The following is a 71,909-nucleotide window of genomic DNA, read 5'->3' as shown; positions in this document are numbered from 1 at the left end:
TCGGAGCTCCACGATTTATTGCACGAATTTTGTATTACTACGCTTTCCTACGCTTTCTTACGCTCCCAGTACGTTTTGTTACTACCTGCAGCATTTTATTACGAAGCTAACACGATTCTGGTCGATCTCCACCACGATTTTCATCACGTTCTCTCAAGTTCTCTTACGATTACCACGATATGCTATCACGTGTTGTCACGTTCTGTTTAGATCCCTCACGTTATCAAGTTTTGTTAAGCTCTCCTACGATTTATGGCCACGATTTGATCAAGAGTGTCACGTTTTGAGCACGATTGGAGTATGAATAGGAGGCGAGGGACACCCTCACATTCTCTCCAGAGATTCCAAAGAGGAACGAGCTATGCATCAAAGAGCTGAACAAGATGCTGAATTTGCAATTTTCGTTTATGCCTATAATAGTTTCTTGTCGGCAGCAGCAACAAGGGACGGAACAGGGCAGGATAGAAGAGAGAGGAAGGAGAAGAAGAAATAGAAGGCCTAAGACCTGTTGGGTGAGATCATGGTTAAGTGGAAACCGAAGGCACAAACTGGGACAATATCCATAACTTTTCAACACAGAACTCAGGCGTGAAGATGTTGGCTCCAACGTCAACTATGTAAGGATGCCTCTAGATCTAGTGGAACTTAAAATCGTGTTTCCAATTTCACCAAGATCCCCATACGATGGAGCATCAAGGTCTGATGCGCTACGTTAAGGTCTGTTAAGCTGCATTACGCTCTACGACGATTTCCACGTTCTGTCACGCTCTCTCAAGATTTAAGATAAATCGGGGTAATCGTGGCAAAATTTTTGACTGTCAAAAATTTTGTCACGATCCCTACGATCATCACGATTCCACCAAGTTCCCCCAAGATCACCACGATTCGATCCTACGAGCCCCCACGCTCACCACGCTTCTCTCAAATCGTGGACATCGTGGACATCGTGGCTAAGTGTAAACGCAGCATAAGCCAAATTTTGAAAGAAAAAAATTATTTAAAATAACATTCCCTGTTATGTCAAGTATCTGAGAATAAATTTCATTTCCTTATGTCAACGACAAAATTTTTTATACCGGTGAAACATTATTTATGTCTCACCCCCTCTGGGGGAGACATATTGTTTTTTCCCTGTCCGTCTGTCCTTCCGTCCGTCCGTCCGTCCGTACGTCACACTTCATTTCCGAGCAATAACTGGAGAACCATTTAACCTAGAACCTTCAAACTTCATAGGGTTGTAGGGCTGCTGGAGTAGACGACCTCTATTGTTTTTGGGGTCACTCCGTCAAAGGTCAAGGTCACAGGAGCCTGAACATTGAAAACCATTTCCGATCAATAACTAGAGAACCACTTGACCCAGAATGTTGAAACTTCATAGGATGATTGGTCATGAACAGTAGATGACCCCTATTGATTTTGGGGTCACTCCGTCAAAGGTCAAGGTCACAGGGGCCTGAACATTGAAAACCATTTCCGATCAATAACTAGAGAACCACTTGACCCAGAATGTTGAAACTTGATAAGATGATTGGTCATGAAGAGTAGATGACCCTTATTGACTTTGGGGTCACTCCGTCAAAGGTCAAGGTCACAGGGGCCTGAACATTGAAAACCATTTCCGATCAATAACTAGAGAATCACTTGACCCAGACTGTTGAAACTTCATAGGATGATTGATCATGAAGAGTAGATGATCCCTATTGATTTTGGGGTCACTCCATCAAAGGTCAAGGTCACAGGGGCCTGAACATTGAAAACCATTTCCGATCAATAACTAGAGAACCACTTGACCCAGACTGTTGAAACTTCATAGGATGATTATACATGCAAAGCAGATGACCCCTATTGATTTTGGGGTCACTCCGTTAAAGGTCAAGGTCACAGGGGCCTGAACATTGAAAACTATTTCCGGTCAGTAACTTGAGAACCACTTGACCCAGAATGTTGAAACTTAATAGGATGATTTGTCATGCAGAGTAGATGACCCTTAACGATTTTGGGGTCACTCTGTTAAAGGTCAAGGTCACAGGGGCCCGAAAATTGAAAACCATTTCCGGTCAGTAACTTGAGAACCACTTGACCCAGAATGATGAAACTTCATAGGATGATTGGTCATGCAGAGTAGATGACCCCTAACAATTTTGGGGTCACTCTGTTAAAGGTCAAGGTCACAGGGGCCTGAACATGAACATGAAAAACCATTTCCAATCAATAACTTGAGAACCTCTCGACCCAGAATGTTGAAACTTCATAGGATGATTGTTCATGACCCCTATTGTTTTTGGGGTCACTCTGTTAAAGGTCAAGGTCACAGGGGCCTGAACATTGATAACCAGTTCCGATCAATAACTTGAGAACCACTTGACCCAGAATGTTGAAACTTCATAGGATGATTGAACATGCAGAGTAGATGACTCCTATTGATTTTGGGGTCAGTCTATTAAAGGTCAAGGTCACAGTGGCCTGTTCATATAAAATCATTTTTTGGAAATAACTTGAGAACCACTTGACCTAGAATGTTGAACTTAATAGGATGATTGGACATGCAGAGTAGATGACCCCTGTTTATTTTGCGGTCACTTGATCAAAGGTCAAGGTCACAGGAGCCTGAACAGTGACTTGAGAAGCACTAGGCCAAGAGTGTTGAAATTTAGCGGGATGACTGGACATGCCAAGTAGATGATTCCTATTGCAGCCAACCATCAGTGTCTCTTTGACTTTCGCTCCTGACCCCTATTGACTTCTTGCCTATAGGACTTCGCATTGGGGGAGACATGCGCTTTTTTACAAAAGCATTTTCTAGTTATCATTTTTTTTACCTGAATCCCTGTCTGAAAAGCGATAAAAACTCGAACGTGTAAAGGGGTTGTGTTATTAAAATGTGCGTTGGTGAATTTTGTTGTCATACATGTACTGACAAAACTTACACAGTTAGTGATACAAGATTTAATACCAGTTTGATTAAGTACAACATCGGTATTTTCTGTATGACAAAAACTCGCGTTTAGTGAAAAAAGCTTATTAGAGACATACTACACAATTTTTAAAATCGTTTTATGCCACATATGATATAACAGTTGTTGTATGCTTTTTTTGTAATTTCATATTCATAAGATAATATCAGTACTTTAGTCTCCATTTATGAAAAAATGTTAACAATATGATACAAAATGTAGTCTTTAAATTCATTCAAATACAAATGTATTGGCAAAACAGCAAAATATCTGTTTTTATGTACTACATCTGTCAATATCGATTCATGTTTTGATTATAGCAAACATATTAGTAGATCATTTTTCCTTGTACCGTTAAAACCGATACCTTGTGATTCATTAAAAGAAGGCCGTTCCTTACGAGTTATCAAAACTGTTTACAATAGTTAAGCTATTGAAATTCACATACTATACATACGTCGCGCCGCGTTGTCTCAAACGTCGGTGATTTGGATCATTATATCAGAAATGGATAACCTCCAAATAAAACTTAAAAGAAACAAGTGACCCTAGCGTAATTACACCTGATTTTCTCTCCTGGGAAGGTATTCATTTTGTTATAATCGACGTAGTTGTCAAGTGCAATCTTTATTTAAAAAAAAAAGCTTTGAATATTGTCTTCAATAATTGTTCTTTAATAGCTGGTTAAGGCCAGAGCTTGCAAAAAGTTTGTTAATTTTACACATGGTATATGTAATATTCCAGATATACTGAGTACATCTAGAAACGCAACACTTGGGTCTACAGTCAATATTTTTTAAACCGATTTGGTAAATGCAATTAAATGTGTGCTTGTTCAAACGTGAATATGGACCCTTGGTATAAATTATATATGCATGTACACGGTAATTAGAAAGGAAAGTATGAAAAAATCAAGGGTAAAAACGTTGCGTTTCTAGATGTACTGAGCATATTTATATATGGGTGTAAGGTATTATTGGTTCTAAAAGGTGAGCATGATCAATGGGTCCTGGAAGCTAATTACTTCAAATTATGCAGTTAAAATAGTACTTATCAGTGCCGTAACTACGTTGAGGCATACCGAGGCAGCTGCCTCGGTGTTTTTTAAGCAACTTGTTTTTTTGTTACATTTGATATATATAAATAAAATTTACAATTTGTTTCCGCTCTAAACAAAACAGATATATTTGAAACAAATATCTAACCTGTTTTTTTTTCTCCCTGTTTTCACGGAAGTGCAGTAGAGACCTACTAGGTCTAGCAGATCTAGTCCATATATTCTTCTAGGAAATTGAGTCGATGAAGCAAATTTATTTTCTAAATTGTTTATTCAAATCCTCTTTGTGGATATTACATTTGTTATAAATATTTCTTTGTTCATTTTAGGATTTCTGTGTACTGAAAATTAATTTTGATGTGTCCCATTAAGAAATGCCCAAATCATATATAGTTTGATGGAAATGATACCTAGGTTTGATTTATTGTTTATACTGACTTACGGAAGAGACAGTGAGTTTTGTTTCTTGTGTGGTCGTAGAATCAACGGTAACTCCTAAACATAGTCACACATTTCCCAACCCCTCCAAGCATTTCTCACATTTATAAGTAAGCACTTAATTTTGTAATTTTGCTTCACATAACGTTTTGCTAACAATTTTATGTCTTAACTGGCTGAATAAACGTACCATTTTCTTGTAGAACTTAACAATTTCTGAGCCCACTGCCTGTTCTTCAATTCACCAGTCTAGTATGGTAAACCTGTCAACCTGAGTTGCTCAGATTCATTTGTACTCGAGTAAGGCAGGCGGGTAATGTGTACATTTCAACCCGATTCTCTCAGATGCTTTTTTTTATCAAAGAAATCTTAAAATGCACCAGTTTATCTTTATAATTTCAAACTGATTTCTTCGGGAGGACCTTGAAAAACCATCTTTACCTGTATTCCAATTATGCAGACGACTAGTGCATACTTTTTTACCTTATTTACTCAGATGTTTTCGAGGATGGTTTAAAATGCAAAGCTTTGTTTTGTATAATTTCAAAATTTAGCGGGGAGGACCTTGAAAACCCATCTTTACCTGTATTTCTATTATGCAGGCGAAAAGTGCATACTTTTGACCTTATTTGCTTAAATGTTTTCGAAGATATGCATAATTTCTCGGGGAGGACCACGAAACCAGCTCTCTATGTGTACTCCAATTATGCAAGCGTGTTGTGCGTGTATTTTACTCTGATGTGCTCAGTATTTTGTCTGAAATCGCTTGAAATACACAGCTATATGTTGTATAGAGGTTCGCCTTCGATCTCAGCTTGTACTCCACTATTGCAGGCGAGTTGTGTGTACATTTCAAAACTGTTTTGTTCTATTTTTTAAATAGAATAATGTCCGGGAATCGATATTGTATGAGAGTTCGAATGTAGAAATTTCGGCAGTGAGTATTTTACATGGAAGGAGTCACTTTTTCTATAGAATAATAACCGGGGTCGTTATTCTATTCATGAGATTCGAAGGGAGTCATCTTTAGGGAGTCAGTATTTTACTTGGAGGGGTCAGTTTTTCTATAGAATAATGACCGGGGGGTCGTTATTCTATAGAGTTTTCAAAGGGAGTCAGTTTTTTATAAGGGGAGTCAATATTTTACAGGAAAGGAGTCACATTTTCTATAGAATAATGACCGGGGGGTCGTTATTCTATGGGGGTCGAAATACTTCATTACACCTGCTTAAAAACTTGGTCACGGGGTCAAATACTAGTACTATATTAAAAAGTACCTTGTCATCAGCTTAGATTTTTGTTTCAATTTTCATTTAATTTAATCAGAAGCTACGTTTAGATGACAACTGGGTGAAGTTAAAAATATTGGTCATGGACGGTATAAAGTAGGTCACAGTCAAATATTAAATAAATAACAGGTGTAGAGGTCAAATATTTGTTTCAATCTTCACTAAGCTGATTCAGAAGTTTGATCACGATGATATCAAGGTCAACTTCAAAAATGGGTCATATTTGGTCATATTAAAAACTAGGTCACGGGGTAAAATAATATATTATGAAATGCCTTGGAGGCAACATTTTTTTGTTTCAATCATCAGCAAACTTGATCAGATGTTGTTGTCCCAATGTACATGTAAATCACGATCAAGCTAAAAGTTAGTTCATGTCAGTTCAAAAATAGCTCAAAGGGTCAAAAGTCTCATTAAATAGCGCACTTTCTCGGACGAGCGATCTTGGATCATCTGTAATGACCATCTTGTTTTATCAACTTAGTTTATTTGTATTATATATGTGACACATTTTATTTGAAAATAAAAATTGTAAGAAATGATATAATTCATGCTTCTTCACAAAACCAAGATTTCACACAAGAAGTAAAATACATCTAGATAAGCATATCCTCGTTTACTTTAGTATCATTTTTTATGTTAAGACCCATCTTCAGAGTAGGTTGAATCTTTGAATCATTTCTTCGTGCACCATCGTCATATCTATCTTCCATGGCATCCTTCTTAAATGAATTTCGTTCACGTTTTATTGAGCTGTATTTCATCTTCTGAGTCCTGCGTGCCCTCTCTGCAAGATCGAATTACTCAATTATGATCCCTGGAATAGCGATAAAACGAGAATGTTTTGGTGCGGAAATCGTAGTACCGGGGGTAGCACATTCAAATAGTTTTCGAATCATGTGCATGATATTTACACAATATTCTGAATAAAAAACTTAAGCCCTGATTTATAATTTTTGTTTACCTTTCCACTTTCACTTTCGAACTTGTAGCGGGAACAAAATGACGTAGCGCGATCACGTGATTGGGCACACTGATTATAACATAGGATTATTGTCGACATCAGTCAGTTTGCCTCTGAAATTATTTTTTGACTTCTCAAGCAGTACATTCTCTATATTAGAAAGTATTGTTTGGCAGATTTAGGGTCTACTAAGCTAAGGGCCTAGTAGTGGTCCCGCAGTTTAGTATATTTGTACGGTGTGGTTATAGGCCCTAGTCACTGATATATTGTTTTGGTAAGAAGAAGATCTTTTTAGGAAGGAGCTAGATTTAGCTTTTAAAAAATGGCTGAAACATACATGTCAAGGGCCAAGTGAGAAAATGTGCAGCCAGACAGGATTTTGGACACGTGGCCTTTGAAACACCCTTTGATGTACACAATCATTCCAATTTTGATATATAAGTCCTATACCTTGGCATATAAAAAGAGTTTGTGATAAGTAGTAAGTTAAACATGTATTTGGCAGGTGTCCGGCTAGTTTTATACAATTACTAGATGTTGTAACATAACTTATATTTGATTATAAAATTGGTCGAATTAAATTTCAGATAGATGGACCGTCCTACTAAGCCACGCTCACCCCGAATAGCCGGTGGATACAAAGGATCTGTAGGAGCCTACTGTCGTGTGCCTGGCTGTACAAATGCTCAAGGTCGTTGTAACAGAATGGGGATGAAATTGTCATTCTACAGCTTCCCCAAAGATGTCAAGCAGAGAAAATTATGGCTCAGTATGATAAGACGTGATGTAATTGATGACAACGGCAAGGCGGTACCCTTTGAACCAAAGTCTCATTCCAGAGTGTGCTCAGCCCATTTTGTTGGAGGTACATTTAACTTTTTCTAAGTCATATATTACATCAGAAATTAAGCGTATGGGCTGTCATTAATGAGTATGGTATGGACCATAATTTAAGTAAATTTGGTAAAAGCGAGACTCGGTCATATATGTCAATATAATAACTTTCACTGTATCATCAAACTGTTCTGTGATACAAAACGTACTGACAGGCTAATGTATCGCGATACAAAGAATAATATTGATTTTTCGTTACACCCAAAGTAATTGTTCAATGTATAAAAACTTAATAAAGTAAATGTGTTGAAAATGTATTATTGACCGACAATACAGTTTAAGTAAAAACATGACATGCCCCCACCCACCACCACACAAAGTATCGACAGAGCTTTAATCTGGTCCCTCATACAGAATTAGCCCTGAAATATCAATTATGGTTATTGTTAAAAATTTAAAAAAAGTGGATTGTCTGAACAGCAATGTTTAGGACATGACAGAATGAACTGAGTATCTATTTTAATGTCATACTAGATATTAAGCTGTTCTCAGCTACTCACTTGACTTTGGTCATTTCTATGTTATTCACTTTTTTCAAGACAAGCAGTAACTTTCTATGCATTTATATTATTTTTGATATTTTTCTATGCATTTATATTATTTTTGATATTTTTATGCATTTCTACTTCAGGTTCTAGATCTAGCAGTCCTCTTAGTGCAGCATATGTTCCAAGTATCTTCCCCAGAAACAGCACATTGAAACGTCAAACTAAAAGAGCACAGGCAGCAGGTATGTAAATTTCTTTTTGTATTGGTTTCTAATTAGTGTCACAAACACAACACTTGTGTTATACAAAACAAATCATATAACAGACGTGGGGCCCTCTTGCGGAAATGAAAACATTGTCATTATAATGGTTGTCTAGTGTATGTGTGTCAATCCGATTTGTTTGGCCTCACACATAGAACCAACAAAATATCTGTACAACTACATGTATAATTGTTTGGTACATACTTCTACCTGATACAGTTAAAGCAACTGGCCTCCAAATGGTTCAACAACATAACTTTTTATATAGATATCTTGAAATAAATGATTTATTTCTTAAGCAGGCTTTAAAATTAATTGAAGTACTAACAAACTTATGTTATAGAAATACATGAGAATTTGCTGTATTTACTACTTTATAATAGGGCTGGGACGATTTCAAAACTTTGAAACCGGTTAATCATTTGTTTGAAATTGAATCGAACTTTTGATACCAGTCAAGCACACATTTCAAGATTATTCACTACATGGATAAATATACTCTGTACAGAGTTAAAGTTATTGTTTGAAATGCAGAGTTATGAAGCAGAAAAAGCTGAGTGTTACAGTAGTTTCAATGACTTGAAAATTGTGATAGACTGTACGGAAGTAATGGTGCAACGAGCATCAAACCTAGACTCGAGAAAGAAAACATTCTCAAATTACAAGCACCATGACACGGTGAAGTTCTTAGTTAACTGCTATATTTGGTGACAGACACACTGTTTCTAAAGCATGGGGTGGCAGGTCATCAGACAAACATATTACCCTTAATAGTGAAGCTCTTACGAATGGACTGTCATCAGGACAGACAGTTATGGCTGATCGCGGCTTCACAATCAATAGTGATTTGAAGAAAAAAGGGGTAAAATTGTTGATTCCCGAGTTTAAAGGCCGCGATCGACCACAGATCAGTAAGAAGGAAGCCAATAGATCGGAATTTATATCCAAGGCGAGAATTCATGTTGAACGCATAATTCAAAGAATCAAAACGTTTTATCACTTTGAGAGAATAATTCAATTAAATATGCAGGATTTGGTTGAGCAGATCTTTACTGTATGCGCATACCTCACTAACTTTCAGCTGTCAATAATTCGTCGTTGACTTACATAAATGCTGATTTCTGGTAAATTGATACAATGTTAGTAATTGACAATTAGAAAACGTGCATGGAACACAAAACTTAAGTGTCTCCTATTATTTCAGTATTTGTGTAGTTGATCAGATTTTTGGATAGTTATTTACTACATTGCATATTTCAGACAGAACATATGAAATTAAATCAGATTTACTATTGATTACATTGTTTCATGTCATTTGCAGTATTGTGTACTGAAAATTCCAGAAGTGTAATGATTTAAATATTTTAGCTCCACTATTCGCAGTGAATGTCAAACAGTGCAGATCATGATCAGACTGCACATTTGTGCAGGCTTATCATGATCTGCACCGGTTGCAAAGGCAGAATCAACCATGTTCAGCATAATAAGTGTTTTGCTTGTTGTGCATGTTCCAATCAGTATTTTTTTCTACAATGTAGAGTTTGATTAAAGCCCAATTTTATCAAAATTTTCAAAAAACTGAGAAAATTCAGCAAAAAGAAACAGACCGGATTTTGAATGTATGATATGAAAAAAATGGACTTATGCAATTTTTCATAAAGTGGAGTCTATGGTAAAATTCACAGCTTTCATAACATGTACCTGAATAGAATTTTTTCCACCATGTAGATTTTAATGAAACTTTGCACATTCATGAATAAATATATGGTCTATAATTGTGTGGAATTAAATATATAGATTAATGTGCCTTTTTCGAGATATTTGACCATAAAATGATTTCATTTCTGTCTGCCGAATCCAGGCTTTATTTTATGATTTTACACCATAACTTTCGATTTATCAAACAAGCAGAACTACCTTAAATACGCATTTGTTTGCCAATAACGATTCCCAGTGTAGAAATTTTACCATGACCTAATTATTAACGCTTGCCCCCATTCCGAAACCAGTTGAAAATACACTGAATTTATCGTACTACTTTTCCTCTTTCATAAGAAAATTGATAGAAACAAATGAAGAAAAACTCTGTTTAGAATCATATTTCCTTTATTAAAATAAATATGGAATTGACATGCATTAATGCTAAAGAAGTGACTAGTGTGACAATAGTCGTAGTTGCATATCATAAACATGCTGGTTATGCATAAGATATCTTTAAATACAAATAGTCAAAGATAAACATCTGAAAGACAAAGAACTGCGGAAATTATCTTTAAACATAGTCAGTTATGTACATATTATGGCCATATAGTATAGTGAAATGACTTGCATTAATGCTTAAGAAGTGACTAGTGTGAAAATAGTTATAGTTGCATATCATTAACATCCAATGCTGGTTATGCAGAAGAAACCTTCAAATACAAATAGTAAAATATAAACATCTGAAAGACAAAGGTATGCGGAAATTATCTTTAAACATAGTCAATTATGTACATATTATGGCCATATAGAATAGTGAAATGACATGCATTAATGCTAAAGAAGTGACTAGTGTGACAATAGTCATAGTTGCATACCATTAACATCCAATGCTGATTAGGCATAAGATACCTTTAAATATAAATAGTCAAAAATAAACATTTGAAAGACAAAGGTATGCTCAAAACATCTTTTAACAAGTCAAGTATGTACATATATAAAATCATGTATATATTTTCTGAATTGTAATGGTAACTTTGAAGTTGCAAGACTTTTTACCAAGTATAGATTACTTCCAATAAAATAAGTTTAAGACAAAAGATTGTAAACGATATGACATGCTATGTATGTACATAATGTAATTGAGATATTTTACAAGGTATCAGAACTTCCAGTCTACCAAATGCATATATAAGAAAAATCTATTGAAGTCACTACATGCACTGAAAATGACAAGAACCAGTAAATAACACTTTCAACATTCATGAAGTTATTAAACTGACAACTCCAGATTAAAGTTTGGACACAGTAGGATGTATATATGTGGTTACTTGCAATTAATATCATAGTACTGCATCAAGTCCTATTAAATTAAAAGATTTTAGGAAAGGCAATGGCTGTTTACTTTGTTAAAAATGTCTTTACAATTTCTATATTACATACTAAGTTGATGCTGTGGAATTACACAGAAAAGGAAAAAACAACCCTTTTTTATGATGCTCAGTGCTAAAATGAAAAGAACTGTTTATCTTGATATAAAGAACATGGTAGTGTTCCTGCTTATTTCATTTTTATATCTTTAATCTGTTTATCCTTGATACGCTGGGTATAATATTTTACCAGGAACATTTTTAATGCTACTTTATTTGGAAATGACTACTGAGCATAAATGCTACTGGAACTTCTGCTTAATTAGACATGATGAACAACAATGTACATAAAATCATTCTCTCTCAACAATGTATCAGAAATGAATTTACAGACTTCTTGTATCTGAAACTACATATTAGTGTGTTATATTAACATTATGATCTATTTTGTTTGTAATTATCATATTTGTATATCTTTGTTATTATATTGACAGGTATTCATTGAATAAATAAATACTGTCTTTTTTGTGTCATCGCTTTTTCAGAGTGATACTGACATTCACTAAAAATTCATAGCTGTCAATACACTAGATCACATTCACGCGAACATTCAGGACAATACCAGTTATCGCCTGAATCAGCCCACTCTTGGTCATACTTTGCGCAAGGCCAACACATCCAAATATCACACCCACCACAGTTCGGACAGTCACAGCCAACACTGGCATCTGAATTATCAGGGGCAACATTGTCATCTGGCAGAACATTTTTACAAGTAGCACATTTATAAACAGATGATTATGCCAATATTAACTGAGCAGATGTTGTTTGCTTGAGGGTAATTGCGGAAGACGGTATAACCAGCTGAGATGGCGGATTTGATTTTGAAACCGCCTTCTTGGCGGTTTTCTTTGGTGATATCACACGAGTCCTGTTTGACGCCTGGTATTCATCTGTGGATACATGTTCAGTAGCTGGGGATGAAGCGATATATAAATCTGAGACATTAGTGTTTGTGTTAGAGGTTGAACGGACGGCAAGGGATGGGGTGGTTAATTCTGTTTCTTTCAGAAGTTTTGGTATTATGTGCACTTTAAAGAATTCCTTACAGGACGGTACCAGTCTGTCTGTAAAAAAAGTTTTCATTGTAATTAACATTTAGGACCATCATGTCACGTGTTGTCCAAACAACAAAATTGCAGCGTTTGATGTTAGCAATCCCCATCAATCCTTGGACTTGCGCAAAGTAGCCATCAGAAGAATTTTCTTTTAACTTAAATCGACCGTTCACTTTCTCAAGGAACTTGATTTTTCCTTATGCAACACATTCTGTAACAGTCATCATTCTTGCACCAAAAGGGCACTTAATTTCAACAAGAATGCTTCCATGACAACTGCAAGTAATAATTCCATCAGGACTTCCTCTAATAAAATGGCAGTCCTTATACACCATTAATCTCTGTTCCTGTAACTTAAAGTCTTTGTGAGACTGAGCAACTTTGTTTATGTACGCCTGCCTTGCATTGTTTTCATGTTTTCTGCCCCATTTGACTGCTGGTACATTCTTAAGTTTATCAGTGCTTTTTTCCCACATGTCTTTCACCATAGAGTCACAGTTTCTTTTCTTTTCAATCTCTTTTATTTCACTTGAAAATTTTGTCCCGGTAATTGTCCCAAACCTTTGTTCATGCTACTCTGGGTTTTCTGCCTGACCCTTGGTTAGGTTATTGACTTGATCGATGTCAATACCCATATTGGTTGCCTTTGAATATACCTCTTCGCTGGCTTTGCTGTAGCCATCGTCTGTTATACTATCAAACTTTTTGGCACTAGTTGTGTCATTACTACAGGGGTAGTTTTTATTTCCACTTCTTTTGCTGGATCGATAGCCGCTCTGTCATATCTTAGTGTATTCGGCAATTGTTCTGTAATATTTGGAGGGGGTATCACAGTATTTTCAGGTTTAAATCTATCACAATTAAGAATGTGGATGGCAGGACAGTACTGACCAATATGGTGTGTTGCTGTAATTAGATTAGCTCTTAATTCAAAGACATCATCATAAGAGGGAGGAGCTGTATTTATCACTTTCTGACCATAGTCATCAACTGTTTTTCTAATAGGAGGGTCGGATTTTCTAATATTTTAATCTTGAAAGACCGTTGGTTCTGCTTTACATCCTTTGGGATCGGCCCATTTACACAAAACATCTGTGCATGAAGGGCCCATAATAACAAACACAACTTTCACCTCATCTGGATTTGTTGATTGTGACGGGTTGCACTGTGCTCTTATTAATAAGAATGTTTCCGAACCGTTATTATCATTAAACAACACTGAATGCACAAACTGCTGTTATGCAAATGGCCTTGATATCTTATATGTTCTAGCATCACTGGCACTCAGAACTTCAGTATTAATTAGATACTTCTTCACAGCAGATTCTTTAATGTCTGGTACAGATGATAAGTCTTTTTTCCATTCATTAAGTCGGCACATGTAAGCTGGGGTAATACCTGCTAATTCCTGTCTCTGACTGTCAGTTAGATATTTATAGTCTGTCCCACCTAATTTTAGACCTCCGATAATTTATTTATACTACATATAAAATTGTCAAAAATGACATCGTTAATACCAGACGGTTAATATCTCTAGGCACCTTTTTCATTTTTTTGAAAAAAAGTAAAATGAAGTTAAAAATCAAGATTTGATGTTTTTCCCCATAGACTTGCATTGTAAAATGAAGCGACGTCTATTTCAAGATGGCGGCGTCCATACAAACGTCATTTGGGGGTTTGCTCACAGTTAGCGACGTCAGATATATTTATTGTTGAATAACAGACATGGAAAATTAAAACAAACTCTGTCCAAAACTTGCAGTATTTTCTTGTACGACCCTGAATTAACATTTTACTTCAAATTAAAGTTATTATCGTTTCAGGTTTTCAGCTTTTTTTTCTGAAAATGTGTTTATACTTACTCGTTAGCATCGACGTAAATTAAAGACATGTCTCAAGCCAAGTACGTATCATTTTTTCAGCCGTAGATATCGTAATAGAGGTGGGGACAGCGGAGATGCGCGCAACCCATTTAACTCATTTTCATTATTGGTTACTGTTGTTTATAATCGTATCAAAGGTTCGGATGATAACCGTCTGTTGAAAGGTTGTTTTTAAATAGCATGAATACATGTTTGTGTACTGACTGGTGTTCACTATTTTTTGTGACCGTTCGATTAAGGTAAAACATTATTCCTCAATGCAATTAATGATTTAAAATATACATATTTCAATATGAGACAACCGCTTATATAAGGGACAACGTTAAACAAATTAATAATTGCCTTTATTCTTTATAATAACATAATTATACCAGTTTTTCAATTCCATCCTCGCGTCTTTATTTCTCATGCTCGGCCGTTCAGTGAAAGTGGCATGTTAAAACATTTTTGTGCTATTGATAGACAAGGTAGACCTATAGACAAAATAAAAATATGAGCCGTGCCATATGAAATCAAACATAGTGCATTTGCGACCAGCATCCGCGCAATCTGGTCAACTGTCTACTGCAATTAGAGAAACCGTTAGCGAACAGCATGGATCCTGACCAGATTGCGCGGATGCTGGTCGCAAATGCACCATGTTGGTTTTCTCATGGCGCGGCTCATATGACCTTTTGAAGGGGTATTTTGTTCTTCAGCTAGATAAAAGAAGCATGTTCAAGCGCGTCAGTTACTTTCATTTGATTTGTAGCAATTCAAACTTTATATAGATATTCAGTCGAAAAATTCGTACTTGCATGAACTTCACCGTACTGTGTATAACTAGCTTATTAAATACATATACCCATCAAGTTCATTACAAAAATATACTCTGGCAAAAATGACGGTATTAATTGCCACAGCTTGTAACTAATGCAATATATAGTCTACATGGAATATCACTGCGGTCATGTACATAAGCCGTGATATAGTCACATGCCAAATGAATTTTATTTTAGTTAAGTTATCAATACATAAATTTGTGAAGTTGTGTACTATACTATTATTCGACAATTTACATGCTGATAATTCTGTTACAATTACTAATTCGCCTATCCAGTAATTCAATGGCCAGATTCATTTTGTTGACTTTTTCATAGGAATCTACATTATCTAGGATGGTTTTTAATCTGAATACATTATGAGCCTGTTCGCACACATACCCCCTTAACATATTTATTTCTGTTTTCTTTGGGGGTATAAAATGGTGTCCTCTGGTGCATTTACCTTTGAAATACAGGCATAAAATGGTTTCTTCCGGTGCAGTTTTTGGTCTAATATAGATCTAATAATGGAGGGGTTACTCCTTACTCCACTCTTAATGTGTGTGTGTGTGTGTGGGGGGGGGGGGGGGGGGGGGGGTCAGGGGGGCTCTCCCCCTTGAAAATTTTGAAATACAGGTATGAAATGGTGGCCTCTGGTGCGTTTCTGGGTGCATATTTCGAGAAAAAATTATTCCTTTACCAAAATAGTAGGGTGCATCTTTGATGAGTATTATGTGTAGGCCTATAGGTCACTTCTCAGCCAACTGGAGGGGGCACGGGCCCCCTCAACCCGGCTCTGGATCCTGGCCTGCGGAATCTCAAATTTCAAATTTATAAATATAACGCACCAGGGCCGGATCCAGAAAATTTTGACTAGGGGGCACAAGGGGTATCAGGGGTCATCCCCTGGATTTTTTTAAATACATGTATAAAATGTTGTCATTTAGTGTATTTATAGATGGATGTACTTTCCCTCATATAAGGGGGGTCAGGCCCCCCACCCCCCTGAAATTTTTTGAAATATAGGTATAAAATGGCGGCCTTTGGTGCATTCTTAGGTCTTAATTTTGAGGCGACAGAGGGGTTATGAGGACAGGGGGTCAAGGGCTCTCCCCCGGAAAAGTTTGATATACAGGAGTAGTAAATGGGTCACTTTAGGGTCAGTATTTATGACGTCATCTCGTTTTCATTAGCATATAAGGACATGAAGCCATAAGGCATATTACTCATACATGTATTTATAGCGTAATGGCTTAAAAATTTCATTAGCATATAAGGACCTTAAGGCATATTACTCATACATGTATTTATAGGATAATAACTTAAAAATTAATTGTAATCGGTCAACTAGGTTATTCCGTCAATAAACGATGAAAACAACGTTCAGCGTGTCTTATCACGAATATGTATTGACAGATAGTGACGTAATGTTTCGCACCATACCAATAAACCCTATATAGTGATGTTTATCCTTCAGTTGGCATATAACGATCTTAATGCATATATTACTCAGACACGTATTCATAGCATGTACTCTCGGACAGTCTTAAAAATACTATATGCGCCGTGACAATGATTGACTCGAGGAAAATATTAACTACCATACTTTTTCGTTATTGAAGCTATATTTAGATAATGTCTCACAGATGTGGTCCCTCCTTTTACTTCATAATGAGCAATTTATTCTTTACTTCGTAAGCTATATTTAGATAATGTCAATAAAACTGGAAGCAGTATTTGTCTTTGGACATAAATTTCTCGCGCAGTTCCTTACTCTTCGGTATCCAAAATGGCAATGAATAAATTTCGACGGTAAATTTGAATAAATAAAGTCAGTATAATACGCTACAGTGATCTGATTGGTTCCCTAAGTACCTTAGGACAATATGCTTCTCTTAGTACGATGACGAAAATTCTATAAATAACGATGACAATATTTCTACGAATTGATCGAAAACGTCATTTTAAAAATAAACCCACCAATCAGGAATCAAGACGAATATATATAAATACAGTTTGTTACAAGACAGTTATCATTAACAAAATGAACGCCGTCGACTGCGCATCTCTCAACCAAAGTATGGAATATTACGAAAACCGACTTAAGATGTTTGTAACTTATCCGAAACAAATGCTTCCCGATAAATACGAGCTGGCGAGTGCGGGGCTGTTTTACAGCGGGAAAGCGGACGTATGCAAATGTTTCCGATGTCACGTAAAGTTAAGCGCTTGGGAAACAACGGACTTTGCCTTGAAAGAACATAATAAATGGTCTCCAAACTGCGAATATATCAAAATAGGCGGGTTTGGAGCATTCAGTTCAACAACTACAAGTCCGAATTTGTTCATAAATAATAAAAGCTTTACTAGTAACACGACGAACTAACGAAAATAAATACGCTCGTATTTGTATTTATGACTGCTACTTTGTTAGAAGTGGTTAAGAATATCCCGCAACTACGGAACAATATACGTAGAAGACATTAGAGTTACGCATAATTTGTATTCTACCTTTGAATTACCTTTTAAACATACGTTTTGGTATATATTGTCAATAAAAATAAGCAACTGTTAGCAGTGTTTGTCTTCTATATATTTGGACGCAAATTTCTCGCGCAGTTCCTTGCTCCACCTCCTCCTCTTCCGCCTCCCTCCACCTCCTCCCTCTACCTCCCCCTCCTCCCTCTACCTCCACCTCATCTTCCTTCCTGCTACACCTCCTCCCTACTCCTCCTCCACCTCCTCCTCCCTCAACCTTCCCCTCTACCTTCACCTCCTCCTTCCCCCTTATCCTCTCTCCTCCTCCACCTCCTACTCCCTCTACCTCCACCTCCTCCCTCCTCCTCCACCTCCCTCCCTCCATCTCCTCCTCCCTCCCTCCTCCTACCCCTCCCTCCACCTCGACCTCCTCCTCCCTCCATTTCCTCTTCCACTTCCCTCCTTTTCAACCTCTCCTCTCCTCAACCTTCTCGCATTTGTAAAAAAAACGTATGAATGACTAACAAAAACTTGTTAGAAGATAAACAGCCTGTTGTTGTTAAAAAAGACATTTACATCTGTCACACAAATGAAGGAGTTTGTCAAAAGTGGTTCTCTAGGACTGACAACATGCTGAGGCACCAACATAATAACATAGGAGCGGCGACGATACTGTGAATTATTCGCCATCATTACAAATATCGGACACTTCAAAAGAGATGGCGTTTCAACATCCGTTTTCGGTGGTCGTTTCAGGACTTAGTGGTAGCGGAAAAACGGAATGGACCAGAAAACTGCTCTTATCAAATCTTGTCAGCCTCAACGTATCGTATGGTGTTTCGGGCAATGGCAACCTTTGTACGATGAACTTACGCGCGAAATTCCCGGGGTCGAATTTGTACACGATATTCCCGACTACTTAAATGATCCTCAATATATAGATGTCAATTGAAGGAACCTGCTAGTCTTTGACGACTTAATGACCGAAGCTAAATGCGATCAAAGTATCGCTGACCTCTTTACCAAGGGCAGTCACCACAGAAATATATCCGTCGTCTATCTGACCCAAAATTTGTTCCCTCAAGGTAAAGCCTGTAGAGATATCGCGTTGAATACGCAGTATCTGGTGTTATTTAATAACCCTATTGGCAGACAGCAAGTAGCCACATTGGCGAGGAGAATTTACCCTTCCTCCAGTAACATCTTTATGAAACGGTTTGAGCAAGCGACATCTAGACCGCACGGCTATCTGGTATTAGACCTTAAATCGAGCACACCGGAACAACACCGTTTACGCGATAATATTTTTGAGGCAAAACTAACAGAAACGGAAAATAAACCAGAGGACTATTACCAGGGCGAAGGAAACTTGTCCAAAAAGAAGGATGATGATGATGATGTTGTTGACGATGATGATAATGATGATGATGTTGATGATGATGATGATTATAATAATGATATTGATGATGATGATGATGATGAAATAGTTAATAGGAGTAATGACACACAGAAACTACCTTTGTTCGAGGGACCTCCAGGTAAACGTAGAAAGGTTGAGATCAAAGAAGAGCGATCACGCCTCGAAATATGGGATAAGCGTTTTCAGAATCCTCTCAGACAATACATTAAAGAACAATATAAAGCTAAAGTGAACGACTATACGGAACAAGGGCTCTCTTTCCAAGAAGCTTACCGTCTCACCGCTAATGACGTGCTGCCTCAACTAAGAAAGAAATTGAGACAAAATTATGCCAGATTTCTCATTGACTTTTATGAGCTACAACACGATCCTACTCAGCAACAGATCCTACAGTCGGCTAAGAAACTAAGAAGTCAAAACGGCATGACTGTCAAAGAATTTATTCGACAAGCTATTAAACTTAGGAAAGACCTATTTGTTGAGTTGTGGCCCTATCACGACAGCAAAAAAAGAATACCCCACGGAGGATAACGATAGAGAATCGGATGATTGTGAATAAAGCTTGTAAGAAGGATCGCCTCACTTTAATTTTCACAACGCTAAAATGTGCTCCATAGAGGTGTACGATCATAAACAAGAAAAGTGGATACCGTACGTACCGGACGACCCGGAAAAATGGATACAACATTTCAAAGACCTGAGAGACGGATACGTACGTCCTGATTATATGGGCCGTTATTTCGTGGGTAGCGGCGCTCATCTCAGAAAAATGGCAGAGTTAAAACGGAAACTAGAAAAAGAAGGAAAAGAACTTCCCGTAGTAAAACTAGTGACACCTGTAGCTCAAGCGACCGAAACTGCCAAATCTGACATAAGACGGTCACAAAAGCATAGCGATCTAAAGCGACATAGGGACGAAATGGACGCGACTATGAGCTACGATTTGACCAGTCCTAGACGTAAGAAATATTACAAAAGCGTCACACAAGATACTATGGATTGGAACACATACAGATTTTAAAATAAAGAAAAATGAAGGACATTTTAAATCCGTTTGATGTACGGTTCAAGAAGCGCAATGATGACTTTATTTTGTCTTATTTTAGTTCATTCGTGTAGTCTGTATGAGTTATACAAGATTAGACAATTGTTATCTATAAGAGCCATTCTCACAAAATCGACTCATATTGGGAAAAAAAAAACATGTCGCCGAGCTTTCAGTAATATTTTTCAAAATGTTCGAGCACAAAACTGTGCACTTTGTCTTAAGCTTATATCAGCAATACATGGACAATTACTTAAAACATGTTTTGGTATCTTGTTGCACACTTAGCATCCACGAGTAGACGTTAAAATTGCCAAATATTGCCAAAACCCCATGTCGCCAAGCTAGTTTGCGAACTAAAAAGGACTAGTTCGTCATTTTACGGCATCATTTTGTATCGATGTTTAAACTTTTTAACAGTACCAGTATTTATCATGCTACAATGAAGCGTGTTTCCCATCAGAAATTTGTATTTTGGTAGTATTTTCTCTTTGAATCGATGTCGCCAATACACACCTATGGTACCGTAACGAATTTAAAACATAGTCTAGCGTAAGTTGATTACAATTAGATAATTGTTTTGAAAGTGCTTTGAATGTGTAAAAGGTTAAATTCATCATTCTAATACTAGTATGGCTTACAGTGCTTTAATCATCACAACAATGATAGGTTGACGTCACGTCAACGTGATATTTAGCGCCATGTACGCATCAAGAAATAGCGCTTTCAAATTTCATGAAATATTTTACTTAATAACATGTTTTAAACGAAATGTCATATTGCACAAATGTTTTGATTAATTTTTACACATACTGAATTAGTTATTCGCTTTGCTGAATAATTCGCAATAATTTTCGCCCGACTGAATTCTGCCGCAAGACGTATTACCGTTTCCAGTCCTGGCGTGTTTTAACAAATACCTATACTATTGGCGCCATGCTTGCGCGAAGAAACAGTTCCATCATATTTGATATAAATTTTACAATAAAGAACATATTAGAATCGAAATAATTTATAGCAAAACAGAGCTTTATCACTATTTATACACTCGGGCGGTTATACTTCGTCCGAAAAAATTTCACTCGGGCTGCGCCCTCGTGAAATTATTACGCCCGACGTATAACCGCCCATCGTGTATAGTGATAAAGCACTGTTTTGCTATAAATTATTTCTTAAGTAAAATTCCAAGAATAGGCTTGCCAAAAGAAATAAACTCTTAGAAACCGTTCAAAGTCAGAATTGAAAATGTCGCATTTCAAGTACTATGCTTCCGTAACGCTACTATTATAAAAACTGAGCGCCCAAATGTGAGATTGGAGTGGGAATGATAAACACTGTACAGAGACTGCTTCGAAACATAATCTGCCACAACGGTAAATTCATCTTTCTTTATAATATAACGAAATAAAGAGTTTTTTTATATGCTTCCGTAACACCTATTTTCCGTAACGTTGTGTTCCCTAACAAACTAAACAGCCGTATTTGTGCGAAATACAGTCAAAGAAATGTTATATATAAATGGCATTTTATTCGAGATGTTATATAAAATTGCTGTTTTACTTTTTTTATTTAAAAACTGACATTTTGGAAGAGTATTATGGTAGAAAAGTATATTTGCAGATAATGGTGATACAAACTGAAAATAGGAATCCTAAGGTGGAAAATCATGTGAACTAAGTGCTTTCTGTTATTACACAAAGTCTGCCTATTGCAAAGTTCTGTTATAGTTCTAAAAATATTTAGTATTTCTGACTTTTTTGTATGGCTTTAAAAAGGTTACTTTTTATATGTTCCGTAACAAATTTTCGGAAAAGTTTCTATGACAGTTATTTAGTTGTATGAGATAGTTGATGTTCTTAAAATCTACTGTTTAACTTCAGATTGTTGTCTTATGCGTTAAATTTAAACAAGTTGCATTTCTTTTCTTTCGAAGAATCTGTCAAGGTTGCTGACATTTTGAGACAATTTCATGATTTTGCTGATTTTCGCATATCTTAACAGTTAAATAAAAGATTACAAGGATGTACAATTTTCACCGTCGGTTTTTATCCTTTAATATATTTATTTGTAATCAGTAATGTTTCATTTTCTTGTGAGTGTAGCCTTTACGTAAACACTAATTATAATTAATGATATATCACATCCTCGTATGAAACTGTTGGCCAAAATGCTGCTTAGTTTCTTGTGCATGTCACAAGTAAAATAATCTTTCTGAAGTATAATGTTTTTATCTCATCGCGATCTGCACATCTTCCTTTGAACAAATTTACTGCAAAAGTATGTTTGACCGCTAATATAAATCATGTAACCGCAATAAAATAAAGCTATGTCCTAACCTAAGCTCCGTAACGCAGATTTATAGGGCACTTTTTAAATTGTCGTATCTCGCAGACAAGAGACTTTTTGTGAGTTATTCTTTTCCGATAAACCGAAGAGGGTTCGAAGTTTAAAAAAAACATATAAACCATTACGTTACCATGAACTTCAAATTTCTACTATTCGCATGCTACAAATGAGTCGATTTTTGGAGAATGGCTGATAACCCATACATTTGAATTTAATCGAATGTAATACCCTTCACTAATGAATACTTTATATTGTATTTCACTTATTTCACCATTGCCCTCGAAACATTCCGTGTTGATGGCTATAATCCTGAAGTCAGAATGATATTTTGTCCGTTGAAAGCGTTATTATATACTTTTCATCTGGACTTTTTTAGTAACGTATGTCATTCTTTTTTTTTTTTTTGATTCTGATTGGATACTTGATATAGAAATACCGGTTTATTCCGGTTCAAACCTGTTTTTATAGACAGAAACATCACTTTCTGCGATCCCATGCCATATTAGAATTGACCATGAAAGACAGTACGGGATTAGTTTTTATTTGTCAAAAACTAACAACATTCATATATTAGATTTTATCTGCTACTAAAAAAAACAGCATTGACTCTGCGGGTAATATATAACCATACTTAGTCTACTTTATTATACTTTAGTCCCGTTAAAATTAACTATATCGAGTAATGTTACATGAGCAAAGTTTTATTTCTATTAGATAAAACCACTAGGATATAAAATGACAAGCTTGAATTAGTGTGGTCAAATTATTTAATGGATATCGGAAGAATCGTTTTAACTATTTGTGACAGACCTGGCCATTTTGGCAATATTTCTCTGTAATAAGATGCGAAAAAAGGCAATAAATGTCCATTTGATTTTCATTACGTTCTGAATATTATCCCTTAATTCTGTCTGCATTTGAAATGACCGATTTGACAGGGGCATAAATTTGTAAAACGCGTGGTCATACAGATTGATATTAAATGAAAGATTAAGTTGTCAGTACCTGGATGTGCTCCTACAAAATGAAATATCGCGTAAATGTAAATCAATATAATCCTTGCGCATGATTTCTTTCTGATTTAACAAGTATTCTCCTCTAAAATGGTGTAAAACAAGATGAAATACTAATGAAGCGTGAATGGGACAATCTTGTACACGATTGACAACTCTGCAAGTGTCATTTTTATCGATACGCTCCTTTTATTAGACATTTACGGATTAAGTCTACGTGGACTGTGGACACCTAATGCGATAGATTTTTCAAGGGGACCATCTCAACATAGTTTAATTATATTATGCACGATATGAAAAAGAGTTTATAACGGCAATAGGTTTTGAGTTATTATATCATCACTATGCGGTAGGTAATATAAAATTTGGATGTGCCTGTTTTTAGCTCGACTTTTCGAAGAAAAAGCAGAGCTATTGCATTCGCTCCGGCGTCGGCGTCTCCGTTGGTTAAAATTTTTGATAAAGTCAAATATCTCTGTATCTGTCAAAGCTATTGACTTGAAATTTAAAATACCTATTTACTATCAAAATCTACACAAGGAAGAACAATCCCCATAACTCTGATTGAATTTTTACAGAATTATGTCCCTTCTAATTTAGCATTTTTCGTTATAGGTTTTGATAAAGTCAGATATCTCTGTTACTATCAAAGCTATTGACTTGAAACTTATAATAGTTATTTATTTTCGAAGTCTACACCAGGAAAAATAATCCCCATAACTCTGATTGAATTTTGATAGAATTATGCCCCTTTTAACTTAGAATTTATGGTTAAAGTTTTTGATCAAGTCAAATATCTCTGTTACTATCAAAGCTATTGACTTGAAACTTAAAATTATTATTTACTATCGAAGTCCACACCAGTAAAAACAATCTGTGTTACTCTGATTTGAATTTTGATAGAATTATGCCCCTTTTTAACTTAGAATTTTTGGTTAAAACTTTTGATAAAGTCAAATATCTCTGTTACTATCAAAGCTATTGACTTGAAACTTAAAATACCTTTTTACTATAAACGTCTACACCAGGAGAAATTATACCTATAACTCTGATTTGAATTTTGACAGAATTATGCCGGTTTTTAACTTAGAATTTTTGGTTAAAGTTCTTGATTAAGTCAAATATATCTGTTACTACCAAAGCTATTGACCGGAAACTTAAAATACTTTACTATCAAAGTCTACACCGGGAGAAACAATCCCTATAACTCTGATTTGAATTTTGACAGAATAATGCCCCTTTTAAATTAGAATTTTTTGTTAAAGTTTTTGATAAAGTCAAATGTCTCTGTTACTATCAAACCTATTGACTTTAAACTTAAAAAAGTTATTAACTATCGAAGTCTACACCAGGAAAAACAATCCTCATAACTGTGATTTGAATTTTGACAGAGTTATGTCCCTTTTTAACTTAGAATTTTTGGTAAAAGTTTTTGATATTTTTTTTTATTTAACGTCGCACCGACACATGATAGGTCATATGGCGACTTTCCAGCTTTAATGGTTGAGGAAGACCCCAGGTGCCCCTCCGTGCATTATTTCATCACGAGCGGGCACCTGGGTAGAACCACCGACCTTCCGTAAGCCAGCTGGATGGCTTCCTCACATGAAGAATTCAACGCCCCGAGTGAGGCTCGAACCCACATCGATGAGGGGCAAGTGATTTGAAGTCAGCAACCTTAACCACTCGGCCACGGAGGCCCCCAAAGGTTTTGATAAGTCAAATATCAGAGGATGGGAGCAAAATTTAAAGAACTTTACTGTTGAAGTCCTAAGGAAAATGACAACAAAGGGAAGAAATTCCCCGAAAAACTCTTAGTCCACTAAAATTATTAACAGGTACAGATGTGTCAAAATACACCTTAACTTTGCAGGTACCATCCATGTTGTACCAAAGAAAAGTGGTCTCGGTTTTTACCTACGGCTAATAATAAAAAAAGTTACAAAATAACCTATTTCTAGTAACATAAAAGGGAAGTAATTCAATAAAAAATATTGTAAGTGAACAAAAAAAAAGAATCTGCCAAATAAAAACAAGAGCACCGCAATGCAAAGCAACATAACCACAAACCAAAGTCATGTGACCTTTAACTTCTAAGTGTGACCTTTACCTTGAAGCGAGCTATGTGCTCTGCACGTCGTCTCAATGTGGTGAACATTTGTGCCAAGTTTTTTTTAAATCCTTCAAGCAGTTTAAGAGTTACACATCGCACTCGAAACAAAGTTATATGACCTTTGACCCCTAAGACGGACACACAGACAGACAGACGGTCAGACGAACACCAAAATACGTTCCTTCGGGCCTATAATAACAACAAAGGAATGGAGACGCAAGATATTACGTTTTCTACAGTTTTCACAATGTGTTACCTGCTGACCTACATTTTGATCCCAGCTAACCCAGTTAAGATTTATTTTCATGTCGGACGACGACGACGATGGAATACAGATACACTGCGATCAGATAAGCTCATCTTTTCAACTTTGTCGCAGATGCGCAACTTATAATATTGAAGAACCTTTCGGGAAAGTGTTATGACGCTAGATCAAATACTTTTTGCGATATGCATAACAAAACACCTCTCTGGCGAACAGACAGACAGACAGACAAGTCTTATCCTGTGCGGTAACATAATAAGCCAGACCTTACCATCATTATTGGAATGTTTTCCTACCACACATAAATTAAAATTATCATGTTGAGACGGTCCCCTTGAAAAATCGATCGTCTTAGGTGTTCACAGTCCACGTAGACTTAATTCGTAAATGTCTATTACAATTACACTCGTGAAGATCTAGAGTACGTGTAACCTATTAGAGTAACATATAATATGCGTATTGAATCCATATAATTAAATTCACAAAATATCCTACTTCAAGATGTAATTAGAAGCCATGGGTATTTAAACAGAAACCGTAATATTATTGTCAATGAGAACAAAATGTTTCTCCAAGGATTGTTCGAGACCGCAAAAACTACTAGATTTAAAATAATAATTTTATTGAGAGTTTTGGTATCCAAAATTTGTTCTATGGGAACAGGACCATTTAAATTTGGAAATGCACACCTCTTTGTTACCACGGACGACCAACAATTGAAAATTAATCGCATACATGTCTCTTTAAATAGAGACCAACATCCCAAGTTGACATTTTCAAAATGAGAAGTCAGCCTCTAAGGTTTAAAGAACGCAAAAACATTGATATAAAAAAAGGCTATTTGTCTCATTAAAGAAGTAAGTAATCATTTTTATTGCTCCTTATTTTAAACTGATATAGATATCACTTCGATATGTTGTCCTGTATAACTTTTGACTGGTACTGTACAGATCCGTAATAAAATTCATGATGTTAGAACGTATGGTTACTGAATTCTATAAATGTTAGACCATTCCGTGGAACGTTTATAGTATTTCATTTTTAATATAAGTATGATCTTTTTGATTTATGACTGTTTAACTTTTTTCTTCAGGTTGTTGGTGCGCTACAGTCGTTATGTGCTGACAGACAAGTTACGTTTCAAACACTCAACATACAAATCATCAATAGAGAGAATAATAAGTGTTACGGTTTTACACATCTTTATAAGAAAATTCCAAAAACGATTGTACTGTTCCTAACAAGTCACCATTGTACTAAACATCTAATAGCAACTTTGTTACACGAAATAAGCTATGCATGGTTGCCAAAAGAAAAACACAATTTTAAATGGTAAGAAACTTGTGGATCATTAATGGGAATTTTAACATGTTTTCAACAGAAAGAGAAAGCTTTAAATTTTGTCCATTTACAAGACAGTGGTATTAATTTAATTTACGTTGATAAAGATTCTGATATCCTACACTATAAGTAAAATGTTTTTCATGTCTAATATATGTATACAGAATATTTGTTGTTAATAAATTTGTAAAAAAAAAAGAAAATCCCATTTGTTGTGATTCTGTGAACACTGAAGGGGTCACTTTTATCATACCCTCGCGGCGATGGATCCGATAAACATTATTTCACTTTTTTTTAATTATTCCTTCTCTTGAGAAGGAATATCTTAATTCAATAAGTCACACTTGACTGAGCTACTGATGTCGAAAGCTGTTGTAATTACAAGCTGGCCAATTCAACTCCGTGACCTTAGAAATAACCTCTGACGTTAAACTATTCTTTCTCAATTGAGGCGACTCCATGGATTACACAATACTAAACCCGAGGATGATTAATTGATTCTTTTATTTCCTCCTGAACATAACGTACATTCACCAGATAGACATATATCAGCAAATTTAAATGTTAAACAACCAAATATTATCGTTACCTTCAAATGCATGGTTAATATGTGAAAACAAACCCCATTGTGACCCTCTAATTATGTGCAAGGAATTCACACATCAAATCATAATAGATTGACCAGGTCAATGTCTTATTTCCGTATTTACTCTACTGAAAGAGGTAACAGATTTAATTTGTTGTTGGATTTAACAATTTATGTTAAATAACTAGCGTAAATACTTACCTGATATTTTTTGGCAGTATAAAACAGACATTGCAACCAAAATTTTACAAGATGGTCATTTTATATTTATATAGATGTGCCCTAGAAGGAACTTTTGGTATGCTTTAACTTGTATTAGGCAGTAATTCAGTATTTTGTCCGACTGTTAATTGCGTTGTGAATAAAGGGCATGTATTTATATATATTCGTCTTGATTCCTGATTGGTGGTTTATTTTTAGAATGACGTTTTCGATCTATTTGTAGAAATATTGTCATCGTTATTTATAGAATTTTCGTCATCGTACTAAGAGAAGCATATTGTCATAAGGTACTTATGGAACCAATCAGATCACTGTAGCGTATTATACTGACTTTATTTATTCAACTTTACCGTCGAAATTTATTCATTGCCATTTTGGATACCGAAGAGTAAGGAACTGCTCGAGAAATTTATGTCCAAAGACAAATACTGCTTCCAGTTTTATCGACATTATCTAAATATAGCTTACGAAGTAAAGAATAAATTGCTCATTATGAAGTAAGAGGAGGGACCACATCTGTGAGACATTATCTAAATATAGCTTCAATAACGAAAAAGTATGGTAGTTAATATTTTCCTCGAGTCAATCATTGTCACGGCGCATATAGTATTTTTAAGACTGTCCGAGAGTACATGCTATGAATACGTGTCTGAGTAATATATGCATTAAGATCGTTATATGCCAAGGATAAACATTACTATATAGGGTTTATTCGAACATGGTGCGAAACATTACGTCACTATCGGTACGGTACATATTCGTGATAAGACACGCTGAACGTTGTTTTCATCGTTTATTGACGGAATAACCTAGTTGACCGATTACAATTAATTTTTATTACCCTATAAATACATGTATGAGTAATATGCCTTAAGGTCCTTATATGCTAATGAAATTTTTAAGCCATTACGCTATAAATACATGTATGAGTAATATGCCTTATGGCTTCATGTCCTTATATGCTAATGAAAACGAGATGACGTCATAAATACTGACCCCAAAGTGGGGCCCATACTACTTACAGGTATGAAATGGTGACCTTGATGCGTCTCTGGGTCTAAATTTTGAGAAATGATTATTCCTTTGCCAAAATACTAGTAGTAGGGTCACTAGAGTGTATCTCTGATGAGTATAGGTCACCTCTTAGCCAACTGGAGGGGGGGGGGGGGGGGGGGGCGGGGCACGGGCCCCCTCGGTCCGGCCCTGGATCCGGGCCTACGCACCTTCCGTAACCGGTAACGTCAAGGTTGTTTGTTTTTGTCGGTGATAGAAAAATCCCTTTTTACACGTTTTCTTTTAAAGTAGCTGTATCGATATGTTATAAAGGAAACAAATTAACTATTTTTCTAAGATTTAGGTCTGGGCTCAAACTTAAAGCAAACTGAATCATTCCCGCCTTTGATTTAAATTTTCTCCACGTAGTCAGACTGGCACAGTCGACAGCTAATTTGCTTTATCCTCTTTAAATTTGGGACTCAGTTAGCTTCAATATTTACTTAATTAATTATTGTTTGGGTAGCTATGCGTAAGAGAGCCGACAATGCCGCCTATGCACTTGATCGCTCGAGATATTTAGTGAGGTCATATATTGTATGACATAATTGGAATTTTGCGTTTGAAAAGTTATTGTGTCATGGCGAGCTTTTTAAATGTGTAGAAGGCTATATTCTAATGAGGCTAAAGCAGTTGAAGTCTTTGTATCGTACAGGTTCTTCCTGGATTATGCATTTGGAAAATACTGTGATTAAAGATATTGTTTCAAATGCATAGTTAAGTTCTTTGCCTGAAATTCTTCGAAAGACTGCCGCAGATTGACTGGATTAATTTTCGGATGATGGATTTTCAGTGTAAAACTTCTGACTTTGAAAATTGTGCATTGAACTGGACATCGTTTGGAAGGATTTAAGGATAAATGGAATAATGATTGAAGGAATTTATAACTGAATACATTACTTAATGGCCGGATTCTTTCGTGCAAAGTAAGTTCTTTTTCTATTTTTCATTTTTACATTTTTCAAAATTTCGTTTGTATACTAAATTGTAAATTCTATTTCAAACCCATTCTGTTTCTAACGGTATGAAAAATAGCTAAGTGTGAAAAATAAGTGTGAAACGTCCCCACGGAATAACACGAAAATCTCCAAAATAGAAAATATTTGGCAATTGCGACCAGAAATAAACAACAGCGAATTCCCAAAGAGAAACTGAAATTTAGTCGCACGGGAAAACCAGACGATTGTTTCAAAAATCCTTGAAATTCTCGAGGGTGACTTTTTTTATTCACAAAAACATGTTTTATGTTCTTTGATCCCGTTTCATTTCTTCATATCAGCCCAAAGTTGAGGTCCAAAATTAGGTGGGACAGACTAGAATCACTCCTATTTGCAACCTGTTGTACATGACTTGTCGTTCCTGAAATTCGTAGACTATGACACAACAATACAATACGTGCCTTTTTTGGTAATTTCACATCTATGTTGTAGTACTGACATAGCTTTTTCAGTCTATCAGCTTTCAAGCCAGCAACACTGTTGTAATCTCTGATGTCTGTTAAGTCTCTGTTCTGAAAGAAAGAATTAAAAACATTTTGTGTAACAGATCATACTGTATGTGATATTATTTTAACCCTTTACTCCATATAGATACAATAGCATTGATTATTGATAACCATAAACTCAATAGCATTATCTGTACACTATCTCCATTACAGGTTATTGAAGAAAAATGCAATTGAAAGATGTTACTTAGATCAACATCAGTATATCATTACTTATGTTAACCATTAAGGCCTAAAACTAAATGAGCCTCGCCATGAGAAAACCAACATAGCGGGTTTGCGACCAGCATGGATCCAGACTAGCCTGTGCAGCCGCGCAGTCTGTCAGGATCCATGCTGTTCGCTTTTTGAAAGCCTACTGCAATTAGAGAAACCATTAGCGAGCAGCATCTATCCTGACCAGACTGCGCGAATGCGCAGGCTGGTCTGGATCCATGCTGGTCGCAAACCCACTATGTTGAGTTTTCTCATGGCACGGCCCAAATGTTTGTTTGCGGTATCTGGACCTACCCTAGAATTTTGACCCAACGCTAAATGCATTTATAAAGGCCCTGGAGAATATTTTTTGCACTTCTTATGCTTTAAACATTGCAAGTGACGTTATAAATCGATTTATTGATGCTCTGGTGCTCTAAAGGCATAACCCTCTTAATTTGTATTTACTAAAAATATAATTTCTGAACAGTCTCTCTTAAAAAAAGTCCCAAAAAAATTATCAAACCCATATATCCTAATTTTGTTTTGAGTTTGTTACCTAAAACAAGGATTTTTTTTAGGTCTAAGTATCCAACATCATTTCAGATTTAAATTTTCGTTTTGAAGGTTTATTTTTCATAATTTAATGATAAATAATTTTCATAATGGAAAGTCTATAAAGAACTTAGAATATTTTATAATTCAGCATGTGATACTACAGAAAAAAAATGTTTTTACTCCTACATATGCACAATTTTATTAATTGAAGGTAAATGAAAGACTAGAAAGGATTATATTTAGGGTTTTTCAAAATGAACAATTTCATCTAATCAACCAAAAAATCTACACTTGCAACAAACTTACATAATAAAGTTAATTAATTACATAATGTTTTGATAAGAAGCACTAATCAAAGACACTTTCTATGAAATTTTGTTGATCCAAATCATCAAAAAAGATGCAAACAACACTCTAATTGCTTTGTTTTGACAGATGTACACAATAAACACACTTCCTAGGGGTCCAGATCAATTAGCATAAATTCCATAATGTTGACAAGTGATCTATGGATTTTAATGCTTGCTATGGTAACAACACCTTTCATTACACTGACCTAAACTCCAGCCTTATGTCTCACTTTTACACTTTGCACAGTTTAAATGTTAGAATTTGTCACCTGTGCACTTTTCCTTCCATCAATACCTCTCTTATCATATATAAACTCAATGTGATTTTCAGAAAATATCACCTAGTAAGCTAAAATTGAAAATTACCTATAAATTTCAATTGTACCCAAACAATAAAGTCAAGCAACAAATGGAATCAAAATCGTGAATAAATGGTGAACAAATCGGGATTTGCCGATTTATTAACACCATTTGTTTACGATTCATTTAATGAATCGGAAGCAAATCGGGTTTTGCAGAGAAAGTCCCTCCCCAGTTCATTGCAAATAACTGATTTGTTTACCATTCATTAGAAACAGATATTTTGTGCAGTACCATTTATTACCGATTCATTAAAAAGTAAAGTTGTGACTTTTTGGGCGGGAAACATGAGTTTATTGTCAGCCATCTTTAATGCATTTTGGCGGGATAACTGAAATACACAGAGACACCACATCCTCTAAAATACTGGAATTTTAACTGTTATGGAGTAAGTGCAAATGTTTGATTGTCTAATATAGTTGTAAGAGGACATGTTTAAGTGCATACATTAACTCTTTACACTATATTTGAAGCTGTTAAGTTTTAAGGAAATATATAATTACAAGATTGTCATATGTTTTCATGACAACTTTAAAGAAATTTTATAAATTAGATCTGATGCATATGTTCTAATATGTATCATATTTTTGAATTTTGCAATTGCTATACTGTAAATAGAATCTATATATTTCATGTCGTTCTTTCCTTACTAGAACATTTAGTTTGGCATTTTTATAGTTAATGCTATACCCTTTCTAGAGAATTACAATTTGTCCTCAAACTTTTTGTACCCATGCTTTCGTCCCTTAAAAATAATGCTGAGTTATTAGTACGATTCATTAACGATTCATTAGCACGATTTATTACCGATTTATTAGTGCCACTGATTTCCAAATTCCTTTCATTTTAACTTCAACATACCAGATTGTTACCGATTCATTATTTAGCAAAACAATTTAAAAGTCCTGATTTGTTACCGATTTATTAAACGATTTGTTTACGATTTATTATCGATTCATTAGCTCATTTGCATACCATTTGAATCGTGATCAAATCGTGAACAAATCACCCGATTTGTTTACCATTTATTACACCGATTCATTCCAATCTTTTTTTTTTGTTTGGGTATTGACAAGTTTTTCTGAAATTGATCTTTTATTAACAGTTTAAACTTCACAAATATGTTTTTGTGAGCTTCAGTGGTGATTATTTATTGGTATTTTGCATTTAAACTATCAGTGTTGTAAAATGGTATGAAGCAAGTATCTATTGAATAATGTCAAGAGGAGTTAAAATGAGAATCTATTAGGTAAAGGGTTAAGAATACATTTATATGTGATTCTCTCAATCAGTTATTAACCAGTTCGTTTTCACATCTACATTTTACAGAACATTCAATATCGATGCACAACATTTGGTCGAAAGACATCTAGTCGAATAGTACAGTTTGTTGAATAAGACATCAGTTCAGATATGATACTTCATCAATGATCGAAAATATTTTTTTAAGTCTATGACACTTGATCAACACAAAATACAATCCTCATATTTCAGTTACAATGTAACTAATTGATACATAACTAAAGTTGACCTTCGCTTATAAGAAATAAGAGTAATTTTATCAATTAACGAGAGAATGAACTCTTGCTGTGGTTCCGTCTAAAGTATTATGTTCTGTCGAAGTACAAATTTATGCAAGTTTAACTTTAGTTGAACCTCTGACAGGGTAGTGTCTAACTGTCTTGTATTCAAATGCCTATCCTGTCTTCTTGTTGGTATAAACCGGACACATACCTTGCCCTCTTAGGGTTTTCTAGGGGTCTGTTAATCAATTGTTCATAACATATGTCACAGGTATTTTACGGGTGACAGATTGACATGCATACACTTACAATGTTCAGTGCTGATTTTGACATGTCTGGTAGTTTTACTTCAGCAAGAATTGAAATACATCATATCTACACATCGAAATGGAATTTATCTTTGTTCAAATAAAGATTAACAAGCAAATTCAATGAATTGGTATCCGCCGCCAAAAGGGTTTGCGGTGAGGAATGGCAAAAAATAGACCTGGCAAAAAGTTAAGGATGTTACTAAGAAGCAAATAATTTCAATAGTCAAAATCATTTTAACAGAAAATGAATGCTTTTTTTGGGGTGGGGGAGAGGGGGGGGGGGGGGGCGGATGGGGTGACCGGATGATGGGTACAAAACTTCACATATTGATTATAAATATTGATGAAAAATTAAAAATGAGAGAAAAAAAATTGGGGTGGGGGATGCATGATCGGGGTGGTGGGCACGACTGAGTGGAGAGTGAGGTGGGGGAATGGTATAACTTTGCATGTTGTTAAAATATTCATGGAAGATTTGAAAAAAAATTATAAAAAGGAATGATTTTTTGTGGGGGGCGGGGGTGACCAAGGCAAGATGGTGACCAGGTGTGGGTACACAACTTCACATGTTTATAATAAATGTTCATGGAAAAGAATGAAAGAAGTTTAATAAAATTCTACCAATCGGTTGGTTTGATATGTACAATTCTGTGGATTTTTTAACAATTAAAGGGCCATTACTGAATCCAAAAAAAAATAATTGACGGGCATCATCGCAGTATGTTGGTTCATGTTTATTTCAAGTTTTATGAAATTCTATGGCTGCAGACAGACATTTTTGGGTATTTTTCATTAAATCAAGGGCAATAACTATAAGGGAAATTGACCAATCCAAAAGAAACTTGACGGGCATCATCGCAGTATGTTGGTTCATCTTTATTTCAAATTTCATGAAATTCTACCTGCTAGTTACTGAGAAATGGCTGCGGACGGACATTTATGGGCATTTTTCAGTAAATAAAGGGCAATAACTCTAAGGAAAATTGACTAATAAAAAAAAACTTGACGGGCATCATCGAAATATGTTGGTTCGTGTTTATTTCAAGTTTCATGAAATTCTACCTGCTAGTTACTGAGAAATGGCTGCGGGACGGACGGAATGACGGACAACGCCAAAACTATATCCCTCCGACTTTCGTCGGGGATAATAACTGAAAATGTGGAAAAAAAAACTTAATACTTTCATTGATTGCAAAAAAAACTAATTGTTGACTATAGTTGTCTTTCGTTTTTGACTGACTCAGATAGTGTTAAACGTTAGGAAATCGATTTTGCAAAGTATGAAAATACGTTACAATTAATCTAATCTAGTATGTATCGATTGCGTTTGTGTTTACGTACGTAGATCTACCTTATAAAACGTAGAAAACTGTTCCACTTTATCATTAAGATATAACTAAAATAAATGAAAGACACTTATTCAAGGTCAAAACAATTACTTTCATGTCTTAATTTGAAGTCGAATTCTAGAGAGGAGAAATCAAACTTTCGGCAACACCATGTACATATTACTATGGTTATTTGGAGCGCTTGCCTGTTGATTCTCATTTTTATTGCATTCTTTTTTTGCATGAACTAGAATTACCCAGCGATAATGATAAATGTGGTATTTCTTGTTAAAACTAGTTTGTGATGTATCACCTCTACATTTAGTTTGTGATGGATCACCTTTGCATAACTTACTGTGATATTTCTCGATAAAACTGGTTTGTCATGGATCACCCCTGCATAACTTGGTCGGGAACATCCTTGCAGGGACTTCCGGTAGTAAACAAAGATGGCCGCAAATGTAAAATCGCTGCGGTAAACAATCAAATATTGACTTATTTGGCTGAAACTAGTGAGCTGAAGATAATCTGAATAGTTTGTGATTAAACCTACTTGAATTTTGGATATTTTGTAACTATGGCTGAGGGTTGTGACATTCCCAAAACCCCAATATCAACGTCCAACTTTTTAAGTTCGCTGTACCACATGGGCACAGGCACAGCACGTGATTCGCGGGATGAAGTTCAAGATAGCCAGGAAGATTACTGGCGTATGCAACGTTCGAAACAAGTAAAAAGGCCTAGAGTGAGTGACAACGATTTATCCATCTCTGAATTTAATTATCTCTCCACTGACGATAAACTAACTGTACTTTATACTGATGTACATAAGGTGTCTGAAATTGAGGTCAAATTGGACATGTGTTTGAAAGTGTCAAATCGTGTTGAGAAAGTTGAAACCATAATAAGTGAGTATGAAAAACGTTTGAAATTTTTAGAATATAAAGCGTTAGATCTTGATAGCAAAGGCAGAAGATTGAACTTATTATTCGAAGGTATACCCGAGCGTAAGGGAGAGGACTGTGAAGAGAGAATCACTACTATTCTGAAGGATTATCTTGATTTCACCTGGCCGATTCACACTGAGCGCGCGTTTCGTTTGGGTCCTTATAAACGTGGTAGAAAACGAGCAATATTTGTGACTTTTTTGAACCCAACTGATGTAAGTGAAATTCTTAGAAGTGCTTATTTGCTAAAAGGATTTGAATATAGCATTAATCGGGATTGGCCCAGGGATATTGCAGTTGCCAGGAAGAATCTCTGGCCGACTTATAAATCTATGTGCAGACAGTTTCCTGACAGCAAAGTTATCATGGCATATCCAGCGGAAATCATCAAAGACGGTGAAACCGTTATTGACAGATTTCCGGATTGGGATCAAATTCTCAATCTGTCAGGTGAACAATCAGCTGTTCGCTTAAACAAACAAAGGTATAATTCTATGAATGGACCGCGCAAGGATTTATGATACAGTGAACGCGCTAGTGACTCAACCAATCACAATCAACTAACAATGAGCGACAACACGGCTGTAGCCAATAGTAGTGCGGAACGTATTGATTATCATGATTCGGGCACACCACGTGACTCTATTGAGCAGACACAACAACCGCCTGCTAAATCAACTGACTCGTCCGGCGGGGGGGGGGGGGGGGGGGGGGGCGTCTCAAACGTACTGAATCTTTGTCTCCACATCGTTCGGCTTCTGGACGTGCATCAAATTCACCTCCTCGGAACGGGATATTTCATTTCATCGGGAACGCTCCAAATCACCAGGAAGCAACCACCGAAGCAGGCCACCGGAACGCATAGTTGCACAGGCTCAACGGAGGGCGAGTGCGAGCTTATCTCGTCCATGGACCAGCAACATGGAAAATCAAAATGTTAACAAGCAACAAAGTGACTCAAACAATCACTAGGGCATTTGGGGGAATTCTTTGAATTCGTTAAATGAGGATGAACTTAAATTTGTGAGTCTCAATGTTAACGGACTGAAAAAAACGATTACAGTACCCAGATTTTGTAGAATTTATTGATTTACATGATTTTGCTTGTATAGTAGAAACGCATACCGATGACTCTGATATTGTTGATATTGAGAATTTTGTATATTTTTCTAAGAATCGAAGTCAACCTTATTTAAGGAAATCAGGAGGTATTGGTTTCTATGCTAAAGAAAAATACAGTCAATATGTAAGCCCTATTGGTAATAATACAGATTATATTTTCTGGATTTCCTTAGATAAACGTATGTTTAATCTTGATGAGAATGTCATTTTAGGCATTATCTACTTGCCTCCAGAAGGTTTACGTTTTTACAATGATACTGATTATTTTTGAAAATGAAATTATTTCCAAATTCAATTTAAATAAGTACGTTCTCTTAGCAGGCGACCTTAACTCTTACTCAAGAGTATCGGAACTATCAGACTTTATTTCGTCTGACCTTTTTTTGAATGAGCATTTTAATATTGATGATGAATCGTTGTCTTTTTTTGACAAATATACTATTCTTGAAGAGTTGTCAATTCCTTTAAAACGGAATTCAAACGATAAGCGTACAAATTCTCACGGAATTCAGCTTATTGATCTTTGTAGAAGTAATAATATTTTTATTGTCAATGGAAGGTATGGAAGAGATATTCCAGCTAGAATGACTTATAGGGATAAATCTATTATTGATCTACTCATGTCAAGTGCAGAATCCTTTAGAATTTTTAATGATTTTCAAGTAATTGAAACCGACACATTGTTCTCAGATGGCCACAGTGCTCTTTATCGGACACTGAACTGTGTTAAAAATGGTTTAAACCAAGATCCAAAGAAAAACCAACTCTAAGCCGAAATGGTGTGATGAGTTAAGTAGTGATTTTCAAGCAAATATCGACTCAAATCATGTACAATATATCAATCAACTTTGTGATATTACCAATGTACAAAATGTTAATACTCGTATTGAATATATTACCGAAGAAATTCAAAAGTTATTTGAAAATGCGTCTACTTAAACTTTTCCCGGACAGAACCGCACAAAATTCAAAAATGTAAATGATAAACCATGGTTTGGGCCGAAATGTTACCAAGCACGTAACAATTATCATGAAGCCAAATCACTATATAATACTTGTAAATCACAAGATAATAAATTACGAATGAAAAATGCTAGTAAAGAGTATAAACGTGTAATGAATTATTACATTAATAAATATAAGCATGACAATACTAAGAAATTACGTAAAATGTAATCAAAAAATCCTAAACAATACTGGAATTACTTGAAAAGGCTTAAGCCAAAATCAAATACGAAGCCATCTTCGTCAATTAATGAGTTTTATGAACACTTTAAGACAATTAATAGTAATCCAAATGATGACCAAGATATAACTTTTGATCAAACGTTTATTAATAATTCAAACCTATTCATTAATAAAGAATAAAGATAACCCATGATGAAATTTTAAAATGTATAAATAACTCAACAACGGTAAAGCTTCAAGTCCAACAGATAAGATACTAAACGAATATATCAAGTATACAAAACACATGCTTTTACCTATCTATAAACAGTTATTTAATATTATACTAGATTCTGGCCATATTCCTAAAGTTTGGTTAGAAGGGTGGATAATTCCAATCTGTAAAAACAAAGGTTGCCCTAAAAGTACTAATTCATATAGACCAATCACAATACTATCATGTCTTGGGAAATTATTTACAGCTGTTTTAAACACTAGGTTAACCAACTATATGGATGAATTCCAATTACTGAATGAAAGTCAAACAGGCTTTAGAAGTGGCTACTCATGTTCTGATCATTTATTATGCCCCCCTTTGAAAAAGGAGGGGTATATTGTTTTGCAGATGTCGGTCGGTCGGTCTGTCAGTCGGTCGGTCGGTCGGAATGTAGACCTTTCCGTTTCCGGATGATAACTCAAGAACGCTTGGGCCTAGGATCATGAAAGTTGATAGGGAGGTTGGTCATCACCAGTAGATGACCCCTATTGATTTTGAGGTCTGTATGTCAAAGGTCAAGGTCACAGTGACCCTGAATAGTAAAACGGTTTCCGGATGATAACTCAAGAACACTTGGGCCTAGGATCATGAAAGTTGATAGGGAGGTTGATCATGACCAGCAAATGACCCCTATTGATTTTGAGGTCAGTATGTTAAAGGTCAAGGTCACAGTGACCCTGAACAGTAAAACAGTTTCCGGATGATAACTCAAGAACGCTTAGGCCTAGGATCACGAAAGTTGATAGGGAGGTTGGTCATGACCAGCAGGTGACCCCTATTGATTTTGAGGTCAGTATGTCAAAGGTCAAGGTCACAGTGACCAGGAACAGTAAAATGGTTTCCAGGTAATAACTCAAGAACGCTTGGGCCTAGTGTCAGGAAAATTGATAGTTAGGTTGGCCATGACCAGCAGATGACCCCTATTGATTTTGAGGTCAGTATGTTAAAGGTCAAGGTCACAGTGACCCTGAACAGTAAAACAGTTTCCGGATGATAACTCAAGAACGCTTAGGCCTAGGATCACGAAAGTTGATAGGGAGGTTGGTCATGACCAGCAGGTGACCCCTATTGATTTTGAGGTCATTAGGTCAAAGGTCAAGGTCACATTGGCCAGGAACAGTTAAATGGTTTCTGATCTTCTTGTCCAAAACCATAGGGCCTAGGGCTTTGATATTTGGTATGAAGCAAAATCTAGTGGTCCTCTACCAAGATTGTTCAGATTATTTCCCTGGGGTCAAATATGGCCCCACTCCTAGGGTCACATGGTTTATATAGCCTTATATAGGAAAAAACTTTGAAAAACCTCTTGTCCAAAACCACAGGGCCTAGGGCTTTGATATTTTGTATATGACATCATCTAGTGATCCTCTACTAAGATTATTCAAATTATTCCCCAAGGGTCAAATATGGCTCCGCCCTGTGGGTCACATGGTTTACATATACTTATTTACAGTGTGCATATAATTTCTGTTCCTTGTGCAATTACTAAATGCATCAAGGGGGGCATTTCGTGTTCGACGAGCTCTTGTTTACCTTGCATTCATTAATAGAAATATTAAAAAAGCGTAAACAAAAACTTTTCTGTGGATTCATAGATTTTTCACAATGCTTTGATAAAATCTGGAGATTCGGATTATGGCATAAACTACTCCAACATTTTGTTAATGGATAACTTTTCCAAGTCATACTTAACATGTACAATAATATTAAGTCTTGTGTTTTGCACCTAGGTGATAGCTCACCATTTTTCATTTCAGAAATCGGGGTACGTCAAGGGGAGAACTTGAGTCCGATTTTGTTCTCCATATATCTAAATGATCTCCAAACATACCTAGAATCAAACGGTATCAATGGTGTAGAATTGAAAGACGTTACGAGTAATGAAACGTGGCTAAAATTACTAGTACTTCTCTACGCTGATGACACTATAATATTGTCTAACTCTGCAGAAGATTTTCAAAATTGTTTAACATCATTCAACTCATATTGCTCTGAATGGAAACTCAAAGTAAATGTTGATAAAACCAAAATAGTTATCTTTGGTAGTAGGAACGCGAGAGATAGATTTAATTTTACTTTGGGTGACGAACCGATCGCTATCGTTGAATCTTATCATTATCTTGGTATGACATTTACCAGCAGTGGGTCTTTTCTATCTTGTCGTAAACATGTTACACAACAAGCCAATAAGGCACTCCACTTGTTATATTCTAGATGTAGTAATGCAGACTTGCCTATTGATCTCACATTGATACTGTTTGATCACACAGTACTGCCTATTCTAACCTATGGGTCAGAAATTTTTGGATTTGAAACTTTAGACCTTTTAGAAAAGGTCCATAATACGTTTTTAAGGAGAATAACTTATGCCAGAAAGAGCACTCCAAATTATATGTTGCTGGGTGAACTTGGAAGATATCCAGTTTCTGTCACAATCAAAACCAGAATGATTTCTTTCTGGGTCAGTTTATTATTAGGAAAACAGAGTAATGTTTCCTATATCCTATATCAATATATGCTTAATAATTATGACCAAAATTTTAAATTGATAAACAGAATTAAAGATATACTAAATTCGGTAGGCAGACCTGACTTATGGGTGAATCAAAATAGCTCTTTGAATAAAACTACTCACTTACGTATTAAGATTAATTTAATTGATCAATATAAACAACAATGGCATGATCAGATGCAACTTTCGAATAAAGGAAAAGTTTAAAATAGTTTTAAAAAATCTCTTTGCTATGAAAAATATTTTAATATTCTACAACGAAACGACTATCTGGCACTTTTTAAGTTTAGAACTTGTAATACACGAATTCCGTCAGAAACAGGTCGTTATGATGGCACCGCTTTTCTTGACAGAATCTGCCCACTTTGTCAAACGGACTCTCCCGGAACAGAGAGCCATTACATTTTCAAATGTAGTTACTTTGTTGAATTAACTCCTTTATAATCATAACTTGACAATCGAAAACGATATTGCATTTGCAAAGATTATGAACTCGATAAACGAGAGAGATCTAGTAAACTTATGCAAATTCATTCGTGCAGTTTTGGCAAACTTCTAGTGTATTTTACAACAATTAAAATAAACATTAAATCTGCTCTTACACTTACCGAAACAGCACGTGTAATAATCCAATAAAAATATAAATCCACAAGACAATGATTCATCATGCGCGTCTTTTATATCATTATAGCATTTTATTTGAATCGCATAATCAATGACCATTAATCAATTATCGTCAATTCATTTTATGCAATAATAGCGTAACAACTCTTGATAACCTTATTGACTTAGCACTACTTTATATTATGAGAAAAAAATAGTCCTAAATGTAAACATACATATATATGTATATTTTTATTCAAGTCAACTCATGCATGTTATTTGATTAAAATCATCTTGTTTGACAAATGACCGTCTCAAACGTATTTTAGAATGTTGAAACTTCAATATGCTTGCTGCAATAAACACCAATCTTTTTTTTTCTTTCTTTATAATTGATAACGACGCCTTAATATGTAACTTTAATACATTGAATATTTGATCAGAAAAATATATGAATTCCCCCATCATCTGTATCAAATTTTGATTATGTATGACATCATTAACGCTTGAATTTGTGCATCTATCTTTATGTTTACTACTGGATATATACTGTTATGAATAACTTTATTAGAAAATCCCCATATTGTATATGTAAATGTATACTTGGGTAGTAATAAAGAAATCTGTCTGTCTGTCTGTCTTACTGTGATATTTCTCGCTAAAACTAATTTGTTATGAATCACAACTGTGTCACTTACTGTGACATTTCTTGCTAAAACAGGTTTGTCATAGATCACCTCTGCATAACTTACTGTGATATTTCTCGCTAAAACTGGTTTGTTATTTACACCACTGCGTAACTTACTGTGACATTTCTTGCTAAAACTAATTTGTTATGGATCACCTCTGCATAATTTACTGTGATATTTCTCGCTAAAACTAATTTGTTGCGAATCATAACTGCGTCACTTACTGTGACATTTCTTGCTAAAACAGGTTTGTCATAGATCACCTCTGCATAACATACTGTGATATTTCTCGCTAAAACTAATTTGTTATGAATCACAACTGCGTAACTTACTGTGACATTTCTTGCTAAAACTGGTTTGTTATTTACACCTCTGCGTAACTTACAGTGACATTTCTCGCTAAAACTAATTTGTTATGAATCACAACTGCGTAACTTACTGTGACATTTCTTGCTAAAACTGGTTTGTTATTTACACCTCTGCGTAACTTACTGTGACATTTCTTGCTAAAACTAGTTTGTCATGGATCACCTCTGCATAATTTACTGTGATATTTCTCGCTAAAACTAATTTGTTATGAATCACAACTGCGTCACTTACTGTGACATTTCTTGCTAAAACAGGTTTGTCATAGATCACTTCTGCATAACTTACTGTGATATTTCTCGCTAAAACTAATTTGTTATGAATCACAACTGCATAACTTACTGTGACATTTCTTGCTAAACCTACTTTGGTATGGATTACCTCTGCATAACTTACTGTGACATTTCTTGCTATTTTGAAAAAGATGTTTTGTTAGGAAAGTGCTTCCAACTTTCTGTCAAATTGCTGAAATCATTTCCTCAGTTTTTCGGACTTTGAAAATCTGCGGCCATTTTGGTGAATTGAAACCGTAGTGATTATAGCTTGAAGAATACATTTTAATATGTTTATTTGAAATATTAGATATATTTATGTTTGCTTGTATGAGAACTTGTCCTAAAAAAGTTTTAAATATGACATATAAAATAATTAATTTTTTTTATTCTCACACAATAACGGCACAATTGTTGTTAATGGCAGGGCGACAATTAGGCCATTCAAAAAGTTGAACCCGGACCCAATTTTTAACAAGGCAAGTTATATACCAAATGTTCGTAAAGATTTGAAGTTTATTAGGCTGCCGGCATAAATTGGCATAAATGGTGGCGATCTGAGAAATCCAAGATGGCGTCAAAGATGGCCGCTACAAAAGTAATGATGACTTTAATGTTTAAACACACCATCATGTCTACATTTTCATATAAATTTTTATTATTTTTTCTGTTTAATATTTTACTACGATATGTCAGATTTTATGAGTTTCTTTTTGACATAAATTGCCTGAAATTATTATGCAGAGTAAAGGTATCAAAGTCAAATAATCAGGAAACTCAAATATCGGCAGTACTCACGGTGCCGTAAAAACTACTCAGTGAAACACTACTCAGTGAGTAGTACTCACACTATTCAGTGATTGGTATTCATGGTGCCGTGAACACTACTCAGTGATTAGTACTCAAGGTGCCGTGAACACTACTCAGTGAGCAGCACTCACGGTACCGTGACAACTACTCAGTGAGCAGTACTCACGGTGCCCTGAACACTATTCAGTGAGCAGTACACAAGGTGCCTTGAACACTACTCAGTGGGAAGTACTCACGGTGCCGTGAACACACTTAGTGAGCAGTACTCACGATGTCGTGAACACTACTCAGTGAGCAGTACTCACGTTTCGTGAACACTACTCAGTGAGCAGTACTCACGGTATCGTGAACACTACTCAGTGAGCAGTACTCACGGTGCCGCGAACAATACTCATAGTTGCGGCTTTAGAGTTTTGGACCAGGCCTACTATGAAACCATACCAAAATAAAAAGTTGTCCAACTTTTTATCGCAAACGTAGTCAGCTGAAATTCTGAACGAAGACGTATGGGTATCTTGATAAAGTAATCACTTCTACATCAGTTAACACCATTTATCAAATTCTGCAAGCAAATCTTACAATAAAATCGCCGATTTTTACAAGTCACTGTTAGATCAGCATCATTTCGGCGGCCATTGTTGAATAGATACAACGAGATTCTCGCATGACGTAACCGCGCGAACCGCTAAAAATATACATGTAGAGCACCTTGTAAATAAAAGGAATAATTTATATATACAAGTTTTCTTAAGGATTTATCTATGAAAGTAATAATTCAAATCAATTTCAATAAATTCAATTTTGCCACCGGCTGCTGAAAGCAACTTTCAAACACGAAGCGGCACATGTAATGCTGTCTTAGAAAGGTCAGTTCCTCGATTTCAAAGGAGCAAGATGGTGGCTATGAGTAAACGTGTTCAGACCAGTTCAAAATTGTCATGTAGTCTGCCTTCAGTTATGGGTTTTAATGCGTAAAAACAGCACCAATGTAGATTTTACTGTATATAACTGATTAGAAATTGCTTTGCCCGGATTTCTTATTTAAATGTACAAACGCGAGCGTGTCTGATTTCTGGCACGATTATTGGTATTGATTGCCCCACGGAGTATACCTTCACGCTCCCGCCAAATCCAGTATATAAACCGAAGTGCTGAAGTAATCTTAAGCTATGTAGTAAACATGCATCTGCTTTTAAACAAGTTTAAACTCTTAAACCAAATAGATATTCCTTGTATGCACAAACAAGGCGATAATGCATCACTTGAAAATTACAATATGAAGCTGTTACTAATGTCCATGCATGCAGTGCTGGTTAACCAGAATCCGCTCTAACGGAAAAGCTGGGACACCTTTGGTAAGTCTAAATCTCTGCTAATCTATAGGAAAAAAATCTGATGAGGAAGATTGAAGGAGCGCTTGAGCGTAGGTCCAAAATTCATACTACTCTAACCGTTTTAAAAAGTATACTTAACAAAAGCTAACCCACCATTTGCTATTTTGCAAATGTGTTAAACTTTACTGAAAAACATTTCTTTAATTAAGGGACAGGTTACATCGATTATCCAAAATGAAATATTAACATATCTGAACTTTAAAAGTATTAAATACGCAAAAAAAAATAAATATTATTCAATTTTGTCAGTATATTTTACAGGCAAACGGTTTTTGATTTGTTTTAAAAAAACCACAAAAATATACGTGAAAATTTTTATAGAAAATCGAATATTACAATTTATAGAAATACATTCTCATGCCACAGAGATTGCAAATCCCGAAACTAAGGAACCAGTATCTGAAGAAACAAAAAAAAAAAATGTTTAACCGTAACCTAGCTGTTTCTTTGAACAACATTTCACAAGAAGAAAGAAAAAAAAAACAGGCAGAAATTAGATTTAATCACTTCCAATCAAACCCAAACAGTTTGTCGTCAATGAAATGGTATACGTTGTAGGTGTTCTTCTTTCATCAAAATACACACGAGGTAACTCTAATTATGAATCTTCTAATTACTATTGTTTTAGTTAGGAAAAGGGAAGTTGCTATTATAAGACAACGCACTACAATGACTGCTTAGAAAAGAGATACACCACAGCTGGAAAATATTGTGGAATATGTGGCACCAAACGAGGGCGAAATGAGGCAATAGAAGCAATGAAACAAGTCGTCTGTTCAATTTATCTTAAATGGAATGTGAATTGACGAAAACAAGGAAACCTGAGAAAAAGAATAGATCATCATGAAGCACTGTGGATACCTGTGGTGCCTGTGGAAAATTGTTTTTTCTTTCTTAAATTCGTCTTGATATTTTCTCAAGCCAATTCTAATCTAATATTTACAATGTCTTGTTATGTCAAATGATGTCCATCATGGAGCTATGGAAATTAGGACAATGTAATAGAATGCCACAGATCAAAGAAAGTAATTTACCTTTCTGTGTCATTCCTCCGAAAAGACACTTCTGTAGTAAACTGCAGTGCTATAACGAAAGAAGATCGAGTTTAATTTACGTACACTAGACAGAAATCAACTGCATACTGTGAATTTGCGCCATCTACAAATTAAAGTTGCCTGCTTTTGAATTGATATAACTTCACTATAACCTGGTTCCCGGCGTATACTAATAGACACTGTGTAGCAACAAAGGTGTCAAACCTCACTGTAGGTTAAAAGGTCACTTATTTAAATCCTTGTTGTTTCAAATAAAAACGACAACTAAAAAAACCCTGTTAAATATCTAAAGCAATGTGGATGGATGAAAACTTGTTTTAAAATGAGTTACCTCTTTTTAAAAAAGTGAAAATTGAGAAAATTTGTATTATAAGTGAAGCACTGGGAAATGTTACAACGGGGCTTTCTACTCCACAGTTTGTGTTTAAAAACCTTTCCATATATGCATCCCTTTATTATTTTCTAGAAGAAACTGTTTTTATTTCAATGCTTCTAACCACCACTCTAACCATAGCTTGTCGAAACAATTCTACAATCGTTAATTTATTGAAAATTCTACCATTTCCAATCAGCAGTCCCTCATCAGATGTACTTTCTAAATTGGTTACATAAATGGCTAAGACTTGCACTGAACAAGAGTTGTGCTGGAGTACAAATGTGGCTCTGTCTCACTTTTGTGTTTCTAGCCAAATGTGAACACGTAAGATAAACTCATCAAAAACCTCCGATACACTGAAAATCACTTCTCCTGCCATAATATATCCACAGTTTCTGGACGAGAATCATCTGTCCGTCGGGGGGCTGGAACCATCACTCTCCAGGCTATGACCCGTGTGTATACAGGCAACTAAAAAAGCGAAACTTCAATTAAACAGTCAGTGGAAATGAAATCAATTAAGTAAGAGGTTTTAGAAATTCATCTCGTACGGGATCATTGAAACATGTCCTCTTAAAAAGGCATGAGAAATCACTACCAGAATTTTTTCCAGGCCATTTAATCGCCATGTGCAACATGCATTGTTAATCACTAACAATACTGTTGATCATCTTATCTTAAACGAATGAGTATGTCTGCAACTGACGTAGCGGGGGTGGACTATGCAGAGCTCCTTCATGGTATACAATTATTATTGAATTTGTTATACAATACATAACTTATACTAAGTTTAATTAGTTTTTTTTTGATTTCATGTTGAACAATAAAATACAGGACGTATTAATAGAACGTTGAGTCCATCTATCTTTCCTTCAACAATTCTATTTCCATCAACTTCATCTAATATGAAAATCTTTCATAGCACCCTTGCATGGCCTGACTACAAAAGGTCTGGACGCTTGGACAAAGGCACCTCCTATGTCTAAAATAATGCTCGAACCGCCTCCAGCATTAATCCTGATCTGTAGCACCCCGTCTTAATGATCCTTTCTCAGAGTTTTTCACTGTTTAAGCGGGGAACTAAATCTTGATGCACAAGCAGTTGCCGGCGTTTAATTTACATTGAATTATTGTGGAAAACTTCTCCGCGAAAAGGAGTGAAATATTTAATGTCAGTAGCGTTTTTTTTTTTTTTTTTTTTTTTTTTTTTTTTTTTTTTTTTTTTTTTTTTTTTTGTTTTTGTTTTTTTTTTTTTTTTTTTTTTTTTTTATTTTTTTTTTTTTTTTTTTTTTTTTTTTTTTTTTTTTTTTTTTTTTTTTTTTTTTTTTTTTTTTTTTTTTTTTTTTTTTTTTTTTTTTTTTATTTTTTTTTTTTTTTTTTTTTTTTTTTTTTTTTTTTTTGTGTTTGTTTGTTTTTTTTTTTTTTTTTTTTTTTTGTTTTGGTTTTGTTTTTGAGAAGACCTTCACAAGTTTTGTCGGACGTCTCATGATCTCAATTTGCCCCACAAGCGAGTCTTTACATGAAACCTAAGGCTTAAAAAGTCATGTAGACTAAATTGTGAGGGCCACACAGGGTCGACTGGGTCAATGGAATTAGATCATCTCTTTCCAACAAGAAAAATGTTCCAGAAGTAAACAATTGTTAAAAGGTTTCGAAGTTAAAACATTAAGGTCTCTTGCAAGTTTGATTACGGCCAGTTCTAGCGAAGTCCAACTAGTTTTGTCCTTGATATATGCAAAATACCTAGTCACTATGTTTACACTTCTTCACCATGTAAAAGATATTAAATATAATGTTTAAACCTTCTAGTATTGACAATCAGAGAAATTTGTCTTAATTGGCATGGAACCTGTGCTACGTATACTGTTCGTGCATTACTTAATCAAAAGAAAGACGTATTAACTACACAATGGTCTACGTATTTTCTGTTCTGTGCCATAAATTTATCAAAAGAAAAAATTATTATCATTTGTACACATTTTCCTTGGCATACTTGAACAAATTTTGATTCTAAATAAAACCTTGTCAATACACACTGCAAGGATAGAATAAAAGTCAGTATTTAACCGAGAATCATTGCCTTGAATTGGTACAAAAATTACACAAAATTCCTCTAGTTTTTCGGAACGTAGAAGTTTTTCTAAAAGTATTTAAAACTGACCAAAATGGAAAATAAATTGCATCATTAGAGAGATATACATATGTTTTAAGAAAAAGAACTAAAGAAATGCTGCTGCAGGCAAAGAGGAGTGAAATTCTGTACAAAATAGACCATTGATACTAGAGAATATATGTTACTGGGCAAAATAATTCAAATAACGCCTAACAATATATATCTCCCAGGAAGTCCCCACTGATGCAACCTTATCTGATCGTTTTTACCTTGACTGCCAAAGAAACGAAGAAATTGAAACTATAAAAAGTAAATTTTCCTCTACCTTTTATTTATAACAGAACAACATTTACATAAAGTGTTTTAGGGTGCTGTGTCCACATGCTATTGATTCCATCATAAACTGACGTGAAACAGCGTAAACACTAGGATATGTCACCACACCGCCGTCATGGCCAACCGAGAATCCCATGACGTGACAACAACTATTCATTTCCGCAGACTCAGAGGCCGCCGCTTCACCCTATTTTCAATGGACAAAACGTCAGTGTATGATTGTTAGCAAACGTTGGGAGGGAGTTCTGATTCCGTAAGTTAATAATCAATATAAAATGATACTAAAACTTTCTGGATAAAAACACGTCAGTTTGTTTGTTATTATATTCGTTCACATACTAATGGTAAAATAATAAAGGTGATCACAATAGCTCACACTGTGCTCAGGTGAGCTAAAAATCATACAAACTTAAAAGTTACTAGATTGCAGCTCACTGTTAACAAGACTTAACAGACACACATTAACAATCTATTTGCACCACGGCAGGTTAAGAGCTCAGTCTAGGGAGACATATTAGCTTTCTTGTGCAGGCTTGGTTTTTTTCTATTTGTGTTAATTGTAATTCTGAAATTACTCGTAAAACAAATCCTAATTTTGCTTTTATATACACATCACAAAGACTTGCATTACACTTTATTTATTGAATAAACTGTTCACATGTTTAAGTTTTATCTGTATACACATTTATAATGATCACAGATCACATAATTTGTTTTATCCATAAAAATGAAATATAGCTAAACTGTGAATAACAACTTTTAATACCCGTACTGGATGCTTTTGTCAGGCTTTGAAATAAGTATTGTCAAAATAAAGAAAAAATGGTGACTTGCTGTAATCTGTATTCTAAAATGTACAATTTCTCTTACAACAAGAAAAAAATAAACAAGAGGGCCATGATGGCCCTGTATCGCTCACCTGGCATATTGACATAAAGATCATCAAGATCAACATTCTGGGCCAAGTTACATTAAGATATGATCATAAAATGTAGCCCCTAAAGAGTTAACTAGCTTTTCCTTTGATTTGACTTGGTGACCTAGTTTTTTACCCCCCCATGACCCCGATTCAAACTTGACTGAAAGATCATCAAGATTAACATTTTTGATTAAGTTTTATGAAGATGCAGTCATAAATGTGGCTCTGGAGTGTTAAAACGCTGTTCCTTTGATTTGAACTAGCGACCTAGTCTTTAATCCCACCTGACCTAGATTTAAAAATTGGCTATAGATCCATCAAGATTAAATTCTACAAAGTTTTTATTAAGATATGGTCAAAAATGTGGCCCCTACAGTGTTAACAAGCTTTTCCTTTGATTTTACCTGGTTAAAAACATGTTCCTTAGTTTTGGAAACCCCAGCGACCCAATATCAAACTTGTCCAATATTTTATTGACGGTAACATTGACCAAGTTTCATTAAGATTGGGCAAAATTGTGACCCTAGAGTGTTAACAAGCTTTTTCCCCTTGATTTGACCTGGTGACCTAGTTTTGACCCACTTGGGCCAAGATTTGAATCTGATCTATGGATCATTAATATTTAACATTCTGACCCAAATTTATGAAGATATAGTCTTAATGTGACCTCTTACAGTGTTAACAAGCTTTTCCTTTGATCTGACTTGGTGACCTAGTTTCAAGATGACCCCCAAAATTAAATGTGTCCAAGATTTTATTGAGGGTAAATTCAACTTCTAAGCTGGTAGGATCCTTATACCAAACAAGAAATATCTTTAAAAATGATGGTCGGCGAATTGTAATAAGGAAAGAAGTTTATGAATTTTTCATCTATCATTCATCTTTCATCTAACATTTTTCAAATTGCAAAACCGCACTTTAACAATTTAAATGGTTCTCTTTTAATTTTTCGCAAAGGTCTCGTAGGGTTGCAATTTTGTTTCGTTTATCCTTAGACGAATAATTACAGCAGTAGTTTGATGAAGATTCATGAAGCGGTTCATGAGAAGTTGTCATTAAATGTGTTTATATTTCTAGCTAAATTGGTCCCTATCCCCATTTGTAACAAAATAGCAGGAGACCTTACCATATTGTTATACATCGAGTTTGATAAAAAAAAAAATCCATTACATTTTAGTGGTTAATGCGAAGAAAGGCATATCTACTTTTAGCTACAGTGGTCCCTAATAGGGCCCAAGTTCCTATATAAATAAATTTGGAAGAGGACCTTATAATGATGCTCCAGACCAAATATGACAAAGATCCACCAAGCTGTTCATGAGACGCTGTATAAAGGCATTTCTAGTTTTAGCTCTAGCAGCCCATAAAAGGGGTTAAATGTCCCAGCTGAACAAAGTTGGCTGCGGGCCTAATAAAGATGCTACAAATCAAGTTTGATTAGAATACATGAGAAAAAATCAATTAAAGGATTATTTTTTATTTATCATTTTTATTTATTTCTAAAATAGGCCAACTGATCCCACTTTAACAAATGCATATTCGCTATTCATGAATCTTTGGACAATGAAGTCACACCTATAAAAAAGTGAAGGTCAAGCAAAACATACAATTGTAATTATTTCAATATTTTTGTTTCATAAGCAAAGTTTGTCCGTAGTCATATCACATAGATAAACTCTATGCAGTGTACCTTCATTTCAGAGTAATGAGATTCAGTCATTATATAGCATATATATAATAAAACAGATTTCAACTGAGTTCAATATTTGCATACCATACTACAGAAAAATATTCATTTATAATAAATCAGTTAAATAATTATAACAAATATATCAAAGCAAACAAGTTCTAATTTTAATATGCAATCTGAATAAGTCACAAAAGCAAGAAACCTTTTCATATACAGACGACAATTGTAACAAGGAAAATCTTTTAAAAAGCACTTCTCTACATAAAAGACTCTTATCACACCCTTATTCATGTGATACGCGGACCGTATTCAGCTCTTTCCTTAATTTGATATATGTTGGTATTTGAACAGGTTTTTATCATATTTATTAAACTTACTTATCATTTTGAGATATATCAATATTCTTGCTAAATATACTGAGCCAAAGTTAGCTTTAAAACTGTGATCAGCGTCGTTTAGGATAAACGTTTTGTCTACATTTCACTCAGCGTAGCACAATCAACAGAGTGAAAGAAATTGACACTCTCGTCCAATCAGGCAGAGTGTTACATAAATCTTCCGTTTTGATAAATTATCTATAATGCGTTATCAAGTAGTTTGATTTGCAAACTGAAGTCACGTGGCATAGGTAACGAAAACGATTTAGACGGCGTCGCCGAAAAATACAACATTGCAGATCAGGGTTCTCTTATAATATCCCTATTATAAAAGATGGACAATTTCCAGTTACATTTGCAAACACATGATGGAAGTTTAATTGTTTGTTTATATTTTCTATATCAAAAAGAGACATATCTTCTAACCTAGCGCTACATTAACTTTCTCTCAGACCCATGGAACTGTCGAACCCAACAACTTTATTGTTTAATTCAGTATTTTATGAGAGCAGAACAAGAATATTTTTTTTTCAAACCTGAAAACATGCTTGCCTATAAAAAAGCTTTAGTGGTGGATTCATATTTTGACATAACATATCTTCAATACTTTCAACAGACAAACGGCTGTCAATAGTGAGGCCCTGATAATTAACAAGATATTGTGACATTGATGGCATACCCGTTACCTCAAGTGTGAAATCAGATACTTTGTAATTCTTTCACTTAGACCCTAACTGAAAGCATACTGTTTTTCAGTGTTCATCAAAAAATCAGAGAGACAAGTATTCAAAAACATTAAAATTTTCCTAATGTTGTAGGAAAAACATCGACATCCCTATGGGAAAACAGAAATGCGCTATCATCTGATTTTAGAAAAAGCTTACAATGTATACCGATTCTGATAATCATGTCATTGAAAAAAATACCATAAAAAGAGGTTCCAATAGCTACCCTTAGTTACACCAAAATCTACAAGGTGCATAGTGGAAAATATATAGCTGATGCTGTCAAAGCGATTGCATGAGCATTTCAAATACAAATGTACATGAAAAACATGTAACAGTGTGAGAGCAGCAGTATGACAGTATGAATGTTAGCGTAGACTGGCATCTGTAGTTAATGTCTTTAAGGAGGTAGGTTACCTTAATATTTGTATGTGCATATGCCCAACTGGAAGCTAACTGACGATTTACGACGACGTTTACGACAAACTAAATGTGTTTGTATATCCATTTTTCTGAAAAAATCATGAACCTGTCTCCGATCTGATGCTTAATGGTTTAATAATGTAGAAATAATGAATAAATTGCCACAGAACCGTTTCAAAACATTGTTGCCTTAAAATGATGTCATCTTTACTTTAAACTTTAAGAAAAATAGGGTACAATGTAAAGTGCTTGGTATTTTGCTAATGATTTTACCCAAATGTTCCATGTTGGTCATTAACAGAATGGCACTGAAGCCGTCGAAAAACCCGTTTTCATACATAATTGTTTACAAATGAGAGACCATGAAAACACGAGCCCCGCGACATATACATTTTAAGTTTATATTAGAAAGCTAACGCGCATACTAGTAAAATTATCAATTATGCAGACTTCTACGGATAACAATGAAAGCAAAATACAAAAGTGTTAAATATCCGTATTTTCCTTCTTCTTTCAATATGAAATACCTTTGGAGGGTTCTGTACTTCAAACCTGGATAAAAATTATACTTGAAGGGACAGAGATAAACGAAATTGAGATTAAAGCAGTTACAACATTAAATTACACGAAATACAAAAAAAAAAAATGCTGCGGTTCAACTATGAATTTACCCTGGTAACAATGTACCCTACCTCCTTAAGTCTTTTAACCTTTACAAGTCATTCTCTCTGCCACATAGCTCTTTCTGTAACATTTGTCATCCTCTCCTATCTCTGAGTGTGAAATAAAAGCTTGAAAGAGGAAAGATCAATTTATCACGACGGATTTGTACGTCTTGTAAGCGACAAATATCCCAATATATTGTCCCTATCGACAAATGTACATCAGCTTCTATGTATTTTCTTTGATGATTAAGAAAAACCCTGATGGGCGTGGGATATTTTTATGAAAGATCTAGATCGAGATAACAAACTTGCTCAATCCGCGTCTGTTATTATAGTATTTGGTTGCTTTCTACAGACTTTATTATTTATGAAAGTGCTAGAGTATTTTTTCACGGGCAAAAGAGTCACAGTAAATGCCAAGAGGCGGACAATAACTTTTCCGAATTTTACACAGGGGCTTACACAGACTGTTAAACTACAATGTATAGTCATGACTGAATATACTTACATATCGAATGGGGGAGGGGAATTTACGAAATACAATGTAGAAGACTAAATCAATCATTAAAGTGGAATTATATGCATTTTTCAAGTAAAATCAAGCTTAAATAGATGTGTATGTAAAAAGTGTGGAGAAAATTATAGCTTATAACCCAGCATACCAAACTCTTCCTGTTACCAGTACGAAATAATAGGTTTCCAAATATGTCTTTTCCTATTTTGACTGGGGCAGTCTTTTTAAAAAACGCCAAACTGCAAGCAGGAGTTGCTTCCCTTCTACTTCAGAAAGTTCTATTTTCAGGTAAGGGAGATCATTGCGCAGGAGATTGAAAAATATCCTTTATTTTATCCGTCCGATTTCCTTAATTTTAAAGCATCAACTTTAAATACGAATGCGGCATTATCGTTGATTTAACACATCTAATTGCACAGCAACCGAAAATTTCTTTTATAAAACACTCACTCAAAACACACTATGTGCAGTATTAGATGCGCATAATGCCACTTTAAGGAAAAAATAGTTTATTTTGGGGTTTTAATTAGAATAAAACTGAATGATGTTTAGTAAAAGTCAATATGCTTATAGGAGTTTTCATATGCAACGATGTCTGTGTATCAATATGAACATTTTCAGTAAGAAATGCTGTGTATTTTAAACCATAATAAAAAAAGTGAAAGACATTGCGTTTGCTCTCCGTGACAACTTGGCAGAAGACAATTTGCCTGGAGCATTTCCTCCTCCACCTCTGAGTCATGTGGAGAAATTGACAGTTGCTTGTAAAGAAAACGCCAGTACATAATCCACGAACACAATCATTAGTTTTAGGTTATTTCATTTCTATATTTTGATTGAAATAATGTTTGAAAACATCATATAAGCCAAGCAAACGAACAAACATTCAATAAACACATGAAGTAAAATCTTTGTCTTCATAAAATGCAAATATATAAGAAAAGTGAATTTCAAGTAGTTCAATAAATAATGCCTTATAACATAATACATTCAGTTCCAAATGTTATATCTGTACGATTGTTATGACTTTCAGGGATAAGTCACCACCAAAGGACGTACACTCCTGTTTACACCCAGACGTCGCATAACTACTTGGCAACAGTTGTTTAAGATGACCACCATTAATATACGGGTAAATTGAGTGATAAATTTGCTGTAATTACATAATTCCGGTTTATATTTGTCATTTTCTATTTCTATGTTTATTTCAGACGTCAATCATTGGATAGGAAGTTTAGTCAAAGCCGTAAATTACTGGGCCTGAGATAAAGTATTATATTCTAAGACTTTTCAGATGTTTGCTTTATTACATACACCATGATCATACCATATCACCTCAATATTAGTTTATCCTTCCGTTAGTTATTAAATATTCTAATTATGTAATATTGTTGTGAAAAAGAAATGAAATGAGATTTAAATGTGTGACCTTCAGATCAAGAGTCTAACGCTCTACCTATGTACCGCTTTGTCTACATTTCCCTAGCTTTACTCAACCCTGTTGTGACATTTTCCTGTTAATGCCTCAGAATCCCGTGAGTAGTGACCTAAAAGAAATTCCATTTAGGTGTAAATGTAAAGAAGTATTAGAAAAATATGAAAAACAATGTAAAAATTTAATCCATGGCTGCATGTGTTGATTCCTGCCCTCTTAATCGATGTCAAATGATATAAATCATTTTCTAAAGATGTATGTCTACGTCAGTCGTTGTTGTCCAGACAACTTCTACTGTATACGAAACATCCGCTCACATAAATATTGCATGTCAGTCTGTGTCGTTACATCACTTCCAAGTCTGGTGTCATCTCGACGGAAATTTGTTTGTAACAAAAATGCTACTAGGAGTTATCTGTGTCAAGAAACTGAACAGTAAGGATAATTACCAAGTATTAGTGCTAATAATTTCACTAGGGGCATAAAGAACTATAATTATATATATTACTGTCTAATTTGTCCTTAAGAACCCTATTAATAAGCATTTTCAAGAAGGATTTTATGAATTTGTAAGGATGTTAAATAATTTAAACATGCCAGTCATATAAGGTCGTGGTGGGGAAAACTCTGCCGATCAGAAGGTGACTGCACGTATCATACTTCAATATCTCTGCTAGCAGTTTCATTAGCTGTTAAGTACATGTACAAATGTTTAACTCTGAGCCTGGTTTCCGGTTCACGCGAAATACCAGCATGAATCGTGGAACTAGAACACGCCTAGTCTCCTTTTGCTTGGCTGATTTATTCTCTACAATTTGGCTGGTCGCACGGCTAGATTGTTTAGTTTAGCTCGTCCCCTAGCTAGACGTTTGAGTGGCCATTATAAGTTTATTTCAATTTGTATTGATGTTTTTTCTCATGTCTGGTATATTGAATAGAAATTAAGAATATTGTACTTTTTCTTGTGTTTCTTAATTTCGGATAATAATATATATTTAAAACTAGCAACACCGAAAATGAATCATTTTGTATGTTTACTGCAAACACTGAATGTATTCTTATGTCACACTGTATGATAAAACTCAATGAATTTAATGAACTCAATGAACTATTTCTAAAAGATATTTGACGTAGAATATAACGATATGGTATGGTGATTTAAGTAAAATAATCTCATCTATGCACGAGATGGCAACACTTAATGTTTACTTTAGAGATTACAACCTTTTAAAACATATCCGAAACATATTATATTCCTCCGCGTCTGTGGAAATGATGTTTTCGTGATTGCAACATATTAACGTCATGCTACCAATCCGTCAAAAAATGATGATCTATGTTTGCTTTGTTGTACCGTGGCAACTAATGAAAAATAAGCAATACACTTTAAAGTTTCTAAGTAAAATTAATGTCGATACGTTTGATCAGTAGATTAATTGACATGCTTCAAATCTGCTTCAACAGTTACATTGTAATTACACAAAAAGCATTGGGAAACATATAACATTCACAAAATTTAATGATGTTTAATGCATACACTGTAGTAAATGCAAAAACCTATTGACATATTTTTTATAGTATAGTTTTGTTGCTCTCTGGTGCCCGTTCGTTATGGACTAGAGAGGCCCATTATTCTATATTGTTTGAAATTTATGTTCAAGCTGTATCCTTTTAGGAGGCTGGAATAACATTTATCTAGTATCAATAACGGTTGATCATTATACAATCATATTAATGAAACAAATAATGCATTCTCAAAACAAATACCAATAGAACTATAGAAAATAATGTCAAAATGCTAAAATACATCTCTTCGAAATGACATCGGTCATAAAGATTTTACTGATAGGGACATAGACATTTTCTACTAAAATCATTACAGTTCAGTAAAATGAAAACAGAGAATAAAGAAAAGTAGTTGTCTTAGTGATAAGGTTAGGGATTAGATATTTTTTGAACATGCAAGCTACATATGTAAACAGTAAAATATAACTACACAAAAGTCGTTTACAGGTATTAAAGCTTCTAAAATATTGGTGTGATATGTTTTCTCATTTGAACTTCCTGCAGATTAATTGCAGATGGCACAATCACATAATACTCTGATTCTAAACTATAAGAGTGATACATTTTGTCATTTGAAATTCCTGCAGATTATAATATGAAGATGGCACAATCACATAAAACTCTGATTGTTAATATTCATTTGGTGTTATCAAATGAAATTGATCAAGAATATATGTGGTATCTCTTAACACAATAAAATTATATTGCATTGTCAATAGGGTTGACATATACCATTTAGATGGTACATTTAGAAATTCGAATTGGATTGGAGGAAAATATGAGCGTAATAAATCTAGCATCAAGTGAAAGAACGGTAGAAAAATAACGCACCTTGTATAACTCCTGAGAGGGTGATATGAAAAATGTTCACCACGAGATATATGAATATCGACCGAGGCGCCAGCTTCAGGAATGCAATATTTATTTTATTATACCGAAATGACACTAAAGGTCAAAACATTTACTGTAAAATCAACATAATGATTTAAATCATTTATCTAACGTTAAAAATGAATTGCCAAATAATGGAGACTGAATTAAGGAGTGCTAACTTGTTAGCACTCGGATGGCAACTCTTCTGTGTAATAAGACATTTTTTTATAGATTTAGTCGAGACGCATATCGCTGAATCCTATGTTAAAGTATGCGCATTATCATTTCAACATTGTGACGCTGCTGAAATCGCTAGCAGTAACATTCGAAAAACGGCTATAACTTTAATATTTCTAAACGAAACATATATGTATGAGCACTTATTTTCTTAGTTAGATCATTTCCAATCTCATGAAAATAGTTTCGATTCAATATTTGATAAAAAGTTGTTTTCGAAATTTTTGGCACGTAGAAAAAGAAATTTAATCCTAAATTATAAAAGCACATCTTCTGAAAAGTTAACGTTAAAGTCTTTTACTCAGTGAAATTACTCAACGGGAGATATGAAAAAATAATATCACATGCGCAGAAAAACAAAATAGCGCTTTTGCGCAGGTGATATGAAATTATGTATCATATCACATGCGCAGAAACTGAAAATAACGATTTTGCGCATGAGATATAAAATTACTTGGGAATATGATATATTATTCAAGTTAAACTAATGGGAAATTTGCATTGGATATTTATGTGAGGTATAATAAATCGTTTTATCGCCTAAGTCAGAAGCTAATGTTCGGAAGTGCATTTTGGTTGACATTTGACAGACATTTTGGGCAGCATATTTTTCCTGTTCTAAAATACTTTCAATATAAATGGGAAAATGGAACATTCATTAATATATTTTTCTAAGAAAAAACCTAATTTTAAGTGTGATAAGAATCTGATTTCTAGTCCAGCTTTCACCTTTTGTTCCCGGTCAAAAACAGTCAGACATAATATCAATCACCTCGGCCTGATATATTTGTCAATTGATATATATGTTTCGAGAGTGGTTCAAATAAGCTTGAAGCTTTCATCACAATCGAGCTAAAATAAATTACAACTAAGTCGGAAAATCTTCGAAGGGAAGTATACAAATTGGTGTTAAATTTTATCTTTATTCGAATTTTCGGACACTTTCCTTTTTCACAAGAATATGGAAATATATTTTCTGACTAAGTAATTCCAGTACATTATATCACAGAAATGAAAATTTGCGTCCTGTCACTAAGAAACGTCACGTCTATATCTGAGTTATGACTTGAGTCGTTTCCCGCAAAAAGGGCAAGTGCATAACATAGTAGCATAACAGGGCAAACACAATACTAGTGCAGCAAATATACAAATGAATAAAGTAAATAAATAATGTAATTAATAAAAAATATATTATTATAAATACGCAAATAACGCCAATTCTTGTTTAAACCCCAAGCAGTTTAAAATATAACAGGATGTCTATACGTAGTTTGAAACATAGAAATGGCATGCATTGTCATTTCAGTGAAGGACCCCTCCATAGTTTTTAGAATTACACAAGTTAAGTTAAAGAATCCAAGGGTCACTACTGATGACTATTAACGACTTTACTGAATGCATTTTAAATATTAAGTTTAATGCTTTACTGCCCTTATGTACAATTTTTTATTAGCGAAAAAGGGGCCATTCGGAGAGTGGATTGTTCAAGTGATAAACAGACTTGTACATGTTACGAGCAAAGTGTGTATAAAATCTATCTTAGATCCCACTGCTATTTTAAACAAACCAATACTGAAGCTTTTCTCGTTCGGCAGTCAATCATCGGTATATATTCATTAAAAATGTCCATGAAGTTTTACTGTAACATTATGTCTAACTTCATTTCGCGGGTTATGTTCCTCAATATGCCATGTACTTTTCAACTTTGCTGACTGTTCAAAAAGTATTCGCATATGCAAACGAGACGTGCTATCTAATTTAATGTTCCTACGAGGCTCAGAATTTGTAGCCTTGAATATAAAAAATTCTCGACTATAGTCATGATTTCGTATAACTTTTATCCCGGCACTCTAGTTGTGACAGAGACTGAGTCCAAAGTAATACCTAAGAACACTATTTTCTGCACTTGTCCGCCGATATTTGTGGTTAATGGCGAATCCAAGTAATTGTAAAATTTTGAGTAGGGTTGCTGATGCTAATTGACATTCATCATACGTTTTTTGTTATGATAAGAAAATCATTCAGGTAACATACTTTTGTCTTAAAACCTTTTTTACCAAAATTTCCTGTACACTGGTATTTCATTAAAGATTTCTGTGCTGTACAAAACACTGAAAGGCAAATGATGAGATATCATATAAGGGAAATGACAGTCACCCGCGAAACGCAAGTTTAGAAATGTGGCTTTCAATGCTGTATTTTAACTGATATGTACGCAGGCGCTAAATCCACTATTGCGAAGACGCAATTAGGCGTCACTAAATCTTCAGCATCCACTGGAAATTATAAGTACAGCGAAGTAATTTACAGAGGAGCCGACTGGGAGGCTGCACTTTGGAATTTATTCTTGACATAATATTTGGCTCTGCATGTACTGTTTGACAATATACATTAGCAAATTCATTTTGATCAAAGATTCAGAACGCGTGGGGATATTTCCGGAAGTGGTAGACTTATAATTGTCTTCATTTCCATGTCAAGGATACTATCTGAGTTCAATGTTGACAACCGTCTTTGATTCCAGATATTATGATAATTCAAGGTCGCAGCAACCTTTTGAAAGACATCGTTCCAATGCGTCATAATTGACTGATGTAAAGGCGCATCACTTAGATGCTTGGTTGTTCGTCTATTGCTGTCCACCATGCTTAACAGCTAGCTAGCAAACACCCTGCAGTTTTGAATAAAGACGACTGCAATTTGCACCAAAAAGGACATTATGCACTGGTCCGAAAAATACGACAGTCTTCTTGCGAATGTTCGTTTTTTGTTGTTGATCTGGCATCATCTTCTGCATTTCGCGTTTTTGAATCGAGATTTGCAATTTTATCTGGTGTCAGACTGTCTCACAAAGAAATTCGTGCTTGGCTTGGAGTTCTCTGTAAGTGTGACAAAGTTCAGTACACTGCTATATTTGTATATCTCAGCAAACTCGAAAATCTTTGTCATATACGCAAGAAAGAATTCGATATTGCTGCGGTGCAACTGCCTTGTTAGCAGACTCCAAATCCGTCGGTGAAAGTCCCAGGATATTAGTTCGCAGTACAAGCGCCCTTATATTATAGTAACCGCCAAAATTAGTAAATATACAATTCATTCATAAACAAGTCAGTCAGTGCAGTGCGTTTCAACGCCGTCTAGTCTAAATTTCCATCCCGTCCAATATATTTGCATTCAACGCATTGTATTTTGAATATTCAGATAAATCGCAACAGTTTAAAATTGAATGTTAGAATTTTACAACAAGGTCGGTTTTAGGACGAATTTTAAGATATTCATATGTAAAACTGATCCAGAATCTATATTTATAACAGGGCAAACTTATGAACTGATAGTTTTATTAACCTTTTACAATGCACGTACTCGTGTTTCATTAAACGGCTTCACATTTGGGTGCATGGCATCAAATTTTGATACGCCGCGCCAAATCACACAACACGGTTTCAGTATGCATTAGACGGCGCCAAGCTTTAATGAGTCGTTTCATTTTATACTGCACGAACTCATGTTGCGTTAAACGTCTTCACATTGGACTGCATGGCATCAAGTTTTTATACACCGCTCTTAATTACACAAAGCGGTTTTAATATGCATTAGACGGCGTCAAGTTGTAATAAATCATTTCATTTTACACTGCACGTACTCATGTTCTATTAAACGGCTTCACATTGAGCTGCATGGTATCATGTTTTGTTGGATGGTTTCATATTACCGTGCATCGCAACAAGTTTTTCAATGCATCGTTCTATGTTTAGATGGATGGGATGAAGTTTTGTATTAAAATGGTTTCAAAATACAATGCGTTGAATGCAAATTTACTGGACGGGATGGAGTTTTAGACTAGACGGCGTTGAAATGCTATGCACTGACTGACTTGTTTATGAATGGATTGTATATTTACTAATTTTTGCGGTAACCGCCGCCCATACGCCTTCTATTCGCAGTCCGAATAGTGTTTGCTTCTATTCTAAACAACAAATTATTTTCGCCTATTCATTGATAATATAAGTATATTTTGATATAATATCTAGAAGAAGAGAATTCAATATCTTTTTGTTAGTGCCAATGCATGATATGCCACTTGGTAATGATAGCAAATTTAAACCAAATGCAAGAACATTGCGATAACATGCCGATTTATAATTATTCTCTCGAAGTGAAAAATGAAAAAACAAATTCAAATATTATAATGGAATTCTAACAACCATACACAAATTGATACTTATCCTTTCGGCACTTACTTTCAATAGATTTTATATCAGTATCTTGAAATATCCACTAATGTGTTGACGCTTTTTTGTGTATATTATTGCTATTACATTGTTATAACTGTTGCTTCTTCAGACACATCTATTTTTAGAATATTTATGATTGTAATAATACAAAACGGTATTCAAGACTCTTAAATCAATACAAGTTTTAATTGACAAAATGTTATAAAAAGTGTAATTGTTATATACCAGAAACCGCTAAGTCTCATTTTTGTAATTATATAGTCTATATTATTCGTTGCAAGATGACATTTTATAAGTAATATCTACAGACAATAAAAATTCCAGCTGGGAAAGAAGTTATACTTGCGATATTGTCAAATATTTGGAAATAATGAAAACAACGTGCACGAAAGCCATTTGATACCATTTTATTGAATTTAAATCTCCGCCAAATGTAATTGTAATCCATTTCATCATAAGAATTTCCTGTAATTTAGATAAATGTAATCTGACAAGATTACAGGAGCTAGTTTTCTGGTATCCATTGCGTTTTACTTACATTTTACATACGTATAAAATACAAGGTGATCCCATGAAGATTTTTACAACACAAAATATAGTTTTAATGCATGTGTTTAATACATGTTAAGTAGCATAGTTCATTTTGATTCTTATTAATTACACATATCTTTTTCCCTGATTTAACCCAAACTTTCAACAATAAGAGAACTACTTAGAATTGATTATTTCAATCATTTTTGTTTGATAATGAAGACTTAAATATAAAAGGCACGTATGAAATGTCCGGCAGTTTTTTCCTAAACGATGAAAGGTGTGTAATGGCTTTTGTTTAACTCATTTTGTGAAGTACATGGAAAAATTGTAGTTATATATTGAAAATGGCAATTTCTGTTTACAAATAAATTCCGGGAGGCGATCGATATCTGGGGTAAAACAGAATTGAATAATAACGTGATTTACGAAATCAGGGAATATTAAAGTCGTCTCGAATAACACTATCGGTTATATGATTATGACATGACATTAGGCTCTGTAGAAGAAGCAAGTAAGGACAGGGTATTGCATACTTTCACAACTGGAAACTTAAGTTTATGAAATTGTGCAATGTCTAACAATACATGCCTGTAATCAAAGTAACTGAAAAAAGCAGGCACTAAAGCAGATTAAAAATATTTTTCCGACATGAATACCAAATTAAATATTTTTGCCTTTTGAACAAAGTTTTCTGAAAATAAAATAGCCGGTGTTCATCCGGTAAAAGAGAGTAAGCAAAAAGATTATTTCTATATAACCGTTCTGTACTTTAACATGATTGCAAAAGTGTAGCCATATGTTTTCACGACTTCGTATATTATAAGTTGGTGGCTTATAAAGGTAATCCTGTATCAGTTGGGCTTACATATAGACCCAGATTTTAAAAACAGTTATGTCCAGTTCATCCGTGGTTTGCATGACAAATTGGTTTCTTTTCAAAATCTAATCTTAGTACATAAACCCTGATACATTTTCAAGTTCAAAATAAATACTTTCATCCCATAAGTTCCAGTAATAAGCGCCTATCGTACATCTGCAAAGAACAGGATAAAATGTTGGAATAAAACATAATAACTGCTTCTCATGCCATTTCTGGAACTCTTCTGTTTTATTTTAAATTTTTACTTTATGCATTAATTTGCAAAAACATCTCAATGCACAAATTTATAAAGGTAAACATACTCGGGAGTACCATTATCAACCAATAATATTTCTCTTGCAAGGTTCATAGACAAAACTTATTGGTTCACGGACTGACTTAACGAGTCTAAAGCAAGGTCAAAAGAGATAAAAATATTTCCTATTGTTTCCTGCAGTTAACTCAGTAAAGGAATGTACATGTACATACATCCTGGATCTACATGATTCAATATACGTGAATATTAAAAAAAAAAACTAGCAAAACGTCAATTACTGTATGTCTTAATGATCCAAGTTTTGCATAATTAACACTTATAATTAAACATATTGTTTGATGTAATACACTATACATAGTAAATAACACTATTGGTTGTCATAAAAAGAGAGTATAGAATCTGTCGTATTTATAAGCCAATTTACAATGGGTGTTTCACAAGCACAATAAAAGGAACCATAACCATAACAAAACAGGTCGAGTTAATATCAAGTTCATAAACAAACAGTAAATGAATTGGAATATCATGTTACAATTGTTTTCTTTGTTTTCTTTTTATTACCGTATTAGATATTAAACTTTTTAGGCCAGACAAGGTGACGCACTATCCATTAAGTTCAAAAAATGTTGCCGCCAAATGGCTATCATCGACAAAAATTGTTAAATTGTAGACACCAAGACTGAATATTCATCTCAGAACTGACTATTAAAAACTGAACTAACAGACACTTGGGATAATCTCAGTTATTTAAGGCTGCCTTTGTTGTTGCCGTGCAGTCTTTTGGTACGATGAGCTACATGTTAATTTGTGATAAAAATCCAGTTACATGCATTCTGAGTTCTTTATTGTTTGTTGTGCTACTTTGAAAAGAACTATCTCTTGTGAACTAGAGGAAGTCTACTGGGGAATGGGTTCCGAAGTATCTGTAAAATTTATGCTGATTTTAATCAAACAAATATAATACTAAATAAGATTTAAGAAGCAGCCGACATCGGATGTTTAAAGGTGTTTTGGTAAAAATGAAGTGTTGCTCGTATTTTACTGCTTTATCACTTGTTGGAAAAGGGATTCGTAAACCTTTCATTCCCCTTTAATACGAGTTTCCATTTTGTTGTCAGTTGTTTTGTGCGTTCAAATTTATTCCGTTTTTTCTACATGGGTACTACCTCTACGAATAAATAATTATTTTATCCATCAGCAAACACACTTAACTATGACAGTAGGAACTCAATAACCACAATGATAAATATCTTATAGACCCTATTCTATTTTCGCTAATGGTATTTGGAGCATTACTGATATCAAATAGGTTTTATTCCATTATCTTCTGTTTTGATAATATCCCCGGGTCAGCGAACAATAACAAAATCAAGATAATAAAAACAATTAATCAGAATATCAATCTATTCGGCCGGATATTTCTGTAAATGTTCAATTATTTTGAATATGTTTTCCCACTTTTTCCGGAGAGGCGGCTTTTTATGTCACGGACTTAAACGAGATATGTCACTGCGCATTAGGACAATAATATCATAGTACTTTCAAAAGATCAGATGATTATAATAACAAAAATGTTTCTTCGTGAAATGATAACAAATATGTGGCAATAGATGTGGAATTTGGGTTCATGGTCAAATAATGCTTTTTGAATCCAAACACAGCAAAACGTGTTCTAATTTGCTAAGGGTGACAATAATTAATGTATGGGCCAGTAGCAACAACAAAAATAATTGGAATTATATTCTCTAAAATAAGATTATACAATTACAAAACATATTTGATATGTCTTTGCCAATCAATCTGTATTACATAACATATTTCAATGAAAAATAATAAACAAGTCAACATGTTTGTTGTATTGCTTTTCAGAATGAATCTGAATATACAATGTTTCGAATGTGTTCCTCCTTGCAACAACTTTTGTAAATAAATAATCACATAGGATGGCACTGGAAATTGTAAGTTTAATGATATATTGAAAAAATAAAGGAAGTTAACTGTTACAAGCTCACAACACTGCTGAGCACGCTACTTGAGCAATTAAGTATGCCATTTTCTTAGTAAAAAACGTACGTAGTAACTCTAACTTGTGTTTGATATAGGTTTTGTGTAGTATGTGTAGCTGTTCTGTTAGTGATAGAGAAACGTATAATTTGTACATTGCCAGCGTTTTTTTAAGGAACAAAAGAAGTATTGAAATATCGGTCATTTTAGTTATCATGATTCATGCTTATGTTAATGAACTCCACTTACTATATAGATATCCTTGGGTGAAATGTTTCTTTGAGATAATATATTATCAAAAGGAAAAATTATACTCATTGCATCTACTTAGTGTTAATGCACTGAACGTCTATCATAAATGATAGCCAAATCATTTAAATCAAAAGCACACTGCACACACACTTTGCGATAAAATGCTAACTTCAAACTTCATTCAGATATGTTTCCTTTCTAGTAATTATTTCAAAAATATTTAATCAAAACTCAAATGCAAACACTTTGATAATACGCTTATAACGGTAAATATAAATATATCATTATTTTGAAATAGTAACAAATTTTTGAGAATATTTTATGTGAATATTTCTTGAATGTTTCTTTTTTATGGTAATAATGCAAGAAATATTTCAGGACATTTATTACAACCATTTATTAATTCGTGATCATTGGCCAATATGTTTACACTGGAACTGACTGAACCCGTTGCTCTTTATTTTGCTGTAATCATAGTTAACTCGTCGCATGATTTCCTGCTGTTAGACCAAGTATAATCTACAACGCATATAAATGCTAAAATGGAAATGAAATAATTATAGTAATAAATCTCTGTAGAAGATGAAATTTATATCCATGTTATCCATTTAATTCCATTTAACTACGTTTTAATGATTTTCAAATATTCATTTTATCCATTTTTACATTTGAAATACCTACTGTTTAGATAATAGCTGTTCTAGCAAGATTACAGAATTGTTTTTTGACGATATCTCAAGCGTTTCATTAAGTACTTTCATGTTCAAGTTTATCCACTGTTATAATCTAATAATTACAAACAAAAGGTTAACGAACACACTTCAGATACAAGCTAGACTGTCTTTGAAGAATAATTATAACAGTTGCATTTTAAACGTATAAAGACTTAACATGCATTTATTGATGAAAATATAACGATAGATTATATCACAATAATTTCACAGTGAAAGCACATAATAATATTATCTTCTAATTGAAACAATGGGAAAATCCCAGAACAGTTGTACACCAGTGAATACAAATTATGAAGATAGCTTAGTATACTACAATAAATAAATATGTATACCGTTTTATATAAAAATGAAAAGAAAATATTTGAATATCAAAAAGCTGTTTCAATTCTTGTTGTATCTTGACGTTGCGCTGTAAAAATGATTATCATTTTCTTACACAGTGAACATATACATTTGTGTTATTTACATGTAAAAACGATTGCAAATATTTTATGTTTACATTATAATTTGCAGCTGCGAACAAATTATTGAAAATGGTGTTCAGTTGGTGAAAGGTAATTCAAACATACACTGGGTCAGGCAAATATCCTCTGTGCAAAATGTTACACTGTTCTTGACATAGGCTGTTGTGATTACAACAGCAGTCTTATCATGATACTTTGTGGTAGGAAACTTGCAGTCTGACATTCAGTTGTCTTTAATGCTAAACTGAGCACAACAGCAAGAATGTATTTTTGAGCTTTCATCCCATTATCATACCCCTTGATAGTGAACAATAACAAAAAAGAAGATGGTGATAAATGTATTTAATCAGAATATCAATCTTATCTGGTGCGTATTTTTGTAGATCAACAGTTGTTAAGAGAATTTTCTCTCTGCCACATTCTAAGAGAGTCAATGCCTCGTACATGAAATGTGATCAATTAACCATTTTCCAACGCACGAACAATTCCTTTTGTTAAATACGTTTAATGCGTGCACAATGATTGCAATCTCAAAACTGTATGAAGGTATCTTCACTCGACAATACTATTGAACCCGCAAATCAAATTTTGAATAACACATATGAAAACGAGCTAAACGAAATTACTTAATATTCTGGAAAACTGAGGGAAAAAAAAATGTCAAACAATCGTATCTGCTGTTTTAAACGTAAAGCTTGGACACCGGAAGTGTATTTTACAAATGATCATTGGGTGCCCCCCTTTCATAATTGTTCAAAAAATTGAATTCCATGCAGAACTCTGGTTGCCATGGCAACCGAAAGGAAAAAATTTAAAAATCTTCTTCTCAAAAACCAGAAGCCCTAGAGCTTAGATATTTGGTGTGAAACATTGCCTAGTGGACCTCAAACAAATTTGTTCAAATCATGACGAAGGGGTCACTTGATTTTACATAGGAAAATCTTAAAAAATCTTCTTCTCAAAAACCAAAAGCCCTAGAGATTAGATATTTGACATGTAGCATTGCCTAGTAGACCTCTACTCAAGTTGTTCAAATCATGACCCCGGGGTCAAAATTGATTACGCCCCAGGGGTCACTTGATTTTACATATGAAAATCTTAATTCTTTTTCTAAAAATAAACCAGAAGTCCTAGAGCTTAGATATTTCACATGTAGCATTGCCTAGTGAACCTCTACAAAATTTGTTCAAATCATGACCCCCGGGGTCAAAATTTGACCCCGCCCCAGGGGTCACTTGTTTTACATAGGAAAATCTTCAAAAAATTTCTAAAAATAAACCAGAAGATATTTCACTTGTAGCATTGCCTAGTGGACCTCAAACAAATTTGTTCAAATCATGACGAAGGGGTCACTTGATTTTACATAGGAAAATCTTAAAAAATCTTCTTCTCAAAGCCCTAGAGAATAGATATTTGACATGTAGCATTGCCTAGTAGACCTCTACTAAAGTTGTTCAAATCATGACCCCGGGGTCAAAATTGACTACGCCCCAGGGGTCACTTGATTTTACATATGAAAATCTTAATTCTTTTTCTAAAAATAAACCAGAAGTCCTAGAGCTTAGATATTTCACATGTAGCATTGCCTAGTGAACCTCTACAAAATTTGTTCAAATCATGACCCCCGGGGTCAAAATTTGACCCCGCCCCAGGGGTCACTTGTTTTACATAGGAAAATCTTCAAAAAATTTCTAAAAATAAACCAGAAGATATTTCACTTGTAGCATTGCCTAGTAGACCTCTACAAAATTGGTTCAAATCATATCCCCCGGGGTCACTTGATTTTACATAGGAAAATATTTTTTAAAAAATCTAAAAATAAACCAGAAGGCATAGATCTTAGATATTTGACATGTAGCATTGCCTACTAGACTTCTACAAAATTGTTCAAATCATGACCCCCGAAGTCAAACTGACCGCGCCCCATGGGGTTACTTGATTGTACATAGAAAAATCTTCAAAATTTTCTAAAAATAAACCAGAAGGCCTAGAGCTTAGATATATTTGACATGTAGCATTGCCTAGTAGACCTTCACAAAATTTGTTCAAATCTTGACCCCCAGGGTCAAATTGACCCAGCCCCAGGGGTTACTTGATTGTACATAGGGAAATTTTCATAAATTTGCTAAAAAAAACCAGAAGACCTAGATCTTAGATATTTGATATGTAACATTGCCTAGTAAACTTCTACAAACTTTGTTCAAATCATGACCCCCGGGGTAAAATTGGCCCCGCCCCAGGGGTTACTTGATTGTACATCGGAAAATCTTCCAAAAAATTATAAAAATCATCAGTTTGACATTTGAAACATGTAGCTCATATTACTCAGGTGAGCGATCCAGAGTCATCATGACCCTCTTGTTTCTATATATCTCGTCTTGGTACTACTTTGCATGATTAATCTAATGAGTGACGTTAAAATCATACCGGTATGCTTTCAGTATAAGATCTCTAAATTTGATAAGATGATTTATCTCCTAATTGTCTCGCTGATTTATTAATGATGACGACTTTTCAAAGGTAGATCTTGCGTACAGTTAACGCGTGGTGTATTTCAACACTGGTTCCAACACTGCCAAACTGCGTTCATTTATATTTGTTTGTTTTGCCTCCGTTGTCTATCTATTTGTTTTAAATTGTACTTTTATTTCTTTTACTTCTTTATTTTCTTGTGTATATATCATTCATATACATTTCCAATGTTAAAGTGTCTCGTTTATATAGGAAGATGCCAGCGATGATATACGCAATGAAAGCAATGGTACAGACAATGACAGCGGTGATACAGACAATGAAAGCGATGAAAGAAGCAATTCCAGTGATGGTATAGGAAATGAAAGCGATGATGCAGGCAATAACAACAGACAATGAAAGCAATGACAGAGGCAATGCCAGCGATGACATAGGCAATGAAAGCGGCGATGATACAGACAATGCAGCGATGATACAGACAATGAAAGCGATGATACAGATAATTACATCGATGATGAAGACAATGAAAGCGATGATACAGTAACAGACAATGTCAGCGATGATACAGAAAATAACAGCATTAATACAGACAATGGCGATGATGCAGACAACGATAACGATGATACAGACAATGAAAGCGATTATATAAACGGTGGTTACGATGATATAAACAGTGGCAGTGATGTTAAGACAATGACAGTGATGATAAATGCAATTGCGACGATGTTGTTTGTACCTTAACGCTCAATCTTACTATTACATGATCTAAGTTGAAAAAGGTTTAGTTTTATCGTATCTATTTATGTAGCTAAAATGATTGCAAAAGATGGATAATCATGCATAATATAAGTCTGGCATGCAAAGGCATGGATGTATTCTAAGATGTATATTCAGAATATTTGCATAATGCTTTTAGATAGGAACCTCTATAATATACATTTGCATAAAGACTATATTTTGTCATTAAAATACAAAGCCATACATATTGAAGCCTGTAGCAAGCAAAACTGTAAGATATACGTAAAAGTGATTGACCACCTTTAATACATTATTTGATTTTACAGGTAACAAGTTTATGTTATTGCAGCCAGACTAGATAATTATGGAACGTCGCGTGACATATGGGTTATACGTACCTATTTTTGTATCATTAATCTTTTGTAAATCCCACCAGGAGACGTCTAGTGTTCGTCGAAAATGTTTGCGAATATATTTAATTATGAGAACTCATTAAGCACTCAGTAATGTTTGAATAACCAGAACAAACAAGCTTTATGATGAAGTTGTTATAGCATGCGAAACAATAAATATATCAGGTTTTGCATAGGCATTCAGCGCATTTGTTTGGTCAATAATGGTGCTATATATTATGAATAAAAGCAACA

General features: G+C 34.6%; 3 protein-coding genes across 4 annotated transcripts in view; 2 read left to right on the top strand and 1 right to left on the bottom strand.

Annotated features, from left to right (window-relative positions):
• The window catches only part of LOC128555928 (uncharacterized), a 10,053-nt gene extending 3,551 nt beyond the window's left edge, over positions 1 to 6,502 (bottom strand). Inside the window, exons 1-2 of the mRNA XM_053539753.1 lie at positions 6,359 to 6,502; positions 4,640 to 4,698 (exon numbers count right to left, since the gene is read on the bottom strand). Of these exons, the coding sequence (XP_053395728.1) occupies positions 4,640 to 4,698; positions 6,359 to 6,502 (203 nt within the window). The remainder of the gene's footprint in view (positions 1 to 4,639; positions 4,699 to 6,358) is intronic.
• LOC128555709 (THAP domain-containing protein 11-like) overlaps positions 1 to 27,417 on the top strand; it is a 53,509-nt gene extending 26,092 nt beyond the window's left edge. For both annotated transcript variants that reach the window (XM_053538908.1, XM_053538907.1), the window contains exons 2-4: positions 7,290 to 7,567; positions 8,228 to 8,326; positions 26,993 to 27,417. In XM_053538908.1, the coding sequence (XP_053394883.1) occupies positions 7,294 to 7,567; positions 8,228 to 8,326; positions 26,993 to 27,024 (405 nt within the window). In that variant the 5' untranslated portion in view covers positions 7,290 to 7,293 and the 3' untranslated portion in view covers positions 27,025 to 27,417. The remainder of the gene's footprint in view (positions 1 to 7,289; positions 7,568 to 8,227; positions 8,327 to 26,992) is intronic.
• A 16,339-nt stretch (positions 27,418 to 43,756) lies between these two features.
• LOC128555927 (prostatic spermine-binding protein-like) lies at positions 43,757 to 71,265 on the top strand. The gene is made up of 3 exons (XM_053539752.1): positions 43,757 to 43,783; positions 70,777 to 70,903; positions 71,003 to 71,265. Exons 1-3 carry the CDS (start codon positions 43,757 to 43,759, stop codon positions 71,263 to 71,265), a joined length of 417 nt encoding a protein of 138 aa, XP_053395727.1.
• Positions 71,266 to 71,909: the final 644 nt, after the last annotated feature.

This window comes from Mercenaria mercenaria, chromosome 3 (genome assembly GCF_021730395.1).
Source record: "Mercenaria mercenaria strain notata chromosome 3, MADL_Memer_1, whole genome shotgun sequence".
Classification (NCBI taxonomy): Eukaryota; Metazoa; Mollusca; class Bivalvia; order Venerida; family Veneridae; genus Mercenaria; species Mercenaria mercenaria.
This window is presented reverse-complemented; position numbering and strand designations above follow the sequence as displayed.

Bases quoted from the DNA above. Each gene is read 5' to 3' on its own strand.
- LOC128555927 (XM_053539752.1), top strand. From the start codon at position 43,757: ATGGCGTCAAAGATGGCCGCTACAAAA. The intron at 43,784-70,776 runs GTAATGATGACT...TCGTTTATATAG, and splicing joins CAAAGATGGCCGCTACAAAA to GAAGATGCCAGCGATGATAT. The intron at 70,904-71,002 runs GCAATAACAACA...GCGATGATACAG, and splicing joins AAATGAAAGCGATGATGCAG to ACAATGAAAGCGATGATACA.